Consider the following 60,948-nt stretch of genomic DNA (forward strand, 5'->3'; position numbering starts at 1 on the left):
ACCTTTTTGATTTTCATGAAAAACCAACTCTTTGTTACATTGATTTTCTTTATTGTTTCTACTTTATTGATTTTAGCCCTCAATCTTATTATTTTGTGGTGTCTACTCTGGGGTGAGTTGGCTTATTTTTGTTCTAGGGCTTTCAGTTGTGCTGTTAATTCTCTCATGTGACTATCTTCTATTTTCTTCATATGGTCACTTAGTGCAATGAATTTTCCCCGTAGCACTTTTTTCAATGTGTCCCATAATTTTGGGTATGTTGTGTCTGTATTCTCCTTAAATTCTAGGAAATCTTTAATTTCTTTATTTCTTCCTTGTCCCAGGAATGGTACAATTGCACCAATACTAAGAGTCCACAGATGCCAGCCCAGGCTACTATACCCAGAAAGACTCTCAATCACTATAGATAGAGAAAAGAATATAATTACAAAGCCAGATTTCACAATACATATCCACAAATCCAGCCCTACAGAAAGTTCTGGAAGGAAATCTCCAACTTAACGAAGTTAACTACACTCACAAAAACATAGGCAATAAATAATACCACTTTACCAAACCCCCCCCAAAAAAGTGGTGCAAATATACTCACAATACCACTGCCAGCAACAAATCTAAAATAAACAAGAATTGACAATTCATGGTCCTTTCTTTCCCTCAATGGTCTTAATGGTCTTTTCCTTAATGGTCTTAACTTGCATATAAAAAGACACAGGCTAACAGAATTTATACAAAAATAGAATCTGTCCTCCTTCTGTATCCAAGAAACACATGTAAGCTTCAAAGACAAATATTACCCTAGGGTAAAGGGTTGGGAAAGTTCTACCAATCAAATGGACCCCAGAATATGCAGGTATAGATATACTAATTTTTAACAAGTTAGACTTCAAACCAAAATCAATCAAAAGTGACGAGAGGGTCATTTCATATTCATAGCAGGAGAAATTTATCAGTACAAAGTCTCAATTCTGAACATCTATGCCCCAAATACAAATGCACCCATATTTGTAAAAGAAACTCAAAACTCACATAAAGCCTCACACACTCATAGTGGGCAACCTTAACACCCCACCCTCACCACTAGACAGGAACACCGGGCAGAAACTTAACAAAGAAACAAAATAACAGAAGTTATGTCTCAGTTGGTTTTAACAGACATCTATAGAACATTCCATCCAAACACAAAAGAATATACCTTTTCTTCAGCTCCACATGGAACTTTCTTTAAAATTGATCACATACTAGAGAACATAACAAACCTCAACAGATACAAAAAAATTGGAATAGTCCCCTGTATCTTATCAGACCACCATGCTTTAAAGTTGGAATTTACCAACCGCACAAATTGCAGAAATCATATAAACCCATTGAAACTGATCAATGTGCACTTGCCCCATTTAATAACAATGCTTTTAAATAATAAATAATAATTGTAAGTATTTCTGGGCACAATGTCATATTTGACTTATATACAATGGGTAATGATGAAATCAGAGTAATCACTTTGCCCATCACCCATATACTTAAATATCAATTATGTATCTATGTTGAAAGCCTACAAGTGATCAAATGCCAAAGATTCTCATCCAAAGCACATATACAATTGTACAGATGTCAAAATACAGTTTTAAACAAAGAAAAAGTTATAGAATTCCATAAAATAATGGGATGACTTTAATTTGTAACAACATATAATTTATAAATAACCAGAATACAGGGGTTTGTAGGCTTTTCCTTGTTTAAAATTGTATTTTGACATTCACTGTACAATTGCATACTTGGTCTGTCGTGCTTTGGATGAGAATCTTGGGCATTTGATCACTTGGTTCCAGGTTGGTGGCCATGTTTGGGGAGTTCATGTTTATGTAGTACAGAATTGCTGGAGAAAGTATGTTATTGGGGGGTAGGATTTGATGTTAAAATCTCCCCCTCTACTTCAAGTTTGCTTTTCTGCTCTGTGGCTGTGTTTGAAAATACAAGCTGCTTTGCCTGCCACTTGCTCCTTTGTTTTGCACCCATGATGGACATCATCCTTTTGGAACCATAGTCAAAATAAGTCCCAGTAACAGAAAAGGCACTAATACATCTTCCCATTCTTCCTAGACTGTAATTAGCACTACCCCACAGTCCTCTTTGATATCAGCATTTATAGCTTCTGCATATGAGCAATAGTAAGGAGTATTTATCTTTTTGTGCCTAATTTATTTCACTTATGATATTCACCTCCAAATTCCATCAATGTTACTACAAATAGCAGAATTTCATTACTTTTATGGTTGAATGCTCTTTTATTTGAAGTATACTTTTTTTTAAAAAATAAATCCATTTGCTAAAATGCATTTTATTTGTTTGGAGAAGGACAACCTCTTCAATAAGTGGTTCTAAGAAAATTAGGACCTCCTAAAACTGAGAAGCTTCTGTAAGGTAAAGGACACTGCCACTAAGACAAAATGACAGCCCACAGAATGGGAAAAGATCTTCACCAACCCCACATCAGACAGAGGGCTGACTTCCAAAATTAAAAGAGAATTCAAGAAACTAGAAACCAAAATACAAACTAACCCAACTGAAAAATGGGGTACAGAGCTAAACAGAATTCTCACCAGAAAAATCTCAAATGCCCAAAAGACATTTAAGGAAGTACTCAATATCCATAATCATCAAGGAAATGCAAATAAAAATGACTCTGAGATACCATATTACACCTGCCAGAATGGCTAAGATCAAAAATACTGAGGAAAATGTATATTGGAGAGGATATGGAGTAAAAAGAATTGTAGTGATATCCACCTCCACACGTGTAGCACTGACCACACACTTTTGGGCATGATCACAGGCGATAACATGACTTGGGATAAAGATTTAGGTAAATTCTTTTGAGAATTTTTTCTACAGTTCTGTACCCCATTTTTAATAGGGTTATTTGGTGTTTTGTTGACTAGTTTCTTGAGTTCTTTGTATATTGTGGAGAGCAGCCCTTTGTTGGATGTAGGATTGGTGAAAATCTTTTCACAGTCTGTGGGCTGCCATTTGGTCTTATCCACTGTGTCCTTTGCCTTACAGAAGCTTCTAAATTTGAAGAGGTCCCATTTATTAATTGTTTCTCTCAGTGTCTGTGCCCCTGGAGTTATGTTCAGGAAGCAGTCTCCTATACCAATTTGTTCCAGGGTACCTCCTACTTTCTCTTCTAAGAGTTTCAATGTGGCTAGATTGATGTTGAGGTCTTTGATCCATTTGACCTTGAGTTTTGTGCATGGCAACAGACTTGGGTCTATCTGCAGTCTTCTACATACCCTCATCCAATTGTGCCAGCACCATTTGTTGAAGATGCTGTCCTTGCCCCATTGCATTCTTTTAGTTGTTTTGTCAAAAATCAGGTGTTCATAGGTGTGTGGGTTTTTATCAGGGTTTTCAATTCGATCCCATTGGTCTATATATCTATTTCTGTGCCAATACCAAGCTGTTTCAGGACTATAGCTCTATAGTTGAGCTTGAAGTTGGGGATGATGCCTTCTGAAGTTCCTTTATAGTATAGAATTGTTTTGGCCATCCTGGGTCTTTCGTTTTTCCATATAAAGTAGATTATTATCCTTTCAAGGTCGGTGAAGAATTGTGGTGGGATTTTTAATGGGGATTGCATTGAATATGTAGATTGCTTTTGAAAAAAAATTGTCATTTTTACTATATTTATCCTACCTATCCAAGAACATGGAAGATCGTTCCATTTTCTGGTATCCTCTTTATTTTCTTTCTTTAGAGCCACAAAGTTATTATTATATAGGTCTTTCACTTGTTTGGTAAGCATTACCCCAAGATACTTTATGTTGCTTGTGGCTATTGTAAAGGGTGATGTTTCTCTGATTTCTTTCTCCGCCTCTTTGTCCTCTGTATATAGTAGGGATACTGATTTCTTTGAGTTTATCTTGTATCCTGCTAGTTTGCTGAAGGTGTTTATCAGCTATAGGAGTTCCCTGGTAGAGTTTATTGGGTCCCTTATGTAAGCTATCATATCATCTGCAAACAGAGACAGTTTGATTTCTTCCTTTCCAATTTGGATCCCCTTGATCTCCTTTTGTTGTCTTATAGCATTAGCTAGAACTTAAAGCACAATATTGAAGAGATATGGAGAGAGAGGGATGCCTTGTCTTCTTCCTGATTTTAGAGGAATCGCCCTAAGCTTCTCTCCATTCAGTTTGATGTTGGCTGTTGGTTTGCTGCATATTTCTGTTATTATGTTTAGGTATGTTCCTGTTATCCCTGATCTCTTCAAGACCTTTATCAAGGAAAGGGTGTTGAATTTTGTCAAAGGCTTTTTTCAGCATCTATGGGGATGATCATATGGTTTTTCCTTATCAATTTGTTTATATGGTGGATCACATTGATAGATTTTCGTATGTTAAACCATCCTTGCAATCCAGGGATGAAGCATACTTTATCATGGTGGATGATTTCTCTGATGTATTCTTGGATTCAGTTTGCCAGTATTTTATTGAGTACTTTTGCATCGATGTTCATCAGGGATATCGGTCTGTAGTTTTCTTTCTTAGTTGTGTCTTTGTGAGGCTTGGGTACCAAGGTTATTGTGGTCTAGTAGAAAGAGTTTGGCAATGAACCATCTGTTTCTCTTTTGTGGAACAATTTGAGGAGTATTGGTATTAGTTCTTCCTTGAATGTCTGCTAGAATTCTGTACTGAATCCATCTGGCCCTGGGCTTTTTTTGGTTGGAAGGTTTTCTATGACTGCTTCTATTTCATTGCAGGTTATAGGTCTATTTATGTGATTTGTCTGTTCTTGATTTAATTTTGGTGATAGTTATCCAGAAATTTGTCCATTTCATTTGAATTTTCAATTTTTCTGGAATATAGGTTTTCAAAGTATGACCTGTAAATTGTCTGCATTTTCTCTGTGTCCATTGTTATGTTCCCCTTTTCGTTTCTGATTTTGTTAATTTGCATATTCTCTCTCTGCTTTTTCATTACTATGGATAAAGGTTTGTCTATCTTGTTGATTTTCTCAAAAAACCAACTCTTTGTTGAATTGATTTTTTTGTATTGTTTTCCTGGTTTCTATTTTGTTGATTTCAGCCCTCAAGTGGATTATTTCCTGGTGTCTACTGGAAATCAAAAAGGCTGAATGACACTTAAGAAAGTGCTTAACATCCTTAGCTATCCAGGAAATGCAAATCAAAACAACTTTGAGATACCATCTTACTCCTGCCAGAATGGCTAAAATTAGAAATACCAATGACAACTTATGCTGGAGAGGATGTGGAGAAATGGGGACACCCCTCAACTGCTGGTGGGAGTGCAAAATCATACAGCCATTTTGGAGATCAGTATGGTGGTTACCCAGGAAAATGGGAATTAGTTTACCACAGGACCCAGCAATCACCCTCTTAGGCATTTACCCAAATGGTACACATCCATGCAACAAAGACATGTGCTCAACTATGTTCATAGCCACATTATTTGTAATATCAAGAACCTGGAAGCAACCTAGATTCCCCTCAACTGAAGAATGGATAAAGAAGATGTGGCTCATCTACACAATGGAATACTACTCTGCAGTATCTTGAAATTCCCAGGCAAGTGAATGGCACTTGAAGAAACCATCCTGACTGAGGTAACCCAGTCACAAAAAGAGGAACATGGTATGCACTTGCTCATATATGGATTTTAAACCTAGAGCAAAGGATCACCAGCATATAATTCACACCACCAGAGGAACTAGGATACAAGGTGTATTCTAATAGATTCATATAGCGTTCCTCACAGAAGGGGGAAGGGACAAGACCCCATGAGCACATAGGACGTGGGGGGGCAGTGAATTGAGAGAGAAGTAGGAGAAAGAGAAGGGGAGGAGAGTTAAGCATGTGTGACTAGGAATATTGAGTCAGGCTAGGAATACAAGAGGAGAGAGTGACAGTGAGAGAGAGAGAGAGAGAGAGAGAGAGAGAGAGAACATAAAAGAGGGATCAATTAATTACTGGTTTGAAGAGAAAACTGAACCTAAAGAAATGTCTAGAGACCTCCAAGCCTGCCTCCAACTAACAATTTGAGCAACCATGGAAAGGCTCCCATAAATGCCCTTCCCAGATAGTGAGATCAACAAGTAACTTATCCACCATCATGGAGCCCTCATCTAGTACCTTTTGGAAATAGAAGCAAACACCCATCCCTAAACACTGAGTCAAACTAGAATTCAGATGCACAAGGAGAGGACTAGACCAGGTTGCAGAAACACCTAGAGACAGCTGACCTGAACAAGGAGGAGCTAACAGGCCCGCCCAGACTGATAGCTGGGAATGTAGCATGGGACTGACTCAGACCCCCTGAATATGGGTCTCAGCCAGACAGCTTGAGCAGTCTAAGGGACCTCAGACATTAGAACCAGAATATATTCCTGGTACACAAGAGTACCTTGCAGACACATCTCTCTTGCAGGGATACTGCCTTAACCTAGAGACAGTCCTAGTCCCTTCTTCAAATGACTTGACAGATCTCCATGACCCCACCTGGATGGCATTGCCCTACATGTGGAAATGGGGTGGGGGGATGGGAGGGATGGGAGGTCAGGGTACATGTGAGGGGGGAGAGAGGGTAAGAGGGAGGGAGGGTGGGATTTGGAACTCGATGGACATGTAAAATTAAAAAAAAAAGATTTAGGTTTGTGGCCTGGAGTTCTTTCTAGTGCTTCCTGCTTGTGTGGAGAAGAGCATCTGGCTGGCAGAGCAAGTATCCTTGGAGTGGGAACACACAGCATTCATCTGTTTCTTGTGAACGTGCATTCTCCCATTAATAAACTTCACTTAACCTGTACTGAGTCTAGTGTTTCTTGATTCCCACTCAAGTTGGAACAATCCTCCACTTCTGGTGGGAGTGCAAACTTGTACTGCCATTTTGGAAATCAGTATGGCAGTTTCTAAGAAATTGGGAATCAATGTATCTCAAAACCCAGCGTCACCACTCTTGGGCATTTAACCAAAGGAAGTTCAATCATACCCAAAGGAATTTGCTCAATAATGTTCATAGCAGCATTATTAGTAATAGCCAGAAAGTGCAAACATCTTAGATGACCTACAACCAAAATATGGATAAAGAAAATGAGGTACATTTACACATCAGAGTACTAGTCAGCTGTAAAAAATGTTGACCTCATGAAATTTTCAGGCAAATCAATGGAACTATAAAAAACAATCCTGAGTGAGGTAACCCGGTCTCAGAAAGGGACCAGACCCTTAAAGATGGCTCTGCTTCTTGATTTAAGTTCAAAACTGCCATTAGATTTCCAAGGTTAAAGTCATAAGACCTAAAAGTCTAAGGCATGGCTACTGTAGGATGTTTGATCTTGGTAATTAATGTCTTATCTAAATAACAACAGACTTTGTCTGAAGTGTGGTTACTTTTGACCCTCAAGGCTGGATAACGAGAAATTGAGTGTAAGGTGCGGTACCAAATATTTAGAGAATTAAGGGAGGAAAGTCTATTTATTCCTTATAATTGATAAAGAAGTCTTTTGCCATGATACCCTATTTGTTGGGGTAGTTAAGAATATTAAAGGATAAACTTGGGGTGTCCAATATTCTCTGGCTTGCCCTCTTGACTCTATCCAATGTCTCTGTCTTTTTCTTAGCATCTTTAGTTGCCATTTTTCAATCCACACTTCCCCTCTCAGGTACAAACTGGGCAAGTTGGCCAAATCCAAACGAAGCCTCACAAAGATGGGTTATGACAAGAAAGACAAACATATATGTATTCACTCATTAAGTAGGAAGTAAAGCAAGGATAACCAGCCTGAAATTCACAGTTCCAGAGGAGCTAAGTAACAAGGAGGACCCTAAGAGGGACACATGGATCACCTGCGAAGAGAAATTAGATGATTCTACAGGGCAAAATGGTGGGAGGGGAGTAGTAAAGGGGAGGGGAGGAGGGGATGAAAACAGGAGAGAAAGAGATGGCCTAGGCAGGGAGGGATGCAGCAGAAAAGCAATGCAAAAGAAGTCTTAATAAAGTGAGCCATTGCTCTGCGGGTCCACTCTGAGTTCCTGCTGGCAAGATACTTGACCCCCAAATCCGGGCCTCTGCTAAAGAAAGAGGCCTCAGCTAGAGAGTCCCAGTATCCAGTGAGATCCGACTATCCTGAACATAACTCCAGGGGCCAGACACTGAGAGAAACAATTAATAAATGGGACCTCTTCAATCTTAGAAGATTCTGTAAGGCAAAGGACACAGTGGACAAGACCAAATGACAGACCACAGACTGTGAACAGATTTTCACCAATCCTACATCCGACAAAGGGCTGATCTCCAAAATATACAAAGAACTCAAGAAACTAGTCAACAAAGCACCAAATAACACTATTAAAAAATGGGGTACAGGACTGAAAAAAGAATTCTCAATAGAGGAAATCAAAAAGGCTGAAAGACACTTAAGAAAATGCTCCACATCCTTGGCTATCAGGGAAATGCAAATCAAAACAATTTTGAGATACCATCTTACTCCTGCCAGAAAGGCTAAAAATAGAAACACCAATGACGACTCATGTTGGAGAGGATACGGAGAAATGGGAACACTCCTCCACTGCTGGTGGGAGTGCAAACTCATACAGCCATTTTGGAGATCAGTATGGCGGTTCCTCAGGAAAATGGGAATTAGTTTACCACAGGACCCGGCAATCCCCCTCTTAGGCATATACCCAAAGGATTCACATCAATGCAACAAAGACATCTGTTCAACTATGTTCATAGCAGCACTATTTGTAATACAAGAATCTGGAAGCAACCTAGATGCCTCTCAATTGAAGAATGGTTAATGAAGATGTGGCACATCTACACAACGGAATACTACTCTGCAGAAAAAAATAATGGTATCTTGAAATTCGCAGGCAAGTGGATGGCACTTGAAGTATCCTGAATGAGGTAACCTAGTCACAAAAAGAGGAACACAATATGTATTCACTTATATATGGATTTTAGACCTAGAGCAAAGGATTACCAGCCTATAATTCACATCACCAGACGAACTAGGATACAAGGTGTATTCTAAGAGATTCATATAAAGTCCCTCACAGAACCTGGAAGGGACAAGTCCCCCAGAGCTCAGGGGAAGTGGGGGGGGGCAGCAAATGTAGAGAGAAGTAGGAGAAAATGAGGGGGAAGAAAGGAAAACATGTGTGACCAGGAAGATTGAGCCTGGTTAGGAATAGAAGACAGGAAAGAGGGAGAGAGACAGAGAGACAGAGAGAGAGACAACATAAAAGAGGGAGTCAATATTGGTTTGAAGATAAAATTGAACACAAAGAAAGGTCTAAAGAACTACAAGACTGCTGCCAACTAACAATTTGAGCTTCTGTGGAAATGCTACCATAAATGCCCTTCCCGGAGAGTGAGATTAACAACTAATTTATCCATGGAGCCCTCAACTAATGCCTGTTGGAAACAGGAACAAAGACCCATACATAAACACTGAGTTGAATTAGAACCCAGATGCAGATGGTGAGGACAAGACCAGGCAGCAGAAATACATAGAGACAGTTTACCTGAACAAGGAGGAGCTATCGGGCCACCAGACTGATAGCTGGGAAGCCAGCATGGGACTGACTCAGGCCCCCCTGAATATGGGTCTCAGCCAGAAGGACTGAGCAGTCTAAGGGACCTCAGACAGAGGAGCCAGGATGTATCCCTGTTGCACAAAAGGACTTTGAGTACACATCTCCCATGGAGGGATAACTGCCTTATACTAGAGACAGGAGAGAAGCCCTAGTCCCTACTTCACATGACCTGTCAGATTTACATGACCCCAACTGGATGGCATTGCCCTACATATGGAATTGGGGTGGGGGGATGGGAGGGGAGGGTGGTTAGAGTGCATGTGAGAGGGCAGAAAGGGTAAAAGGGAGAGAAGGAAGGAGGGAGGTAAGGATGGACGGAGGGAGGGAAGAAGGAAGAGAGGGAGGGAGGGAGAGGGGACTTGGTTCAACATGTAAAATAATAAATTAAATAAAAAAATGCTTTGACTCCAAAATTTAAGTTCAAGGACAAGTTAGTGGGGAAAAGGATTTCTATTTTTATTTCCACAGAAAATGAAAAGATGTTGATTCCTTCCAGACTAATGTGGTTTAATCAAGCCAGACCACCTGAATCAGAGTATCAGGTGATCCTACATTCAAAACAGCTGTTCAAAGCAACCTTACAGACTACAGCCAGGATTTCTGAATCTTCTTCGAATCTGCCATGACAGTGCCCCTTACCAGCAGGAAGTAGTTTGGAAAGAATGACACCCAAATTCCCAAATATTATCTATAAATGTTTTTTTTTTTTCATTTAAATGGACTTGGTTATATAAAACCAAGCCATTATGGGCTTAGGATAACTCCCAAGAATCCACATTGATGACCCCAAATAAGTCTTCTAGTAATAGTAGTGAGTATGCCTGAGTTGGCCTACTTCTGTAATTAGATTGAAAAATACCCCTATTATCATCATAGAGCTTTCATCCAGTAACTGATAAAACCAGATGAAGAGGTCTATAACCAAGAACAAGACTGAGGTTGGAAATCTAGGTGAAGGGAGGGAGAAGAGAACATATGAGCATGGGAAGTAAAAATCATGATGGGGAAACCTACAGAGACAGCTAAACCAAATTTGTGGAAACTTATGAACTTTAAACCTACAGCTCTGGAGACTCCAGGGAACTGAACTAGGCCCTCCATATGTGGGAGACTATTGTGAAGCTTGGAATATCAGTGGGGGGCCTCTGGTAGTAGGATCATGATACAAACCTGGTACCAGAGTTGGATTGTTGGAGCCCATTCATCATGGTGGGATGCCATGCTCAGTCTTAATGCATGGGAGAGGGACCATGCCCTGCCACTACCTAATGAGCCAGACTACATTAATTCCTCATGTGAAATCATACACACGAGGAGAATTAGACTGGGGGAGTTGAGAAGGCCTGGGAGGACCTGATGGGAGGTGGTAGGATGTGATGGGGGTAGGAGTAGGGGTGGAAGAAAGAACTGTGGTTGGAATGTAAATTGAAATAAAAAATAAAAGAAATTGAAAAAAATCCAGAGCAAAACAAAAACCTTAGAATATCTGAAAGGTGAATAAACAAGCTAAAAAGTTATTTTTAATCAGAAGACACACAAACAGAAAAGTATATGAAACAGTGTTCAACATCACAAATCAAGAAAATGAAAATTAGAACCATGGCTTAGTATCATTTTAATGTAGCCAGAATTGTTAAATTTAGAAAAAACAAAAACAAAAATAAATTCTTAAGAGGATGTAGGCACAGGGAAACTCATCAACTGTTGGTAAAAATGTAAATGAACACAGCCACTGTGTAAAATACATAATGTGGAAGTTTTTTAAAGAACTGAAAACGGAACTACCATATATTTGATTCAATCATCCATTTCTGGGTATATATCCAAAGGTAATAAAGTCTTCACACACACACACACACACACACACACACACACACACACACACACAAACACACACACACACACATCACTAGCTCACTTGCTCACATGTGTTTATTGTAGCATGCTTCATAATAGCCAAGGCACATTCATCAAGACTGTAAACTTGTAAGCTTCTAGAATGTCTACATCAAGTTTATTCTCAAAATGAGAATAATAATTTGCAAAAGACTTTATGACCTGTCATGAAGAAAGCTACAAAGGAAGCCTATTACTATTCATGGACAGATTCTCATGACAGGAAACATGATGCTGTCTGATGCTCTATAAGTTCTTACTTCAGTTCCAGAGCTGTGTAGGCCTTTGGTGATGGATAGGCTGAGGTTTATATGTATAGAAAAGGTTACATTGGGGTGGGGCAAAAAGAACATATCATATCCATGGCCTCTATCACAGGAATTATTTGTCTGTTTGAGAGTCCCATTCCCCCCCCCCATTTTTCCTGCGTTTATGCAAGACATCTTGGAAGTCTGCGCTATATTGTTTTCAGGGTTGGTGGCTCTTTACAATCCTCATGTATTTGAGCTTAAAGAAGATGGAAGCTTAAGAGAGAGTCACATTATCATGTTGAAATAGAGTCTGTGGGACAAAAGGATCATTTCTTGTACATTCTGTGTTCTGCCTTTCTCCTGAAAGGACATGAGTGCAGGATTATGACACATGTTTGTTTTCTGCATAGCTAATAGAATACCAGTAGCACAGACAATAATACTGACAATTAATAAATGGGACATCATGAAACTGAAAACTTCTCTAAGTTAAAGGATACTGTCAATAGTACAAAACAGAAGCCTACAGAATGAGAAAAGATCTTCATTATCCCCATAGCTGACAGAGGGATGATATCTATAATCTATAAAGAATTCAAGAGAGTAGACATAAAAAAATACAATTTAAAAATGGGGTATAGACTTAAACAGAAAATTCTCAAATGACAGAACCAGATAGCCCATATCCAGAAAGACAAACATGGTATGTACTCACTCATAGCTGTTAAGTAAAGGATAACTATCCTATATTCCATGGAGCCAGAGAGGCTAGGGAACAAGCAGAGCCTAAGGGGTGGGGGCGTGGATCTCCCAGAGAAAGGGAAATAGAGGAGATCTCCTGGTTGGATTGGAGCCAGGTGAGCATGGGAACTTGAGGGATCCGGTTGGAGGGTGAGCAGAGGGTGAGAGTGCTGAGAAAGATGACTGAAAAGGTGGTCTTTAAGTTGTTGGACTGAAGCCTGATGCAAGGGAACAGCCCCAGCTATGACTCCTGGCAGCAGTGGATGTATAGCCTGAACTGGCCATTCTGTGTGATTGGATTGGTGACTACCCCAGTTATCATGGGAGAGCCCTTATCCAGTGACTGACAGAGGCAGATTCAGAGACCCAGGCAAAACCATTGAGCTGACTTGGGGATTCCTACTAAGGAGGGTAGGGGGAGAGGAATTGTAGAAGCTAGAGGGGTCAGAGAGATCAAACGAAACCCCACAGAAATGGCTAGTCTGGCTTATGAGAACTCAGAGTCTGAACCAACAATCAGGAAGCCTCCATGGTACTGACCTAGACTCTCTGCATATATGTGACAGTTGTTTAGCTTGGTCTATTTGGAGCACTCCTGGCAATGGGAGCAGAGCCGTCCCTTTCAATGAAAGCAGAGCTTTCAATGAATCAGGAATATATTCCTCAAGATTGATTGATTTGCCTAGCCTGAATATAGGGGGAGGTGCTTGGTCTTACTGCAGCCGGATTTGCCATGCTTTGCTAATGCCCATGGGAGGGCTGTCCCTTTCTGAGTGAATATGGAGAAGTGTTCTACTGAGGGGTGGTGGAGGAGGGAAGGTGGGAGGAGGAAGTGGGAGGAGAGGAGGGAGGGAGACTGCAGCAGGGCTGTAAAACAACAACAAAAAACAAACAAACAAAATGGGCTGTACACAAGTTTATAATACATTTTCTTAATTATTGATTGGTGGCCCAGCCCATTATGAGTGGTGACACCCATGGGCTGGTAGTCTTGGATTCTATAAGAAAGCAAGCTGAGCAAGCTATGTGCAAACCAGTAAGCAGTACCTCCCATGACCTCTGAATCATCCCTTGTCTCTAGATTCCTGCCCTGTATGAGTTCTTGCCCTCACTGCTTTTGATGATGAACTATTATAAGGAACTATGATCAAAGTATATTCTTTCATCCTCAAGTTGCTCTTTTGTTGTAGTGTTTTATTACAGCAATAGTAACCCAAACTATGACAAGCTGCTAACAGGATAGTGAGGTATTGTTGTGACAGACCCCACCATGATTTGAGAAGGATTATGAAAGGGCTTTGGATCTTTGGGCTAGAAAAGATAGAGTATTGACAGCTCAGCGGGTTATTCTGCAGGAGCTTGGGAGTAAGAATGTTGAAAGTATTGCTGGAGATGGAGGCCTGGCTTTCAAAGTATCAAAGGTTCAAAGGGAAGCAAAGACTTTAATAAGCAATTTGAGTTAAGAGTCTGTGGTCTGGTTACCTGTGACTGAAAAATTGGCTATGGATTAAGAAGATGCCAGAATTACTAATCTGAAACTTTTTGCTTTGGTGGGATAATGGATGCTGGTCAGCTGGGGCTATGATTAAGAGACCAGCATCATTGAGGTGAAGTATTCTGGAAAATGTTTTCTCAGGGTCAGTATGCAGAAGCTGTGTTTCAGAAGTGGCTAAGGTTGTACCTCCTGTTGGCAACCAAACTTGGTAGTGTAAGAGTCACCTGACTTTGAAATACTGAAGGGGTCTTGCAGAGGACCTTATGCGTGGCACCATGAAGAAAACCTAGGAAAGGCTATGGAAATGCAGCCCAATTGTAGCAGAAGACACCAGCAGTTTTGGAGATGCCAGTACCATGGGGAGGCCACACACACACACACACACACACACACACACACACACACACACACACAAACAAAACAAAACAGCATTTGTTGCCCTCATTTTATTAAAATTTTGTTTTATATTTTGTGATTCAAAAAATTTAAAATATAATTGCATCACCCCCTTTCTCTCTTCTCCCCCAATGCTTCCTGTGCCACCTCACCTTTTTCCAAAACATGGTGCCAACCGTCAATTTCATCCATGATTCCTCCAGTTATGGGGCTTTTCTTGTAACTGAGGCTGAACCTCCATCAGTGAACTTTGCTATCCTCATTTCTGAGACCTCCCTTCTGCCACACAGTGTCAAGTCTCAGATGCTCCCCCATGAGTTCTTCATGCCTTCAGAAACAGTATCTATCACTTGTGTGGCTCCTACCTACATTATGAATGAGATTTGGCCTTGACCTCTTCTGGACCACAGTTTTTGTGTGCTGACCCTAAGGAATTGGTTACTATATTTACAATCCTCAATGATTCTGGTCTCATCTTAATTAATTATAATATCTTAGCTCCAGCTAACCAATATTAATTGTGCCAGTAAAGCACTGGCACTAGCTTCTCATTAATTACTGCTGAGTCTTCAGCTCCAGCTGGACCCTTTCCCAAATAACTCTAGCTTGTGTCAAGTTGACATAAATCTAAGCAGCACAGTTACCTCTTAAAATTTCAAGTTAAGCCCCTATTGTTGAACTCATGACACATTTCAGACACTTGACTGGATGGATTAGAGCTGGATTTGACCTGAAATCCTCGCCCTTTGAAGACTAGTTTTCATAGTATCAGAAGATGCTGTGCAGTCTGCCAAGGGAGGCAATCAACCAACAATCCTACATAGGTGTGCTGCATATGAACCACAACAATGGCTGTCATTAAAAATATCCCTAAAGTATAATAGTGACAGCATATCTAGGTGGTAACTATGTAATTGAACTAAAAACCTGTTCAATAGGAGGAATTCCATGTCTGCTTCTGGAAAGCTAGCCAACTACCCGGAGGTAGTGAAGTCATGGATGCCAGAGCAGTGTATACTACTTCCACTTTATCAAAAAAAAAAATCTAACTCCTACTATATTCTAAATAGTTGTCCTTATCCTTATCCTTATCCCCACATTTAAGTCTAGGTCTTAACCCTCATCAAAGAATCTTATCTTTACAGCAGAGACAAATACAAAAAGCCACAACTAGTCAAATTGCAGAGAACATCTGATCATGAAGTTGCCCATCCTCAATGAATACATTTCTCACACCCAAGGATCAGAGAATGTGGACACGTGGATTAAAAAAAATTCAAAAACAGAAGACCAGAATTTAAGTAATGTGAATTCATATTAATTCATATTTCCTTGCTAGCGAAGGATGTTGAGCATTTAAAACTACTGTTGGACACATGTATTTCTTCTTTGGAGACTGTCTCATAAGTTCATTGGCCTCTTCATCAATAAGCAGTTTTGAAGTTTTTTGGTGATTACATTGTGCAATTCTTTAAATTTGTAGATATCAAACTTCTGTCTGACATATAACCAGCAAAGGCATTGTCACATTCTGTATGTGATCTGTTCTTCTCTGGTAGGCTCTTTGCTATATAGAAGCATTTTAATATTCTGTAATTCCTGTTCTTTTGGGATTCTATTCCAGAATTTTTGCTTATACCAATATTCTGAAGTGTTTTCCCTAGTAGTTTCAGCATTTTATGTTTTAAATTAAGAATTTGGATCTACTTTGAACTGATTTTTATGCAGGGTGTAAGATACAGATCTAATTGGATTCTTCCATTAGTAGTTGTCTAATCTTGTCTGTACCTCTTATTCATTACACCATATTTTTCCCAGTGCACATTTTCACACCTTTGTCCAAAAGGTATTCCTACCCATACAAGTTTATTTCTGTGTCCTCTATTTGGTTCTATTGGTCTACAAGTATGTTTTGGTTTTAGTCCCTCACTGTCTTTGTCAATATGGTTTAGTAATATAGTTTGTGGGCCACGTGCACAAGAAAAGATCCACAGGTAGTTCCCAGGTGCCGTTTCAATTGAGAAGCACTGTTCTCTAGACAGGAGCCATCACCCAAATCACTGTAGAGTCCCCTAGGACTCAGATTGGTGTGTCAGGTCTTTGGTTCCCATAAACCAGCTTAGAGTAGCATGTGGGTGGACACCTCTAAAAACCACTGGGGAACAGTTGAATATCTGAGACTAGGAGAAAACACTCAGTCTCACTTCCTCACTCTTCTTGCTTGGGTTTCCTGTCATCACGGCATGATCATATTTTTTCTCTCTTCACTTCTCCTTTTACACAAATAGACTCAGACTTCTGTGTTACCAGCCTGTGCTGGCCACCTTAAAGATAATCAACAAATTCTGCCTGAAGTACTGAGGGACACTGCATACAAAAGGTAAGACTTATGATTTTAACATCTCTGAACCAGCTAATGTGGGGCACAGCATTTTAAGGGTTCCCGTACATCTCTCTAGTAACTTTAAAATTTCTGGTTTCATAAGTATTCAGATCAGCAGTTCCCTCCGGCAATCAGGATAGAAATCCTTGGATTTATTGTGTTGTCTGATATCTCTTTGTGCCTGAGGTTCCTTGAGCATACATCACTACAGAAGTGAATTGCTTACTGTGTATGGTGGTTTATGATGGTTGAAGTTTTCTGTGTGAGATGAGTATTGAAATGGGGGAGATCTTCTATGGTGTTTGATCTTTAGAAAACTTGAGTCTTTGATTTTTCTTTGAGACAGGGTTTCTCTGTGGCTTTGGAAGTTGTCCTGGAACTAGGTCTCATTGACCAGGCTGGTCTCGAACTCACAGAGATCCGTCTGCCTTTGCCTCCTGAGTGCTGGAATTAAAGGTGTGCACCACCAAAGCCGGGCTCTTGAGTTTTGATTTTAAAGTGTGGAGAGAAGTAATAGAGTGCTTTAGAGCAGTAGCCAAGAGATGCATTGTTTTCATCAGAAAATATTTTATAGGGAAAGTTGGTGCTCTGACTGTCATGCTTTGGTATAAGATGGGGGAAAAATCCAAAACAAAACAACAACAAAAAAACCCTCTACAATGCAGTAGGTGCCCTGTAACTGCACTTTATGATTTTATTCCTAGGTACCTCCTAAGGATGCTTAGTTTGGGGGCTTTTAAAAAGCAATACAAACATTGTGATCTAAAGTACTTCTTTCTCCACATTAACTGATCCTTGATATATGAAGCACGAACACTGATAAATCTCATATAGAGTGGTCAGCTGAGAGGAAACACACAACTTGATACAGCAGTAGTTTCCAACTCATGGAGCAAAACTAATTTCAGGTTGCAAGTATTAGGCAGAGGGATAGTCAAGCTTTGGTTCTAACTTCTGAGACTAACATGGTTCTCCATTGTCAATACAATATGTCTGTCAGGCCTTTCTTGGTCTAGGAGCTGCAAGAAGCTAATTTGATTATGATCTAAAGGAGAGAGAAGAAAGTCCTCTGTGACCACATTTACTTACCTAAAAATCAGGGGAGAGAATGGGGAGATAGTTGCAGCTTACCAAAGTCTCCTTCAGAGGCTAACAAACTCTATAATAGAAATAACAACTAGTTTTTAGTGACCGAAGATAACAATCAAGGGTTAGGCACCTCTTGAAATCTGACACAGGTGATGTGGGTAAGGTGGAGAAATGAGGGAGAAGGGAGGATTTGTACAGTAATAATTATGTCCCTAAAGAACTCTTCTGGGCAATCACACATTTTAGAAGACTGATTCAAAGAATAATTGTATCTGCTGGGTGAGCAGTTTTGCTTTCTCAATCTTAAAACGGAATCTTCACTATTTTGAAACCAGTTGATTAGGAGCAGATACTGAACTGAAATGTGGTTTCCTGTGGGGGATGGTTAGATTATTTCTCTTTTAAACACAATGTTCTCTCACCTTTATACCCACAGGAAATGATCCAAAGTTCAGGCCATCACAGTTACCTTACTACCCCTCAAAGGATATCAGCTTTATTTGTTAACAAGAGACATAGCTAGAAAGGGAAACACTACTGTTTTCTTAGCTTCTTTTGTTCTCTGGTTAGCCTCTGATTGACCAGGAGCCCTCAAACTACTGCTTTCCTTCCCCATTCCCTGCTACTCTACAATGTTCCAAGGGCTAGGCATTGTGCTCAGGTGCTGAACACACAAAGACAGCTTATGTTGTTGTCAATCTCAAAGGGACTACCATGGAGGGCAGACAGAGGGATACACAGAACACAAGACAATGTGCTCTTTTCTATAAAGTAGAGAGAATGTTCACAAAGTACAGGAGATTAGGAGTCTGCCAGAGACTCCTTGAGAGAGAAGAGTGGCTGTTATGAATTTATTATAGAGACTGGGACTATAAACATTCCAGCTACAAAACACTGTATATATGCTCCCCCACTCCCTGACACAGGCAAGACAGGAATGAAATTAAGCAAGAGACAATAGTCACATGACAACAGGAAACACCCAGCCCTTTCTCCTACTTGGTAATTAAAAGTAGATGTCAAGTTTACTGAACAAACAAGTCTTAGGTCTATTTCAGGGCAGAGCTATGCCTGAGACTTAGACACAACAATTTTGATGGAATGTGGCTTTGAGCTGCGGAACAGAAGCATATTTCTTCCTCTTTGATTTCAGTGTTTGTTTTCTTTGATCAGAAGGGTAGAGTTTTTTTTTTTTTTTTTTTTTTTTTTTTTTTTTTTGTGTGTGTGTGTGTGTGTGTGTGACATTATAGCCATTCCCTTTTCCTTTAGTTTCCTTCCAACAACTACTGTGTTGATTTAGTTATAGTGGCTTAAGTTCAGAGTCAGCGTACAGAACTTCTTTATACCCCAACAAACATCTACTGTGTAGTTCACTCTGTGCACTAAGCATCTGTCCTAAGGATGTTATTAGGACTAGCTACCACTTAAGTGTAGACATTAATGTAAAAGAATCATGTAGAAACCAGACATCTGTCTAGATCTGGTCTCCAAAGTTGCTAATATTAGGCACGAGGGCAGTTGGGCACTTGGATTATAAAGACTGTCTGAACAAAGGTTTTGAAAAAGAGAAAAATATGTACTTCCAAAGCCAGCAGGTAAGATCTCACAATATAAGTCATTAATCTCTATGTTGGGCTATAGAGATAAATCTTCTTTACTAATTATCCATTTTCACCAAGTAGAAAAGTAATATGTTTTATTGCAAAGTTCTTTTTGGTTTTAAGATAATAAAGAGGGTAATGATGTCTACTAGGTAGACTGTGTGAGTTCTCTGTATAACTAATCCTAGTTTAAGTAATTACCTTATTTATAATCATCTCTACATGTGCTAGGGGCTAGTAACATCTTGCTAAGCCCCCCAGTGGGAGGAATATCCCTCCACACACTATAATGAGCTTTTTCTTACAAAAGGCAAACAAGTTTCTCGTTAAGCATGTAATTGCTCCCTCTGTTAGGGTATCTCTTTCCTTTCTCTCCTTTTCTGTTCTTCACTCAAATCTACCTTCCTGGTCCCTCATGTTCTCCTCCCTCCTCCTCTTCTCCCCTCCTTTTTCTCCTTCCTCTCTTCCTCATCCCAACATGCTTCCAAATTACTTAGGGGATCTTTTCTCTTTCCCCTTCTTGGGGGTCTATATATGTCTCTCTTTGTGCCTTCCTTTTTCCCTAGCTTCTCTGGAGTTGTGGATTGTAGGCTGGTTATTCTTTGCTCTATGTCTAATATGCACTTATGAGTAAGTACATGATATGCTTGTCTTTCTGTGTCTAGGTGGGGGGAATGGGAGGATAGGAGAAAGAGAGAGAGAGAGCACATTGTATTGTGCTCCATGTACCCCCTATATTTGCCCTCCATCCACTTGCCTACAGATTTCAAGATGTCATTTTTTTTAGCACTGAATAGCACTTCATTGTTTAAATGTACCACATTTTCTTTATCTAGTTTTTGGTTGCGGTCATCTATGTTGCTTCCAGGTTCTGGCTATTGCAAATAATGCTGCTATGAACATAGTTGAATAGATGTCCTTGTGGTATAAATGTGCATCCTTTGGGTATATGCTTAAGAGTGGAATTGCTGGATCTTGAGATAGATTGATCTTCAAACCACCTGGCACTAGGGGAATTTCTGAATCTACAAGGATGATCCCAACAAAGAATCTAAGCAATAATAGAGAGGCTACTTTAAATGCCCTTCCCCTATGATGAGATTGATGACTACCTTAAGTGCCATCATAATGATGCCATCCAGTAGCTGATGGAAAGCAGAAGCAGAGATTCATGGCTAAGCACTGAGCTGGACTCCTGAAATCTAGTTGTAGAGAGGGAGGAGTGATGACCAAAGGGGTCAAGACCATGCTGCAGGAAACCCACAGAGATAGCTGACTTGAGCAAGTGGGAGCTCAAAGTCTTTAGACTGACAGCTGGGGAACCTGCATAAGACTGAACGGGGGGGGGGGTGTTGGGCAGTCTATGGGGATTCTGTCAATGGAACAAGTATTTATACCTAGAGTATGAATGGGCTTTGGGAGCCCATTCCCTATGGAGGTATACATTGTCAGCTAGGTACATGGGGGATGGCCTAGGTCCTGCCCCAATGATATGTCAGACTTTGATGGTACCCCATGGGAGGCATCCTCATCCTTGAGGAGTGGTTGGGGGTGTGTGGGATGGGGAGATGGTCAAGGGAGTGGGAGGACAGGAGGGAACTGGGATTGGTATATAAAATAAGATTGTTTTAATTAAAATAAAAATTAATTTTAAAAAGTCAAACAAAACTTTAAAAGAAGTACTTCCAAGAAACAAAATGAGGAAAAAGGTTATTAGAGCCTTTCTAGCCCCTAGTACATTTCACTCTAGAGGCTTCTCAGGGCCATTCTCTGGATGACTTGATCTTTCACTCAACACTCACTGAACCTCTGGCACTGAACTATTTAGGAAATTCTATCATACTGTCTCTTTAGAACACCTATGAAGGCAATATTAATAGCTGTGTTTAAAGATGAGGAACCTGGAAATTTGATAGCTTATGGAAGTTGCCCAAGGCTGTAATTATGATAAGTCACAGTGTTGCTACTTAAACTAAACCTGATTCTAAAGTCTGGTTTATCAAAACATGATCTTCATGCTTACAACTCAATAAGTCATCTTCGCCAAGTTACACTATTCACATCTGGTTTTTCCATGCCTTGGAACAACTGCAGGTCAGAGATAACTTGCGATCTGACTCCACTTGATCCTACCTGAATAGCAGAAAGTCCACCAAAGCTCTGTGCTTTGCTGAAGCTAACATTAGGCTGACACACAGGCCCAAGTCTTAATGTATCTGTGGAGCATATCAACAAGAGATGATATGCTCTCCCATCAAGGTCTGCCTGTCTTGGCTTGATATGTATTGGCCTGTCAATAACCAGACCTGTCCAAAATATCCTTCAATGTAATGATACAACATTATGAATAAGAAATTTTCAGTATAAGAAAACTGTGTGGTTTTGTAAGTATACTCTCTTACAGACCCACATGAACATTAACTTACAAGTTTATTAATAAGTACACATTAAAGCCATTCATTTTTGTTTTCCAAATTATTTCATTTACCTTTTGAGCATATAACTACATCATCCTCCCTTCTAATTCCTCTCCACAAATCCTCCTGTATACTCCCCCATAGTTCTTTTTCAAATTCATGGAATGTTGTCATTAATTATTGTCACACACACAGACATCACTAGATATAATTATAGCCTGTTCAGTTTGTATAATGTTACTTACATGTATGTTTTTTGGGACCGACCATTTGGTAGTGGATAACCTTTTGGTGTGTTCTTTCCTGGAGAAGATTATTCCTTCCATTCTCAGCATCCTCAGTTGCCTGCAGGTTTTTGTCTAGGCTGAGGCCTTGCGGGCTTTCCTCCAGTCCACATTAGAGTGTCTATTGTTGTTCTTGTTCAACTCATGTTTAGGCAGTCACATTGGTGAGACTTTATGTATGTAGCTTCCAACATTCCTGGGAGACACAACAAAATTCCTGATCTTCTTGCTCTTATAGTCTTATAGTCTTGCTCTGAGTCTTAAGTATGGGAACTGTTTCTTAAATGCATTCATTGGGACTGGGCTCCATAACTCCTCATTTTGATGGGTTGTGGTTTTCTGTGGTGATTTTTGTCTGTTCAAAACAGAAGTTTCATTGATGTAGACTGAGGACTACATTTATTTGTGGGCATAAGGATAAACATTGAGACTATAGTTAGGGATTACACTGGTTTAGTAAAGTGACATTTGTAAGTTTTCTTACAGGATCCACAACTTCACTAGTCCTAGGTAGTTGTCTAGGTTTCTGGTATTTTCTTATTGTTAAGTGGGTCTGAAGTACAATTATAAACCTGTTATGCTATGACTGCATCCTTTGGGTTTTCATGCCATGCTGGCTGTTATGGTTCAAAGGCACCATTTCTTTTTAGGACTATTGGTAACTTCCCTCCTTTGGTTGCTTACAAGGCATTTAAATTGTTGTCACTTACTTTAAAATGTTCTGACCATAGATTTCTTGCATTCCCTACTGCCTGGGTTTTTGCTTTGTTTGAGAAGCACTTGTCAATACCTTGTAAATGCTCAATGTAAAAGAAAAGCTCCTTGCTGAAGTTACATACTGGCCTCTGAAACTGAATTTTATAAAGACAAAGCTCAAGAACTGGTAGGGTTTTTTTTTTAATTTTTTGCTAACCACAGCCACCTCTAAACTTGTTCCCACTGAGAGCAAGAGTAGATCGTGCTGCAATTACAAATAAAAAGTGAGAGAGAGAGAGATCAAACTAGGAACCTACACGATAGTTCACTAATCCAAGCTCTTTACTTGGAGTAATTAAATGGTGCTTAGCTCTGGCTTCCACACTGGGTCCTAGGATGTGGCCTCAGGTCATTGTGGTTTAGTCTTGAAGATTTCCTGGAATTTGACGTTAGGAGCCTTCTTCATAAAGAGAATCCAGTGAGAATGTTGTGAGTCATGGTGGCGGAAGTGGCAGCTTTTAACTGTTAGGTAGGTGTCAGTTCCTCTGAATGTTACACAGAAGGTTGGGAGGATCAGAAGCTAGCTGGCCAGCAATGGTGAAGGAAGGGTGGGGGAAAGAAATTTGTCTGAGCTTATAAGAAAACAGGGCTATTGTAGCATTTTGCAAAAGTAATGGTCATATTCACCAACTGGGTAGATTTTATCCTTCAATTTGACACAAGTCTCAGCAAAGAGAAAACCAGAAAGGGAAGAAACATATTCTTTAGGTTTCTGTGAAGGGCAGAGTCAGTAGTGACACACCCAGTTTTGTGGGCATCTTGATCATTGATAGAAAACAGATTTATATGAATCTAAAAAAGCTGTGACAGGAGTCAAGAATTCTGGGACTTATGTGACTCTAGGAGGCTGATTTGATTACCCCTTGTTAGTTGATGAAGAACTTATTTTCCTATGTTTAAAACATCATTTATTAAAACAACAACAGAAGTACCAAGGCACATGACTACAATATCTTTCTTATTCCACTATATTAGAATATGGAACTAATAAATGAGGCCAAGCTATTTGTTTAGGTACTGATTCAAAGATGAACGAGGTATGCCTTTGTTTTTTTTTTACATTTTTAATTTTTATTACTATTTAGTATTTTTTCTTAGTTTACATATTTATTCCAGTTCCCCCTCCCTCCCACCCTCCCATGCCCCCCCCAAACATCCCATCCTATCCCCCATCCACTCCCCAGGGGGGATGAGGCCATCCATGAGGGATCATCAAAATCTGTCAAGTCATTTGAGGTAGGGCCTAGGCCCTCCCCCATGTCTGTAGATTAAGGGAGTATCCCTCCATGGGGAATGGGCTCCCGAAGTCTGTTTGTGCACTAGGGATATATCCTGGCTCCACTGCCAGAGGTCCCATAGACTGCCCAGGCCTCCTAACTGACACCCACATTCAGGGGATATGGATCAGTCCTACTGGGGGCCATGAACTTCCCCTTGTTCAGGTCAGCAGTTTTTGTGTCTTTCTCCAGCCTGGTTTTGACCCCTTTGTTCATCACTTCTCCATCTCTACAACTGGATTCCAGGAGTTTGGCTCAGTGTTTAGCTGTGGGTGCCTGCCTCTGCTTCCATTAGCTACTGGATGAAGGCTCTAGGATGGCATATAAGGTAGTCATCAATTTCATTGTCAGGGAAAGACATTTAAAGTAGCCTCTCCACTATTGCTTAAATAGTTGGAGTCATCTTTGGAGGGTTCTGGACATTCCCAGAGTACCAGATTTGTCTTCAAACCTATAATGGCTTCCTCTATTATGGTATCCTATTGCGGTTAAATAAGGATAAGGATAAACAAATAGGCAGAATAGATATTTATTCAGGGAGAAATAACTTACAACCTAGATCGATGAACATGAGCAAATTTCACCGGATGCTCTCCTGTCTGAGTCCTGCCTGCAAGAAAGCTTTCCCCGGCTCTTCCTCAGACCTCCTTCCACTGGTCACTTCTGCCCATGGCTCCACCCCCCAATGGGCGTGGTCAGTGCCACAGTAGGAGACAAAGTAAATATCCCTCTACAGTATCTTTTTTAACTCTCATCTGTTTGTCCCCCGACTCAATCTTCCCACTCCATGTTCTCTTCTCTACCCCCCTCTCCCTTTCTTTTTCTCCTAACTCCCTTTCCCCTCCCCGATGCTCCCAATTTGTTCTGGAAATCTTGTCCCTTTCCCCTTCTGTGGGGGACCATGTATATCTCTCCTAGGGTCCTACTTGTTTCCTAGTTTCTCTGGCTCTATGCCTAAAATCCATATATGTGTGAATACATACCATGTTCCTCTTTTTGTGACTGGATTACCTCACTCAGATGGTTTCTTCTAGTTCCATCCATTTGCCTGCAAATTTCAAGATTCCATTGTTTTTTGTTTTTTTTTTTTTTCTGCTGAGTAGTAATTGTGTAAATGTGCCACACTTTCTCCATCCATTCTCAATTGAGGGCATTTAGGTTGCTTCCAGGTTCTGGCTATTACAAACAAAGCTGCTATGAACATAGTTGAACAGACACCCTTGTTGTATTTATGAATGTGCACCCTTTGAGTATATTCCCAAGAGTGGAATTGCTGGATCTTGAGGTAGACTGATTCCCATTTTCCTGAGAAACTGCCTTACCGATTTCCAAAGTGGCCGCACAAGTTTGCACTCCCACCAGCAATGGAGGAGTGTTCCCATTTCCCTACATCTTCTCCATCATAAACTGTCATTAATTTTTTTTTCATTTTAGCCACTCTGGCAGGTGTAAAATGGTACAGGATAGGCCTTTTTTCATAAGCATGCTTACATACAAACTTTGCATCAGTCAAGATAATAATATATCCCAAATTCTCAAAAACTGTTCAGTCTTTTGTAAACTCTTTTACACATCTTTCTCTGTACTCACATCTTACTCTTGTTATGTTTATCTCCATGTAATCTCTGGTCTTATTTCTGTTTCTGTAACCTGTTATATTCCTGGAATTGTGCAGTATGTACTTTAATATTTATCTTTTGTTACTCACCATACTTATTAGTTCTTTGAAAGTTCCATACATCATATTTTGTTAAATTCACTACCTCTTCCAACTCTTCACTGATTCACCAATTTTCTATTCCTTTATATCCTTTTATAAAAAATATGCAAACCAGTTCCTGCTTCCTTAATATTCTTGGGTATGAGGTCTTCCATTGGAAAATGGTTGACTTGGCAGGACAATTAACAATTGACAATATTGCCACTATTTGGGAGTAGAATAGTATGCTCATATCCCCTCTCTGTTGAGATTTGATTTAGATTAGGTTTGCATAGGTTTTATACATTCAGTCAAAAGCATCTGAGTGTTGGTGGTGCATACCTTTGTTGCTAACACTTGGAAGGTAGAGGCAGGAGGATGTCTGTGAGTTTGAGGCCAGCCTGGTCTATAGAGTTAGTTCCAGGACAGGTTCCAAAGCAATACAGAGAAACCTTGTCTTGAAAAAAAAAAGACACCAACCAAAACCAAGTGGTTTCATATGTGTAGTGTCCCTTCTGCATCTAGCAGGTAATGTTTCATTGTAGTCATCTACCACCTCAGGCTGTTACTTCCTTATGCCCCCTCTTTCTGAGATTATCCATGACCCCTTGGAGGAAAATGATTCTGTCTTTAGGGCTGAACATTCTTCAGTTTCTTATTCTTTGTACTTTGTCAAGTTGGGATTCATTGTGTTAATTACTGTCTATGGCAAAGAGAAATTTCTCAGGTGTAGTTTGTGAGGTGTGCTGATTTATTGTCATAAGGATAAGTCAGTTTAATACTATGTGCTTTTATCAGGGTCCTGAACTGTCTAGACATATATTCTTAGCCTGGTGATTGTACAAGGTATATGTTTCATCTTGTGAACATGACTTAAATTCAACCAGGAAGTATTTGTTTACTCGCATGATGCTCATGTTTTTTTGAGCCAATAGTTCTTTATCTCATAGGATTCATACTTTTATCTTCTAGTAGCTTTTATAGAAACTGCCAGCACTATGGAAAGTTAACCAATAGAGGTGACACTTTGAGATTCATACCCACTTGAGTTTTCACTATGTTCTGTGACTCAAGCATATAGTGTCTTCAGCAATTGGGGCTTACTGCCAAATTCTGGGTGTAACTAAGAACAACAGAAATAGACTATAATATTTGAGAGTCTATGAAATATCAGTGACCAACAATTCCAAAGAAGTAATTCATACCTGGTACTTGGCTTTTTGATAGTCTCTGGTATCTGGTAGGGCATCATTGCCTTGTTTAGGATAACTGACTCCCCTTTAACTATGTATACAGATCTGTTATAGAGATTTCCATATTTTTGAGAAGTCTTTAGTGTTATTTATTAATTCCATACTTTCTCTACTACATACCCTCCATTACACTTCTGTAGCATGTCATATTGCCAAGATGTATTCCACTATCTAGTTAATGCCATAGTTCAATTATGCATCAATATGTCAATTAGTGTTTTTTTTTCCAGTTTGAGATTATAACAAACTAAGTGCTATAAACATTTCTGTACAATTCTTTGAATTATACTCTCATTTTTCTTAATAAAATGCCTAGAAGTTGAAAGAATTTCTGGGTCATAAATGCAATCATATACAAGTCTTTTACAATATTTGTTAGATTTATCCCTATGCTTTTCATAGTTGATGCTATTGTAAATGATAATCTCAAAAATTTATTTATTACCCTTGCTAGTATATAAAAATGCTATCAGTCATGAGTCCCCTAAAATACTAAGCTAATAGCACACACACACACACACACACACACACACACACACACACACACACACACACACCTTGCTTAATTGATTCAGAGGGACTTGTTTTCTGGATGTCTTTCTGCCTACTTTTTCACAGGATTCCTGAGCTCTGAGGGGAGGGATTTGATTGTGACCTCCCATTTTGACTCTCTCTTCAAGTCTGGCTGTGGGTCTCCATTTGTTCCCATCTGCTCTCAGAGGAAGTCTTTCTGATGATAACTGGATAAGGCACTGGTCTATGATTATAGAAGAATATCATTAGGAATGTTTGATTTTACCCTATGTCTCTGGAATATCCAGTCTCTGATTCTTGGTTACCCAAGCAGTGTCAGGTATAGGTTCCTTCTTGTATAGTTTGCCTTGAGTCAATTCAGATATTTTTTTGACAACACCCACAACTTCTATACCACCATTGCCCTATCATTCTTTGCAGGCAGGACAGATTTTATGTCAGAGGTTTTGTGGCTGCATTGTTCACATTTCTCTTTTAGTAGCCTGCAGAGTACCTTCTGCACTAAAGAGACTAGAACACAGTGGTGAAGGCTCCATGTAGGCACTAGTTAAACTTCTCCATGTTTGATAAATTGTGTGGGCATTACCTTGGCAATGGGGAAGCACTGCTGGTTGGCAGAGAGCAACCTTTTGTCTTAGCAACAGCCCTGGTTCTTTGGGGATTTTCATGGGACCCTCTTGACCAATAATTCAATAGAATGCAACTTAGTCCCACCACTGGAAGCATAGCCTGCTGACAAGAGATGGCTAGTTGAGTGTCTGTATCCCCAATTACTACGAGTCTCTATTGGGTTTACATTCATACATTTCAGAAAGTTTCCACTGCACTAGATTTCCATACTATCCCTTTAAAACCACTAAAATCCCCAATTCTAGCCATATTCCTGGAGTCTCTTTCTCTACCCCATTTCCCCAAAACCTGATTTCCCCATCCTGTCCTTACCCCTCCATGGATAGCCACATGCCTGCCCCCCCCAGAACCCTCCTCTTTAACTAACCTCTCTGGGTCTATGAATTATAGCTTAGTTATCATTTACTTAACAGTTAATATCTACTTGTAACTGAAAATAGACCATATTTATCCTTCTGAGTCTGGGTTACCTCATTCAGATGACTTTTCTAGTTCCATTTATGATGTAATTTTTAAAAATATGAGTAATACTCCATTGTGCAAATGTACATTTGCCATTTGTAAATAGGAAGGATAATGTTTTCTTTTTCTTTTTTTCTCTTTTTTTTATTTAATTTTATATAACAAAGTCCAATTAAATGAAAACAAACATTTATATACAATATTTGGGAATTTGGGCGTCATTCTTTCCAAACTACTTCCTGCTGGTAAGGGGCGCTGTCTTGGGGGATTCGAAGAAGATTCAGATATCCTGGCTGTAGTCTGTAGAGCTGTTTTGTCCAGCTGTTTTGAATGTAGGATCAGCTTGTACTCTGTTTCAGGCGGTCTGGCGTGATCAAACCACATTAGTCTGGAAGGAATCCACATCTTTTCATTTTCTGTGGAAACAAAAATAGAAATCCTTTTCCCCAGTAACTTGTCCTTCAACTTAAATTTTGGAGTCAAAGCATTTTTTTTAATTTAATTTATTATTTTATATGTCGATCCCAGTTCCCTCTCCCTCCCTCCCTCCCTCCCCCCAGCCCTCCCTCCCTCCTTCCCTCCCGTTTTACCCTCTCTGCCCTCTCACATGCACTCTAAACACCCTCCCCTCCCATCCCCCCACCCCAATTCCATATGTAGGGGAATGTCATCCAGTAGGGATCATGTAGATTTGACAGGACATGTGAAGTAGGGACTAGGGCTTCTCTCCTGTCTCTAGATTAAGGCAGTTATCCCTCCATGGGGGATATGTTTGCAAAGTCCTTTTGTGCACCAGGGATACATCCAAGCTCCACTGTCTGTGGTCTCTTAGACTGCTCAGTCCTTCTGGCTGAGACCCATATTCAGGGGGGCCCGAGTCAGTCCCATGCTGGCTTCCCAGCTATCAGTCTAGTGGCCTTTAGCTCCTCCTTGTTCAGGTAAGCTGTCTCTATGTGCTTCTGCCGCATGGTCTTGTCCTCTCCATCTGCTTCAGGGTTCTAGTTCGACTCAGTGTTTATGTATGGGTGTTTGCTCCTATTTTCAACAGGCATTATTTGAGGGCTCCATGGATAAGTTAGTTGTTGATCTCACTCTCCGGGAAGGGCATTTATGATAGCCTTTCCACGGAAGCTGAGATTGTTAGTTGGGAGCAGTCTTGTGGTTCTCTCGACCTTTCTTTGTGTTCAACTTTATCTTCAAACCAATATTGGCTCCCTCTTTTATGTTCTCTATCTCTGTCTCTGTCTCTCTCTTTCCTATCTTCCATTCCTAACCAGGCTCAGTCCTCCTGGTCCCACATGCCTTCCTCTCCTCCCCCCCCATTTTCTCCTACTTCTCTCTCAATTCGCTGTCCTCCCCCACTTCACCTGCAATCTGTCCAGCTACTTCACTGAAAATGTTTATGACCTGTAGGGATTTCCTGGTGAAATTTTTTGGGGCCACTAGTATATTACTATCATATCACCTGCAAATTAGGATAGTTTGACTTCCTCTTTTCATATTTGTATCCACTGACGTCCTTCAGTTGTCTTATTGCTCTAGCTGGAACTTCAAGTACTATATTCAATAGGTATGGAGAGAGTTGACAACCTTTCATGTTCCTGGTTTTAGTGGAATTGGATTTTTCTCCATTGAAATTGATGTTGGCTACAGGCTTGTACTTTACCTTTATTGTGCTTAGTTGTGTTCCTTGTATCCACAATCTCTCTAGAACTTTTAATATGAAAGGGTGTTGGGTTTTGTCAAAGTCCTTTTGCGTATCGAATGTTATGATTACGTGGTTTTTTTTCTTTTTCTTTCAGTTTACTTATATGGTAGATCACATTTATTGATGTGATATTGAATTACTTCTGCATTTCTTGGATGAATCCTACTTGATCATGGTGGATGATCTTTTAATGTGTTCTTGGATTTTGTTTGCAAATATTTTATTGTGTATTTTTGCATCCATGTTTGTAATAGAAATTGGCCTGAAATTCTCTTTCTTTGTTGACTCTTTATGTGGTTTTGACCTTGACTTAACTTTGGTAAGTGGTATTTATCAATAAAATTGCCTTTTATTTTTAAAGACTTTATAATTTAGTGGAGTACAGGTTTTTAAATGATGTTCTTATAATTCTCTGGATTTCCTTGGTCTCTGTTGTTATGTCTACCTTTTTATTTCTGATGTTAATTTGAGTATTCTCTCTCTCTTAGTTTGGATAAGGGTTTGGTTATCTTGTTGATTTTCCAAAAAACCAACTCTTTGTTTCATTTATTTCTCTCTCTCTCTCCTCTCTCTCTCTCTCTCTCTCTCTCTCTCTCTCTATATATATATATATATATATATATATATATATATATGCTCTCAGTTTGATTATTTCTTTCTATGCACTCTGCATTTTGTTTTAGAGCTTTCAGGCATGCTGTTACATTGCTTGTATGAGCTTTCTTCTGTGGTGATTCCTCTGTAGGCTTTACAGCAGACAAGGTAAATACTATCTACAAAGAGACAAGCATGAAACTCAACTTAGCCCAATATTATTGTAACTGGTGCTGGACCAGGACTTTTAGAGTCTGGTGCACATAATTATACTCTAGCCATATTTAAGCATAGGACATTCTTTGAAAAAGTATTCAGATAACAATTAACTGAGCCCCAAGTGCACAATCTAAGGCATGTTTATATTGAAATTCCTTTCAAAGTACATTTGGCTTCTATAAGAATAATGGGTACTATTCACTCAAGGATAATTCCCAAGATTTAGAGTCTAGAGAGTTTGGCTGAGGTAAACATAATGCTTGTGGGTGTCTGGATTGCCATATCCCTAAGATAACATAGAAGTCACTTAGGTTGGTTGTAAAGCACAAGTAACATCACACATAAGAGAGGATTTTATGGTCTAAAAGCAATGCATAAGATTTAAGGGGAAAGGGCTTGGATAAGTAAAAACATAAATCCTGGAAGATATAGGCAGAGCCTGTCTAATCAGACAGCAAAGGATCATCATGTTAAAAACTACACCATTCCTGGCATTCCAGGAAGAATAGCTCCCTATCTCATTCCATTGAATAGGTAAGCTGTGCATGTTAAACTTCCCTGGCTTCTCCAGTACATGTTTTTGTGCATAGGCTATTTACTGTCTACAATCACCAACTAATTTTTAATTATAAGCCCGTATTGATATGAACTTCCCTCTTAGCACCCCTTCCATTGTGTCCCATATGTTTGTGTATGCTGTGTATTCATTTTCATTGAATTCTTTTACATATATTTATTATTTTTCTTATTTTACATATCAATCTCAGTTCCCTTTCCCTCCTTCCCTCCCTCCCATGCCCCCTGACTCCCCTCCCTTCCCATTCCCCTCCCCACTTCACAAGGAGGGTGATGCCTTTCAGGAAGGATCAACAAAATCTGTCAGGTCATTTGGAGTATGGATTAGGCCCACCCTTCTGCCTCTAGGCTAAGGAAGTATCCCTCCATGGGGAATGTGCTCTCAAATTCCTTTTGTGCACCAGGGATACTTCCTGGTTTCACTGTCAGAGGTCCTAGACTGCCCAGGCCTTCTAACTGAGAACCTTGTTCAAGGGGTCTGAGTCGGTTCAATGATGGATTCCCTGCTATCAGTCTGGGGGGTCCATTAGCTCCCCCTTGTTCAGATCAGCTGTCTCTGTGGGTTTCTGTATCCTGGTCTTGACCCCATTGACTCCTCCCTCTCTGCAACTGGATTCCAGGAGTTTGTCTCAGTGTGTTAGCTGTGGGTGTCTGCTTCTTAAAAGTCTTTAATTTTGTTCTTTATTTCTTCTATCTAAATACCAACAAGGCCCAACCCTACTTAGCTTCTGAGATCAGATGAGATCTGGTGCATTCAGGGTGGTATGGCCATAGACAATTTTGCTCTTTATTTCTATCTTGACCCATTTTTATTTGTAGAGAGTTGTTCAGCTTCCATGAGTATGTAAGCTTTCTGTTGTTTCTGTTGTTGATGATGTCCAGCTTTAATCCTTTGTAGTCTTATAGGACTCAGGGAGTTATTTCAGTATTTGTGTGCATATTGAGACTTGTTTTATATATGAGTATGTGGTCAGTTTTGAAGAAAGTCCCATGAGGTGTATATTCTTTTTTGTTTAGGTAAAATGTTCTATAAATATTTGCTAGGTTAATTTTTATATAGCTCTAATATTTCTCTATTTAGATTTTGTTTGGATGACCTTTCCCATTGATGAGAATTGGGTCCTGAAGTCTCTCACTATCAGTTGTGATGGTTAGCATGCGATTTAAACTGTAGTAGTGTTTCTTTGACAAACTTGGTGGCCCTTGTGTTTGGGGCATGAATGTTAATAATTGAAATGTCTTGAAGGATTTTTCCTTTGATGAACATGTAGTGTCCTTTCCTATCTCTTGTGATTAGTTTTGATTTGCAGTCTATTTAGTTAGATATTAAAATGACTATGGTGGCTGCTACTTAGGTCCATTGGCTTGGAATATCTTTTTCCAACTCTTTATCCTAAGATAATCTCTATCCTTGATCTTGAGATATGTTTTATGAATGCAGTAGAAGGATGGATCCTGTTCTAACATCCATTCTGTTAGTCTCTGTCTTTTTATTAGGGAATTGAGTCCATTGATACACAGAGATATCAATTACCAATGAAGGTTGATCACTGTTATTTTGTTATTACTAGTGCTGGTGGAATTGGTGCTGGTGACGGTGTGTGTCTGTGTGTGAGTGTGTGAGTGTGTGTGTGTGCATATGCACATGAGTGTGCTTCCCTTTTTTCGATTTTGCTATACTTTCATGTTTTGTATTTCCTGTATATTCATGGATGCAGTTAGCATCATTAAGTTTGAGCTGTCCTTCTAGCATCTTTTGTAAGGCTTGATTTATAGATAAATATTGTTTACATTTAACTTTACCATGGAATATCTTATTTCTCTTTCTGTTGTGATTCAAAGTTTAGTTGAATATAATAGTCTTGGTTGGCATCTGTAGTCTCTTAGAATATCCACCACATCTGTCCAGACCCCTCCAGGTCTCCATTAAGGAGTCAGGTGTAACTCTAAGAGGTCTGACTTTATATGTTCCTTGGTCTTTTTCCCTTGTAGCTTTTATTATTCTTTCTGTGTCCTTTATATTTAGTGTTTTGATTATTACATGGTGAGGGGATTTTCTTTTTTGGTTCAATCATTTGATGTTCTGTATGTTTCTTATATCTTTATAGGCATCTCCTTTAGTTTAGAAAAAATTTCTTGTATGATTTTGTTGAAAACATTTTCTGGGCCTTGGAGTTGGATTTCTTCTCTTTCCTCTCTACCTATTATTCTTGGGTTTGGTATTTTCACCGTGTCCCTAATTTTTTGAACATTTTGTTTCAGGGATTTTTTGTTTGTTTGTTTTTAAATTTTGCATTTTATTTGACAGATGTATCCATTTCCTCTATTGTATCTTCAATAGATGAGATTCTCTCTTCCATCTCTTGTCTTCTCTTGGTGAATCTTGCCTTTAGTTTCTGTTCGAATATCTAAATTTTTCATTTCCAGAGTTCCCTCAGTTTGGGTTTTCTTTATTGATTCTATTTTCAAAGGATGCAATGTGTGATCACTAGTCCCGTTATTTTCAAATACGGCTCAAACACTGTGGTGATGGCACAGAGCAGAGCAAAAATGTTCTTCTCATGTGGTTGAGAAAGAAAGAGAGGGAAAAAAAGAGGAGAGACGGGAGGGAGAAAGATAGAGAGATGTAGAAGGACATATCCTGCAATGGCATGCCCCCAGGAGCCTAAATCTTTCAAATAAGCTGCACCTCCTAAAGAATTTATCACCCTTTATATACTATCAGCTGGAAACCAAGATTTCATTTGACACATGAGTCTTTAGGGCTGTCTAAGATCCAAATCACAACAACCAACAAGAGAACCTAGTCTACTTATTTATGTAGTAATGTTCGTCTTGCCTCTGCCCTATAAATTTTCCTGGAGGATTTCCCTGAATATTTCTGGTAGTGTAGATCTGCTGAAGAGAAATTTCCTTAGCTTTTGTATATATCATAGTCACATCATATGAATATAATGAACAAATCTCATATGTCTCTTACATTCTTCACTATTCTTTTTCATTGATCTTCTTTGTCATCTGAGGTTTCATTGATTTTTTTGTCATGTGAGTAAATTATTTTAATGTAGTTCAGAATTTATTACAGGTATTAATTCTTCAAGTATTTTTTCTTACTTCCTTTGGGGATTCCCATGACATACTCAATATTACTTCATCTAGAGATGCAATTTTGCTTTATTTATTTTTGGATTTTTTTTCAAGACAGTTTCTCTGTGGCTTTGGAGGCTGTCATGGAACTAGCTCTTGTATACTAGGCTGGCCTGGAACTCACAGAGATCGATCCACCTGCCTTTGCCTCTTGAGTGCTGGGATTAAAGGGTGTACACCACCACTGCCTAGATGATGCTCTATTCCTTTATATATTGTTACATATCCTGTTTTGTTCTTTTATGTAATATCTACCATTATTTTTCATTAATACATCCTAGTATGTTTTTATATCTTGCTTTGAAGCTTTAGCCTTGGCAGTTTAATTTACACACACACACACACACACACACACACACACACACACACACAGTGTAGCCTAGGATTATGTCAAACTTGTAATCCTCTTGCATAAGCCTCCCCAGCACCAGGATTATAGGAATTTGTCATATTCTTCATATTCATGTCTTGAAATGAAATTACTCTGATTTATCTAGACGGTCATTGTCTAGATATAAATCCTTCTTTCTCTCTCCTTCCCCCTTTTTTTCTCTCTTCAACCACATTCTCTCTCTCTCCCTCCTTCCTGTGTTTCTCTCTTCACCCTCCAAGTTTGTATCCCCCTAAGGGCTTAAATCAAAGAGTGACAGAGTTGGACACCTGGTGCACTCCTCTGGTGCTCAAATATACATATATGTATATACTATGCAATACATCATAAACATTCACACAGTGGTATCCTTGCTAAAAAAGGATAGTCTTGTTTAAAAGACTGTGTTCATATTGTGGTTTCTTTTAAATTCCTCATTATATATTTGTGTGTTTCATTTCTGCTATAGGATCAACATTGATTGGAAGATGTTTAGTACTTAGCCATGGCCATATCTAGAACAGAAATACCACAGATAATTATGTGTAAAAGGACAAATAATGTATATGTATACCAGCTTGCACTTTCATATGGAGAGTTTTATAGACCATTCAATAACAACTGATGGAAAAGAGGCCATGAATTTGAAAGAGAGTGGAGAGGGGTATATGAGAGTGTTTGGAGGAGTGAATGGGAAGGGATAAATGTTGTAATTAAAATACAGTTACAAAAATAAACCAACAACAACAAATTTAGTAAGTAATGAGTCTCAAGACAGTTAAGGAAATTCCTGATCAAGTCACTGACTTTCTACCCTGCACATCGATCAGCCAGTCCTGGCTATTCTTGGGTAGCCATACATAAGTCACTAATGTCATACAGGACCAAAAACACTGGATTATTCTGTCACTGTGACTCATCTTGTTAGAATAGCTCTATTGTTGGCTCATGAGGCTTACAGTAATACCAAACATTGCTTACTGAATATTCAGTGTTCAAGATGATGGTTTTTCAATTGGGGCTTTAATTTTGAAAGTATGGAAGCAGAGATTTAGGGAAAACTATCCAGTGAAGAGATAAATAGTTCAAACATAAATGGTGTTGATAACCCTTGAATATTAAGCACTTGCATTTAGGAGTCTTTTGTGCTACTTTACAATACTAAATCCTCATTTAAAAATCCTTTCTTATTCCTTCTGCTTTTTAGGTCAAACTATCCCAGCATGGGCATGAGCAGCTTGAAATTGCTGAAATATGTCCTGTTTTTCTTTAACTTGCTCTTTTGGGTAAGTGTATCTCCTTTGAATATGTCTTAAAAAACACCCCTCTATCCCAATTAATCTGTCCTTTCTTCTCAGTTAAAGAATATAGTATAGAATATGAACTGTGCACACCTAGGTAATATCCAGAACATTTTATGTAGGTACAAAGGAGCAATGCCATTTTGTCACAATATAAGTCTTCAAAATTGAAAGTTATCAGTGAGTTAACAATTGAGGTGCCAATTCTATCTAGGGGCTTTAGGGTAACATTGCAAATAGCTGGTATTTATAAGTGAAAAATGGACTACAATTTGGGTGTCAAAGTCTATACTCTCCTCATCCCTGATCCCATGAAAGCATGTTGACTGAGAAATCATGGAAGTTCTAGTTTTTAATTTTTAAAAGAACACCCATAATGACTTCTGCAGTATCTAGGCTGATTTGTATTCTCAATAATAGTGTGAAAGGGTTTCTATCTTCTGCATTCCTGATCATAATTTGTTGTTGATAGTTTTCCTTATGAAAGACATTCCAATGGGATGAAGTGGAGTTTTAGTAGTTAAAGGTGCCTTTTTCAGATATTTATTGGTGATTTGTACTTCATTCTTTTAAGATTATTTTTATTGTTCATTTGTTGTAGTGCTTTCTTGTTCTCTTTTTCTTCAAATTTTGGGCTTCCATATGATCCAGCCATTGTACTCCTCATTTTGTCTCCAAAAGAATCATAATCACCTTACTACAAAGATACTGGAACATCCATAATTTTCACTGGATCATTCACAATAGCTAAATTGTTGATGAGGACTAGACTTCCATCTATAGAGGATAAAGAATATGTGGTATATGTACATGATAGAGCTTTTCTTAGCCATTAAAAGAATAAAGCTATGCAGAAAAAAATATATGGAATTTGAGGTTACTTTGAGTGAATTAAGTTAGTACCATATAGAAAAGTATGGCATCTTCTTCATATGTGGAAGCAAAGAAAAATAAAGAAAGGCACTTAACTCAAAGGGGACTATTAAGAGTGAGAAAGAGAAAAACACAAAAGAAAAAGCACATAAAATAAAGTAATACGGGGTTTAATATGATTATATTACCCTATATTCTTGATGTATAGAAATATAACAATGAAATATTTTATACAATTAATATGGACTAATAAAAATGTAAAGTTGAAGACACATATGTCCATGTATAGGTAATTTAACATGAAAAAAAGATGTCCAAATAGATTTCAGTGTAAAATTCAATACAAAGTTCAGTGTATTGAATTCAGCAGCTGCATTTCATATATAAAATGAATTATTACTCATATTTTTATGAGAATATTTTTATCAATTTGGCATCTCTAGCAGTTTACCCATCAAGATATAAAGTGTCTTCTCTCTCTCTCTCTCTCTCTCTCTCTATCTATCTATCTATATCTATATATATATATCTATATCTATCTATATATATATATATATATATAACATCTCCTTGGTTTATTGTTCTGTGAAGTAAAAGATATGAGTGTGACTCCATATGCAGAAGCTGGTATTTCCTTTCTACGTGATAGTGGGGAAAATGAATATAGAGGTGACCTCATGAGTCTGGAGTGAGTTAAAAGAAAAAAAAAACAAAAAGCAAAATAGATGATTCTGATCTCAAGAACATGAGAATACAAATGAGATACTTAAGAACTATATTTACCTTAGAATGCTATGGAATTCTTCCTTTCAGGTCTGTGGCTGTTGCATTTTGGGCTTTGGTATCTACTTCCTGGTCCAAAACACCTATGGAGTGCTCTTCCGTAACCTTCCCTTCCTGACGCTGGGCAACGTTCTCGTCATTGTGGGCTCAATTATCATGGTAGTTGCCTTCTTGGGCTGCATGGGCTCAATCAAGGAAAATAAGTGCCTGCTTATGTCGGTGAGTCCTTGCATCAACTGTGATATTCTGAGTTGGGGTAGATGATGTCTCAAGTAGAACATATGGATTCTGTCTTGGGAGTAAGACAGTTAGTTCCTCTCTACAGTTGTAGGTCTCCTTTGTATACTCCTATAGGTATAGTATTTTCAGTGCCCTGGGGTCTCCATTGTAACTGAGACATCACATTCACTAGAGGCCTCTCTACAGAAGACTTGACCCTGACTCAAAGTTCCAATACTCAGTTTCTCTATGTGACCACTTCATGCCTTCAAAATTAGTAACATTAAAGCAGGTTTTTAATCACTGCATTTGCAGTCAAGATTAAATAACAAACAGTGCTTGAACCATTGATTGCTTTCTGTATATTCTCTGGTAGCTTTCTTTACACCTACACAGGTCAGGGTTAAGCCAATGAAATAATGCTACCAGTAGTCAGAGTTGGATTCCCATTTCAATTAACAATAAGAATATTTCACCCACAGATCAACCTAATTTAGAAAATGTATTAATTTATTGGGAAGTTTCCAGTTGATTCTAGGCTGCCAAGTTGATTATTAAAGCTAACCATTTCTTATCAGCCAAGATTTTATACACTGATATTAGTTTGTTTCTCACTGGGATTCCCAGGATATATAGAAGACATTGCTGCTATCTGTGGTATCCATTTTACACTGTCAATAATGGTCCTTGTCACTGTTAAGACCTTTCACAGAATAGTATTTTTCCTCGATGTCTGACTGAAGTTAGTTATCTTTCTGCTTAAATCCTTATGTAAAAACATATTTTAGGATCTGACACATAGTAATTTACTGATGAAAAATAATCTCTAGGTTCTTCTGAACATAGTAACCCTCCCCAATGATACAGAGTTCTTCCTTAATTCATGTACAAACTATCCTTCATAGTAGGAGTGACACAATTTAGGTAAAGACCTTGGCTGAAGTCCTTGACTATTAGAAGAAGGGATTTGCAGCAGTTCCCTATCAAATAATGGACCATAGAAGTACCATCAGGCTCAGATTTTGCCTACTAGCATTGGAGTAAAAGAGATATAATTCTCCTAGTATTCTAAGGACAGAGGTTGGTATAACAATGTCTCCATTCTTATGTATTCCCATATCAGTTATACCTTAAGTCATGTGATAAATCTTTTCAAAATCAACATTTAAGCTAAAGCCATGGTAAATAACAATAGTATTTTTGTTTTAAAAAAAGTGTCATCAAAGAGTTCTCAGATAGAAAATTATAGAAAATATCAGCAACAGAACAAATGATTTAAGCAGCCAAAATTGGTGTTTAGATTTTTTTTAAGGTTAAGAACAAATAAAGTTGTGAACATTTTTGTGTAGATATCATGCAGGGATTAAAATTCTAAATTTGTAGATAAAAATTGGCTCAGAACAATGATTGTGCTTCTTTTTCCTCTGTGCGTATGCCCTCCTAAACTTTATCATCATCTATCCTCTACCATGAACTAGACTTGATCTGATATATGGGACCAGGACCCAAACTCATGCTTTAATTTCCTGGCTTTTTGCACAACTGTTTCACTAGGCTAATGCTAAAAACGGACTCCACAGTGTTAGAACAGAGTTAGGCAGTAGCTGATCTGTCTTCTAGAGTCCAGCTGTAGGGAAGAGAACACATATTACTCATAAAACAAGAGGGGACTTAGAAAGCCCTGAGGAAGCAGGTGCAGTTCCCCATGCATAGGTGTGTGTGTGTGTGTGTGTGTGTGTGTGTGTGTGTGTGTGTGTGTGTGAATATGCACATACATGCATGCATAAGCACACATGTGTAGACCTGTTTTCTCCCAAGGCAGAGAGAGGTAGATCAGAAATGGGGATCAATTTTCTGATCATGTCTCTGCTTTGTCACAGTTCTTTGTTCTGCTGATGATTATTCTTCTTGCTGAGGTGACCTTAGCCATCCTGCTTTTTGTGTATGAACAGAAGGTAAGTTATGAAGAACATGGCTTGCTCTCTTCTTTCTGAGATGGGAAATACACTGTGGAGATTTTAGTAAAACAAAATTAGTAGACAGTTATACAAATGAAGTAGAAGGATGAGAGATTAACTGCAGTTGAGAGGAAAAATATGTCATGAAGATTGTAATTGAATGATGCCTTGAAAGATAACTGGAGAGAAAATGAAACAAGCTTGTTTTCCTCTTGCCTACATCTCTTTATAGAGATAGCAAACTTTTCAATAAGATTTGACCTTGGCTTTGGTTTTATCTTTCTTCCCTTGTAACTCTAGTTCTGGAAGGATAAGAGTCCATTATGTATATCCTCTTTAGTTTGTTTTCCCTTATAGTCTTCCTCATCTTACTTTCCCAGTTATGACTCCTTGGGTGGAGGGGTCTAATAGAAATATCTTATTTCTTGAATCTGTCTTGTTTTGACTATATCTTCTCTGGTGGAATATGATTTACTCTAGCTGAACACATATGTAGCAGAGGGCCTGAATGACAGCATTCAACATTATCACTCAGACAACAGCACCATGGCAGCATGGGATTTCATCCAGTCACATGTAAGTACATAAAGAATCTTGCTCAAATGAATCAGATTGAATTACCAGCTCTGGTTCCTAGAAGCCAGTGTCTCTTTCCTAAAGGTTTCAGACTCAACGATCTTCCAGTTCTAAAGTCCAAAGTAAAGTCTGTGCTCTCACAGGCAGAGGAGTATAGAAATTAATCCAACAGATACATGTTTTTTTCTTCATTCTATTTCATTCTTTACCAATGCACACAAGATCATTGTGTAGCCCTACCAGGATAAAATGAAGACCCAAATAAATCATATTGAATGACTTGACATATTTTGCAAAATGATATTAAAATAGCAGTAGAATAAAGTAAATCTCTTTTAAATTCTGGAGTTGCCAAAAATAATTACATATATATATATATATATATATATATATATATATATATATATATTTAACCTATCCCACTGGTATCACATTCCCCATGCTTCTCTATACCCATGAACAAGTATCAGCTTTACATTATTTCCTTAGAATGTTTGGGTAGAAATATGGATTAGAGAGCTTTGCATAGGCATGATATATGTCCAAAGTGTACCATCATCACTCATGATGAATTTATATGGAATAGAGAGTAATAACAGGAAATTACAACATAAAAACAAGAATGGAAGAAAATGAAAAAATTGCAGCTTCTTTAGCTTTCAAATTCTTCATTTGTTTCAACTCACATTAGAAGTTCCTTTTAATGCTCAGAAACATAACAATGTAAAAACAAAATGAAATTAATCTCTTGATACATGCCATCAGCTTCATATAGACTTTGTCACTGTCACCTAAATATTAAGCTGCAATGTTATAAAGCAAATAAAATACTGAACCTTACATCATCTCACCAATTAAAAATCAGTAGAGTGTAGATAAGTGGTTAAGAGCACTTATTGCTTTGCCAGATGTTCTGGGTTTTGTGACAGCACCTACTTGGGGGCTCATAACTTCCTGGAACTCTAATTCCAAAGTATCAGAAGCTGTTTTCTGGCTTGCACATGCTCCTGTATGTATGTAGTGAACATACACTCATACACACACACACACATGTGCTTGTGCACAAATTAATATCACTAATAGTCTATATTCCCGTTATTTTAATTTTATGTAAAAAATTCAACTTATTTAAACAAATCAACATCTAAGAAGGTTCAGATGTTACAATGGATGAAATGTCTCAAAATTTCTTTTACTCTATAACAGTATCCTACTCCTTTATATTATGTGTGTGCAAACAAAAATTAGGTCATTTGTCCTATAGATTCCACCATTTTCTGTGTCTTACTGGTTTATTCCCACAGGTATTTTTCATAGCAGGAAATCTGTTTCCCAAAAGTACTGTGAATCTAGAGGCTTGATGAAGTCTGTCTGTCTCTCTTCTTTAAAATAACATTCTTTTATTGAGAATTTCATACAATATATTCTGATCATATTCATTCCTCAACTCTTCCCAGATTTGCCACCACTTCCCTATTCACTTAAATTTGTATATTCACTTAAATTTGTAAACCCACTGAGTTCAGTTAGGGAATCCTATATCTTTTTGGGGTAGGTCATCCCATAGGAGTGTAGTTCACCTGCCAGTGGTTATACCCTTATACCCTTAAAAACTGGCTCTCCTTCTTTCAGCCATAATCAATTGCCAATAAGTCTTAAGCTAGGGATGGGACTTCCTGACCATTCTACCCTTCATGTTTTTTCTGTTTTTGTGAATGCTGTCCCAATCACTGTGAGTTCCTATGTGAAACTGTCTTGTTGTGTCCAGGAAATGCTATTTCCTTATAGTTATCCATTGCTTCTAGATCTTACACCTTTCTGAACACTATTCCTCTCAGATCCCTCAACCTTGAGAAGAGATAGTGTAATATAGATTTCAGTTTAGGGCTGGGTACCCATAGTCTCTTATTTGGTACAAACTGATGAGTTGTGGATCTCTGTGTTAATCACCATCTTCTAAAGAAAGATATTTCCCTGTTGATGGTTAAATGATATACTCACCTATGGATATAGTGATAAAGCATTAGAAATTGATTTGATATTATTTCCATTTAGCAAAATAATACTAATAGGTTCTCCTCAAGGGCCTATAGCCTACCTAGTCACAGCTAGGTAGTTCTCCACATGGTGTAAGACATTTGTCATAAATCTGAGCAGGAAGTTATTTGTTATACCCACAACATCTGTATCACGATAGCCCCAGTAGTAATATCTTACTAGGCTGATCATTATTATAGCTCTCGGTGTCATGAATCTGTAAGATTTATAACTACTTTTCTTCTCTTGTAATTTGTACAGAACCTTCTAACACTATGCATTCTAGACAGAGGAATCAAGCTTCCAAATCAAACCAGCTTGACTTCTCCATGTTCCATGACTCATGTATGTGGTGGTTTCAGTAATAGTGTCCTATGACCAAGTTCTAGAAGTTAATCAGTGGCATTGGCAAATCACTTGCCGTATTTATGGGTCTATGGGACCTCAATGGCCAACAACTACAACAAAGGGCTGTTTTTGTTAGTCTGGAGTCTAGTAATTATTGTTCAATTTTAGGGTAGCTCCATCTAAATGTACTCATATGTGTGTGTGTATGTGTCACATATACATGTATATATATGGCAACATACTATTATAAACATATATATATATATATATATATATATATATATATATTTCCATATGGTTTTCACAAAGCTCTTTAGCTAGTGTTAGTTACCTCTCCTTTACCTCTCATAGTATTGTACCCCTTATCCTGCCTTCCTATCCCTAACTCATTTAACTATTCCCTCCATTTCTCCTTTATATAACAGAATTATCTCTATCCCCTCTCTCTTGAGAGTAACCCCCTTTAATAGTTTTCTGACCTCTATCTTATATTACAAATTAAACAAATAATATAAACATTCTAAGTTAACATACATATATAAAAGGAAAACATAATATTTCTTCTGAGTCCAGGTTAATTTCCTCAGGATGATTGTTTCCACCTCCATTCATTTACCTGACATTTTCTTAATTTAAATTTTCTTAAGAACTAAATAATATTTTATTGTATAAATGTACTACATTTTAATATCCATTCATCAGTTGATGGACATTTAGACTATTTCCAATTTTGGCTATTCTGAATAGAATATTAATAAAATGGATAAGCAAGTTTCTCTTTAGTAGGATATAGAGTCCTTTGGGTATATTCCAAGAGTAGTATAGTTAGATCATAAGTTTATGCTACATGAAAAACTACCATAACTGTCTCTTCTTGTTTTCTCATCTAAGCAGGTATCTAAATGTTCTTTTTTCAATAATCTCAAGGATCAATGTGGTTAGCCCTAATTCTATGTTATAAGGCCTCCTGGGCAGAAAGTACTCAATAGATAAATATAAAAACCAAACAGGCCCTTTGAACTCTGTAGAGGTCTTCTGTGAATAAAATTGTATAACAGTCTTGTGAACATTTAATTCGAAAGGGTCTGTAGTAGTAGATTCTGAATTTTCTTCCCTAGAGTCAGATTTGAATGACAAGCATACCTTTTGTATAAAGTTTAGGGTTTTGTTTTTCTGTTGATTTTTTAAACATCATGTTTGGGGGACATATCTTTCAGCTGCAGTGTTGTGGTGTAAATAGCTCAAGTGATTGGATCAGTGGGCCACCATCGTCCTGCCCACTAGATGCAAATATTCAGGTAATTTTTGGCAATATTCCTGTTATTGTCGTCTTTGTTCAAACTTAGTTACATCATAAACTGTGCCAGAAATGACCTAAACCTTCCACCTAGAAAGAGGGATTTTGGAATAATAATAAGAAAGAGCATGGAAACAACCCCCAATTACTACAGAAATCCCCAAAATCTAGGAGAAAGATAATCCAGTTAGGAGACATTGTGAAGAATCTTTTGTTACTATTAAAAGAGTGGGGTGTGTGTTTGTCTGTGTGTGTTTGTGTTAGTTTGTGTAAAACTAGCCCAGAGAATTATCTAGATAATTATTGAACAAAAGGTAGTTCTGTTTGTGTTTAAAGTATGATTTACAGGATTAGGGCAGAATAGCTTTTCAAGTACCTGTCTTCTGTCTCTGTTTGGAGACGGCAGATGAGTTAAACATATGTGGAGGAAATGAGTGTTTTGGAGAAAGAGATTTTAGAAACCATTTTCCCTCTTAATTTTGGGTCTCTCTTCATCTAGAAGGAAACAGTTATCTTCCAGTAAGCTAAATCTCTAGAATCTTGTATTGACCCCATGTTACCTTCCTGAGTTTAGAAATCTACAGAAATGTCCAGGTCCAAGGGAAAAACCAGGGCAACCATCAGTCAATGACTCTGGAATGTTATGGGGTTATAAAGCAGACATAAGTTTCTTGATTCAAAGATCACAAAACCTATAATCTCATATGTTACTTTTAGATCAGCACTGAGTGTCCAAAGAACATAAGGATGAATATTTCTTACCTACTTCTTGGGATTTAATTTAACTGTTAAGAGCTAAGTCTTCTGTGTTAAGTGCAAGTAATATCAGTAGAAAGGTCTCTGATTTAATATTTTCTGCTTTATGCCTATCTCTTTAAACATCTAACACGTGAAGTAAATCTTTGTATTCAATAAATACAAACTACTACTCAAGATAACCTTCCCTATAAGGTTGACATATTGAATGATATCATTCATGCTTATAATTTTTCCTAGGGTTGCTATAATAAAGCAAAATCATGGTTTCACTCCAACTTTTTGTATATTGGAATCATTACCATCTGTGTTTGTGTGATACAGGTAAGAGCTTAACCCCAGGAACCCTATAAGAGTTAAATGAGGTAAAACATAAAGTTTTAGAACAGTGCTGGGGAAGTAGAATGAGACAATGAATGTCATATTATTCATGAGTTCCTCTAGCCAAGGAGCCAGTGATTATTTTATCAATTCAACTTAAAACATGAAGAAAGTTGTTATAAGAATATGTACATATTCTTATATATATCTCCCCAAATGTGGTGTTAGTTAGGAGGACTAGGCAGTCTCTGAGGCCTTTAGTAATGGATCAGTATTTATCTCTAGTATACAAATGGACTTTGGGAGCCCTTTCCACATAGAAAGATACGCCCTCAGGCTAGGCTCTGCTCCAGTGATATGACATACTTTGAAGACTCCATATGGATGGCTGCTCCCTGGGAAGCAGAAAGGGGATGGGTTGGGGGTTTGTGGGGGGAATAGGGGAGGGTGGGAGGGTGCAGGAACTGGGATTGACATGTAAAACAAGCTTGTTTTAAATTTAAATTTAAATATAAATATAAATATAAATATATATATATATATATATATATATATATATATATGGAATCTATATCATCAGGGTGGTCCATGCCTTTAATACCAGCACTCGGGAGGCAAAGACACATGGATTTTTGTGAGATTGATGCCAGTCTGGTCTACAGAGTGTGTTCCAGGACAGGCTCCAAAGCTACAGGAAAAAAAACCCTACCACCACAAAAGAATATTTATCAAATAAGTGTATCCCTTAGAGATATGAATGACTCACAGTCAAATTAAGAGTCCAAACAGAATTCTGCATTAGTTGCTCACTTAGCTGATCTGGAAAAGATTATTATAAGAAGCTCACTTGAAAAACTGACATTTTATGCTAAGAAGGAAGTTATGATGAAAAGTTTCCCTTTATGCTTGTACTTGTTTGACAAGTGAAAGGGAAAAATTGTGTTGTTTTGTTGTGTGATATCTGCAACACTATTTTCTACCCAAGTATTGGGCATATTATACATTATTTAAGACTTAGTCAACAGATAAGAGTTAAATGACCCTTTCTCTGCTTGGAAGCAAAGGAAACATATGGCTTGGGCAGAGCAGACTTACTTTTCTTAAGCTGTCTATAAAGACAACTTGACTAGACAGCTAAGATTCTGTGACTGCCTAAGAAGAAAATGTTTCTAAGACCCTCTACTTTTCCACCACACTATAATAGTCCTCGTTTTCTTTATAATGCTATTCTAATCTTAAAGAGAGAAATTCCTTAAAGGGGCATGAGTGATGCTGGAGGGTGGTCACAATGTGATGGAAATCTTGCTTTTCTTTTATCAATCTCAGGATCTATGAATGAAGTGTTTTCTATCATGAAGACCTCACATTTTCTCAATTCTTTCTTCAGGTGCTGGGGATGTCTTTTGCACTGACACTCAACTGCCAGATTGACAAAACCAGCCAGGCCTTAGGGCTGTGACTTGCAACTGCCCTGAACTTAAAAGGCTTATTTTTCTCTGGAAATCCAAAACACCCATAGCATGAGGCCCCAAAAAATTACCCACCTGCCTGGCATTTTGGTTTTCTTTTATCTCTTCCTTCACTGGGCTCTTGTCTTGCACATTCAAGGAAGAGAATATTTGCCATGAATTTCCCATCTCAAGCAGAAGAAAATCATTCACCAGCTGATAGCAGTAGCCATATACTTTAAAGATTGTGAAACATAAATGGGTGAAATTTTTGGACGTGAGAGGCCAAGAGAACCCATAGCACTGGTGGCTTGAGATCTAAAGATAACTGCAGGTATAGATCTATCTCAGAGTACTGGCCTAGCATATGTGAGCCACTGAATTTAGCCCCAAGTCTTACAAAATGTATGTTCAAGTTTAAATGTTAGACTGAACAATTGTCGAATTGGTCCCTAGACTCTAAATCAAGATATTATCATTCTACATAAGATACAAGGTAAAGGGAATTTTAAAGTCATGTTCTCTGGACAATGGACACACCCTGTTTCCTTTTGAACATAGGTCTTGGAAGGAATGCTAAAGGGATCTTTCTTCAAAGGGGAATATCTCAATTTCTTTGTTAAAATATCTTTTTGATTTCTGTTCCATCCATCCATACATACATACATCCACCTATCCATCTAGAAAAGACTAATGATTATATGCTATCTTAAGTCAGTATTATAGCTTTTGAATTATATAGTCTTAGAACAACCCAGAAGTACTAATATCTCCACTGTGTTTGCTGATAATCATATTCATGTTTATGCTGTTATTTCTATACCAAATAAAGTTCTGTTAAGGTACTGTTTTAATAAAATAGTTTATGATCATTATTCATCAAACATTTGCCTCATTCTGATATTTTTGCTAGCAATCCAAATGTATTAGCTATTTCTGTGTAACAAATTAGCCCAAAATATAGTGGTTAAGAACCTACACACATTTGTTTGATTTGCTGGTTGATTTAAAGACAGGGTTTTGCTATGCAGCCTAGGCTTTCTTGGAGCATGCTAAATAGTCCAAATTGGTACCAAACTCATGGTCATTCTGCTTCTATCTTCTGAATGTTAGAATTATAGGTATGTGCCACTATACTTATTTATGAAAACATTTACTATCTGATAGTTTTAGGGAACCAGGAATGTGGAAGTAGCTGCAAGAAATAATTATAGATTTTTTTTGGCATAATGGTGACTAAATGGTCAGCTTTATCTCTAGTCATCTCAAGTCTCAGAGGGAAAGAAATCCACTACATGTTCTCAAAATAAGCCTTGGGTCATGACTCCACATATGTTTATGTAGGTAGTTTCCTGAAAAAATGAGACAGATAAGACATAGAATGGATACAGCAACCAAAACAGAAGCTGTAGATCTTTTTAATATAACCCCCCAAAATGCTCCCATCAGTTATTTTTAGAAGATTACTGCCTAATGTACAGAACTCAGTGAAAATAAAATAAAAGAATTTGTTTCTGTTCTGTAAGTTTTCTGTAGGAGCTATTGCCTCCCTTTAAGGGGAACTGGATATGTTAGTGGACTCTTATAGGGAAAACATATATTGAAATTTTCTGAGGCAAATAAAGAAGAGAAGGGACACTACTTCGTCCAAACTAACACTTAGTGATGACATCACCTAGTAAGGTTTTCTACATACCACCTGAGCTTTGACTTAGCTCTATTTTGATTTTCATTCCCAATAACCTGTCACAAAACTCTAAGAATTCACCTGACAACAATTACCAAATTCATCTACCTTTTCATCTAAGTCCTTGCCACAGTATTTCAATAGTCTGCTCTCTGCAGTCTTAGTAGCCAGCAATGGTTCCGTCTGAACTATTTCCCAAACAGAAGCTCAAATTACATGTCTAAAGTATAAATGAAATCATATACTTTTTACTAAATGAAACTCTTGACTGCTATTTTGAAAATAAAATTTAGATACTTTATCCACCACACCCTACAGGAAATATCCCTTCTTAATTTCTCAGACCTCAACTCCTGGCATTTTTATTTTTGCATTTGTTAGGGAAGTAGGGAGAGGGAACTGGGATCCACATGTAAAATAATAAATTAAATTTAAAAAAAATGCTTTGACTCCAAAATTTAAGTTGAAGGACAAGTTACTGGGGAAAAGGATTTCTATTTTTTGTTTCCACAGAAAATGAAAAGATGAGGATTCCTTCCAGACTAATGTGGTTTGATCAAGCCAGACTGCCTGAAACAGAGAACCAGGTGATCCTACATTCAAACAGCTGGACAAAGCAGCTTTACAGACTACAGCCAGGATTTCTGCATCTTCTTAGAATCCCCCATGACAGCGCCCCTTACCAGCAGGAAGTAGTTTGGAAAGAACGATGCCCAAATTCCCACATATTGTCTATAAATGTTTGTTTTCATTTAAATGGACTTGGTTATATAAAATAAATAAATAAAAATGTGAGATATGTAACCACATGCACTTATGTATGAGGCTATTTCTTAAAAAAAAGAAATATGTATCAGCATTTAATTCAGTAAATTAAATATATTAAGCAATTAAAGTGTCCAGGCATCATGGTACAGTATTCAGGAGGCAGAGGCAAGATAATCACTGCATAGTATTACAGTGAGCTCTCTAGGCCAGCTTGAGTTACATAGGAAGACTCTGTCTAAACAAAACAAAATAAGAATTAAAGAGAACAATAATGTTGCAATGATTCAAAAGGAAACATGCTTTGCTTTTTAATAAAATAAAGCCAGAAAGAGAAAGCTTTCTAATCTTCATTCTTAATTTTAGTTGTTATGTCTCTTTTTAAAACATTAATTTATTTTCCATATATTTCAATTATCTGGACATTTTCTGATTTCTTCTCTTTTCCTTAAGTTTTACTTAGTTAAGTTAATCTAAATGAGATAACCTCTGAGTTTATTTCTACTTTCAATGTTTTCCTTTGAATGAGCTAAATGTGATTCAACTCTCTGTCTTGGCATTTTTCCTTGGCTGCCAAACATTGTATATAAAAATCAATGAAGCCTCCATACGATGTTATTTTTCTTTATGAGTGCTCATGTTGTTTATTAATGGCCATTTAGAATAGGATATGTTAGTTTAGACATGCTATCAGAATAGATTCCCTTCAGTGAAGCTCTGTATCTATTTTATCTCAATTTCTGTATTAGAATACTAAGGATTTCGTATGACTGAAGTTGTGCATTCTAGGGGCTTGCTCCTTAATTTAACTGACCTGAAACCATTTTATTTTAGTATCAAATGCTACAGAGAAATTTTACTTTACCTTTCAAAGGATCTTCCCCTCCCCCCTCTCTGTGCCCCCCCTGCATAGAATTTAACAAGTATGTCAAAATGGAAATCCAATGAATTATTGAGTATTTTTCTTCTTGTTGGGAAACTGTTCCTCAAGTTTGTATTTCTCTTCCAGTCTCATACAGTCACAAAACTCTTTTTTCTCTGCCATTTGATAGTGGGCCCTCTGTGAAGTGTTGCTAGTTTGTACCAATTATGGACAAATGTTCATAGTACTACATGGATGTGAAATACCAGACTCCCTCTCAACAGTACCCTGATTCTGGAAATTTTGTATTGTACAATGATAGCTCTTCTATTTGGCCCTTGAAACCACCTTACAGCTACTGTTGGCAGAGCTGTCATCTGATACAAGCTTTTCATTCATCATGAAGGGGCAGAAGCCACCAAAAAACCTTTAAAATATGCTAATATGTGACATAATCTATATATATTTCAAATGAAATCATGATTTATTGATGACTTTCTCTTTGAGATCAGGAGTCAGATCATCAGGCTCAGTGGTAGAGTACTTGCTTGGAATATACAAGGACCTGGGTACAATCTCAGAAGCACAAAAAGAAAATAAGCCATCTGAATGGGCAAAAAAGGAAGACAAAGAATGGAGCCCATGCAAATAACTGTTTTTATTTACCAATAGCATAAACATAAGTATAAGGTTGGAAATACAACATAATTTCAAGTGCAATATGAGAAGTCAAAGTTTGGCAATGGTGTTTGGTATAAAACCAACACAGTAAAAACCACCACCACCACCAACAACAACAAAACCAACAACTATATTTGTATATGCCAAACAAAGAAATTAAAAAAGAGAATTTATTTTAATGTCATCAAAATAAAAAACAGCACAATTGAAACTTGATAAATATAAGACAATCACAAGAGAAACAATCAAATTTTTATCAGATTGTTAAATAAGAGAGATCTATCTTGAATGCATACAATCATGGGAACTCTATTTCTGTTACTAGTTAGAAAACTCAGCATTTTATATGTGTCTATTCTTCACAACTTAGGTCATAGTTTAAATGTAATTCTAGTTAAAATCTTCAACATCAATAAGGATGATCCCAGCTATGCAATAGTGGAGAGTGTGTCTGAAGTGTTCTGTCCCTGTAATCACATTAGTGACTACCTTAACTGTCATTATAGAATCTACATCCAGTAAACGATAGAAGCAGATGCAGTGATCCACAGCCAAGCACTATGATGAGCTCCTAGAGTTCAGATGAAGAAAGGGAGGAGAGATCATAGGGAAAACCCACAGAGACAGTTGACCTGAGCTAGAGGGGTCTTGTGGGTAACAGTTGTGTGGCATGATTTGTTTGTGGGACCTCTGCCAGTGGGGCTAGGACTTATCCCAGGTGTATAAACTAAATTTGTGAAGTACATTCCCTATAGTGGGATACCTTGCTCAGTCTTGATGCAGTGGGGAAGAGGTTGGTCCTGCCTCAACTTGGTATGTCAGATTTTGTTGACTCCACAAGGGAGGTCCTATCCCCTCTAGGGAATGGATGTGGGTGAGATGGAGCAGGGGGAAGATGGGAGAATAAGAGGTAGGGAGAACTGGTTGTTATGTAAAATGAAAAAGAAAATTTAAAACTTGGAAGGACATGGCTAAATCTTCACTTAAAAAAATGAAAGTACTAGAAGGAAAACTCCAACCCAAGGAAATTAACTACACCCATGTAAACATAGGTAATAACACAGCAACAAAATCCAGAGAAGGGATATACATATGCACAGACACAGTAACAGTCATAGACACACACACACACTCTCTCTCTCTCTCACACACACACAGACACACACACACTCACACACACACACACACACTACTGCCATTACCAACACAATAATAGGGGCAAAGAAATCAGGGGTCATTAGTATCTCTTAATATCAATTGACTCAATTCACCAATAAAAAGACATGGTTTGTAGAGATATATTGTTTATGATTTATTAAAGCCAGTCTTAAGGTCAGAAAAGCAAAGCATCCAAGCTGTTAGCTCTTGACTCTACCTCAGACCGGGAGGCAGTCCTGGCTCCAAGCTTAATAAATTATAAACAATATATTACCACAATTCTCCTTTTTATACACACATAGCTATTATATCCACAATGTCTAGTCCATTTGCATTTGACAAATTCATAGAAAATATCTCATTCATTTGCATTTAGCATATTCAAAGACAATATCTAGTCTATTTGAATTAGACAAATTCAGAGAAAATACTTCATTATCTATCCTGTCTTGGTGAGTCCAAAGGCTTGTCCCTAATTTACTTTATATTCTAATTTGCATTATCACATTATCTTTTTATGCCTTTTATACTTTTACACTTTACACCCTTTTAGTGAGTTTCTTTTCTGAGTCTGGTAAATAATGAAAACTATAACTATAATTACCTAGTCTTCTACTCTCTCAGATACGTGAGAAGAAAATAATATTAACTGAGTAAAGAGGAAGTAAAAGCAAGTGGCTTCCAGAAAAAATGTGAGAAATGATTAAAAAAAAAAACCCAAACAAACAACAAATACAAAAATAGCTGACTGCCTGGTCAACCTATTGCTTCCTCTTTTTAGCCATAGGCCTAGCTCCTTACAGACTTTTCTGTGGAACAGAATTTTGAAAGACTGTCCTTGCCTACCTTGTCTTGACAGGGTTTTGCAGTCACTCTCTTTGGTGTTCTAATTGCCCATTTTGGACAGCATACTGTCAGCAGTCAAGGCAAGGGCACTTTCTTGCCCAGTGGCTTACTTTTGTCACAAAGACAGTAAACTCCATGTTGAGTTTCTTTGAGTCCCACCATCTTCTCTGAAGTAGACTGGTGCTACTAGGAGTGGACATTTCTCACTGTCCTAAAAAGTACTTATGTTATTAAAACATTTTAAATGTCATATTCTGTAGATCTCTGAAGTGTTTGAAGATGACCTATTTATGTAAAATATATATACTTCTGTTTGATGTAAAGACATTATTTAATATGAGTACAAGTTTGAATGTAATAGATGACTATTCATCTTTATTTCCTTATTATGTTATATAGTTGATAGTATTAATTTCAAGAACTAGAAATTTGAATTATACTGATAAATGAGCTGCATACCATGAACAAGATTAGAAATGCATATACAATATGTCTTAACAAATTGATCTTGGCTGTCTGATCTTTCACCCCCATCGCTGGGCATTTGCCGGAGGTGGGTCTGGGACCAGTTCAGGCTGAATCACCCATACATCTTTCCCTGGGAACTCCCTAGGTTAGTCCTGAATCTTGCTCCCCCCTATATCTTCTCTCTATATAGTACAGTCCTAGCATTCTGATCCACAAACCACCCCACCCAGAACCTGCCCCCCCCACCATGTGTCCTACTGGGCCCGCTGCTCCACTGCTCTGGTTGAGCACTGGGCCAGAATGGGGGCCCAACAACCCCTCCACATACAAGGAACTTCCTGGATCTCCTCTGAGCACACTGGACCCACCTATCCAAGCAGGACCACCCTGAGTCCCCACCTGCCTGATCTTCATTGACTACCATCGCCAGGCCTGTCCTGGAGGAGAGACTTCCTAGAGAGCTTGGACCACTCAGAGCTACAGGCATCGAACTCCTGATCCACCTACCCCCATCCAGGGACTACCATAGAGAGATAGAGATTCCACCTGCATCCACTGGAAGAAGCAATGGGAAGACAGCAATACCAGAAAACACCCAACAATGGAAAGACAAAGCACGACACCACAAGAATCTAGGGACTCTACATCAACTAGACTTGAACACATTAAATCAAATGAAGAAAATGACTTAAAAATAACTTCAAAAAATGAAAAATCTCATAAATAAATGGAAGAAAAAATAAAAAAAATGAAGTAGAGGAAAAGACCAATCAAAAATGCAAGAAATGAACTAATCTCTTAAAGAAAGTAAGAAAAGCCAAGAAAAATACACTAAAACAGATGAAGGAAACAACTCAAATAGTTCAATACTTGAAAACTGAAATAGAGACAATAAAGAGAACACAAACTGGGGGAATGCTGGAAATAGAAAAAGTGGGCAAATGATCAGGAACTACAGATGTAAGTATAAAAAAGAGTACAAGAGATGGAAGAGATAATCTCAGGAGATGAATATAAATAAAAGGAAATAGATTAATTGACCCAACAAAACCTTAAGGCAAAACATCCAGGAAATGTGGGACACCATGAATAGGCCAAACCTAAGAATAATAGGCATAGAAGAAGACGAAGAAACCCAGTTTAAAGGTGCAGAAAACATTCAACAAAATCACTGAAGAAAACTTTCCCAATTTGAAAAAGGACATGTCTATCAAAGTACAAGAAGCATACCGAACACCAAATAGACTGGACCAAAGAAAAAAGACCCCTCGACACATAATAATCGAAACACCTAAGATACAGAATACAGAAAGAATATTAAGAGAGAGCAGCGAAGGAAAAAGGACAGGTAACATATAAAGGCAGACCTATCAAAATTACACCTGACTTCTCCATGCAAACCCTCAAGGCCAGAAGGTCCTGGATAGATGTTCTACAAGTACTAAGAGTCCACAGATGCCATCCCTGGCCAGCAAAACTCAAAATCACTATAGACAGAGAAAACAAGATATTTAAGGACAAAGCCAGATTTTCACAATAAGTATCTACAAATCCAGCCCTACAGAAAGTTCTGGAAGGAAAACTCTAACCAAAGAAAGTTAACCATGCTCACAAAGACATAGGCAGTAGATAATCAGAATCCAAAGGATAAAGCAGAATCCAAAGGATAAAGCAGGGCAAATATATACACATCACCACAGCCAACAACAAATCTAAAACGAACAAGAATTAACAATCAATGGTCCTTACTTTCTCTCAACATTAATGGTCTTAACATGCCAGTAAAAAGACACAGGCTAACAGAATTTATACGAAGACAGAATCCGTTCTCTTGCTGTATACAAGAAACACATATAAGCTTCAAAGATGGACATTACCTCAGGGTAAAGGGCTAGGAAAAGATCTTCCAATCAAATGGACTCAAGAAGCAAGCAGGTGTAGCTATTCTAATATCTAACAAATAAGATTTTAAAACCAAAATCAATTAAAAGAGACAAAGAAGGTCATTTTGTATTCATCACAGGAGAAATCTATCAGTACAAAGTCTTAATTCTGATCTTCTATGCCCCAAGTACAAAGGCACACACATTCATCAAAGAAACATTACTAAAACACAAAGCTCATGTAAAACCTCACACACTCACACACTTATAGTGGGAGACATTAATGCCCCACTCTCACCACTAGACAGAATCATCAGACATAAACTTAACAAAGAAACAAATGAACAGAAGTTATGTCTCAATTGGGTTTAACAGACAACTATAGAGCATTCCATATAACACGAAAGAATGTACCTTCTTCTCAGCTCCACATGGAACCTTCTCTAAAATCAGCCACATACTAAGCAAGATAACAAACCTCAACAGATACAAAAAAATGGAATATTCCCTTGTATATTATCAGACCACCATTCTTTAAAAATGGAATTCAACAACCACACAAATTTCAGAAACCCTACAAACTCATGGAAACTGAACAATGCCCACAATGCCTGGGTCAAAGGAGAAATAAAGAAATAAATTAAAGACTTCCTAGAATTCAATGAGAATGAAGAATCAACATACCCAAACTTATGGGATACTTTGAAAGTGTTGCTATGAGGAAAGTTCATTGCACTAAGTGCCCATATGAAGAAAACAGAGGATAGTCACATTAGAGAATTAATAGCACAACTGAGAACCTCAAAAAAAAAGAAGCAAACTCATCACAGAGGAGCAGACACCAGAAAATGATCAATTTGAGGGCTGAAATCAATGAAGTAGAAGCCATGAAAACAATATAAAAAAATCAATGCAACAAAGAGTTGGTTCTTTGAGAAAACCAAAAAGATAGACAAATCTTTATGCAAACTAACCAAGAAGCAGAGAGAGAGAGAGAGTAAGAAAATTAATTAGAAACAATAGGGGGACATAAGAATGGTCACTGAGGAAATCCAGACAATATTCAGGTCAATCTTTGAAAACTGGTACTCCACAATATTTGAAAATTCAAAAGAAAGGGTCAAATTTCTAGATAACTATCACTTACCCAAATTAAATCAAGAACAACTTAAATACACCTATAACCCCAAATGATATAGAAACAGTCATCAAAAGCTTCCCAAACTAAAAAGACCCAGGGCCAGATGGCTTCAGTACCAAATTCTAGCAGAAATCCAAAGAAGAGCTAATACCAATACTCGTCAAATTGTACCACACAATAGAAGCTGAAGATTCATTACCAAACACTTTACAAGGCTACAATTATCTTGGTATCCAATCCACACAAAGACAGAACTAAGAAAGAGAACTAACAGAGCAAAATCCCTCATGAACATTGATGCAAAATACTAAATAAAATACTGGCAAATCGAAACCAAGGACATATCAGAGAAATCATCCACCATGACCAAGTAGGTTTCATCCCTGGGTTGCAGGGTTGGTCAACATATGAAAAACTATGAATGGAATCCACCAAATGAACAAACTGAAAAAGAAGAACCACATGATCATCTCACTAGATGCTGAAAAAGCCTTCGACAAAATTCAATACCCTTTCATGAAAAAGGTCTTGAAGAGATCAGTTATAACAAGAACATACATAAACACAATACAATCAATATACAGTAAACCAACAGGCAACATCAAACTGAATGGAGTTAAGTTGAAAGTGATTCCTCTAAAATCAGAAACAACACAAGGCTTCACACTCTCTCTATATCTCTACAATATTGTACTTGAAGTTCTAGCTAGAGCAATAAGACAACAAAAGAAGATCAAAGGAATACAAATTGGAAAGAAAGAAGTCAAACTGTCACTATTTTCAGATGATATGATAGTTTACATAAATTACCCAAAAACTCTACCAGGGAATGCCTACAGCTGATAAAGACCTTCAGAACATAACAAGATACAAAATAAACTAAAAAAATCAGTAGCCCTACTACATACAGATGATAAAGGGTCTGAGAAAGAATTCTGAGAAACATCACCCTTTACAATAGCCACAAACAAAAACAAGTATCTTTGGGTAACACTTACCAAACAAGTGAAAGTCCGATAAAGCAAAAACTTTGTGTCTTTAAAGAAAAGAATTATAGAAGATACCAGAAAACGGAAAGATCTCCCATGCTCTTGGATGGGTAGTATAAACATAGTAAAAATGGCAATCTTTCCAAAAGCAAACTACAGATTCAATGTAATCCCTATCAAAATCCCAGCACAATTCTTCACTGATATTGACAGGATAATAATCATCTTTATATGGAAAAACAAAGACCCAGGTTAGCCAAAACAACCTGTACAATAAAGGAACTTCAGGAGGCATCACCATCCCCAACTTCACGCTCTACTATAGAGATAAAGACTTCAAAACAGCTTGGTATTGGCCCAAAAATAGACAGGTAGACTAATGAAATTAAACTGAAAATGCTGATATTAACTCACACACCTATGAACTCCTGATTTTGACAAAACAGGTAAAAGTATACAAATGGTGCTGAGACAGCTGGATAATGTTGTGTCAAAGACTGCAGATAAACCCATGTCTATCGCCATGCACACACTCAAGTCCAAATGGATCAAAGACCTCAACATAAATCCGATCACACTGAACCTCTTAGAAGAGAAAGTGGAGGAACTCTTGAAAAATTGGTAAAGGGACTGCTTTGTGAACATACCAACAGTAGCAGAGACACTGAGATCCACAATTAATAAATGGGTCCTTCTCAAACTGAGAAGCTTCTGTAAGGCAAAGACACAGTAGACAAGACCAAATGACAGCCCACAGACTGGGAAAAGACCTTCACCAACCCTATATCTGACAGAGGGCTGATCTCCAAAATATACAAAGAACTCAAGAAAGTAGTCTCCAAAACACCAAACAACCTTATTAAAAATGAGGTACAGAACTGAAGAGAAAATTGTCAATAGAGGAAATCAAAAAGGCTGAAAAACATTGAAGAAAGTTCTCAACATCCTTAGCTACCCAGAAAATGCAAATCAAAACAACTCTGAGATACCATCTTACTCAAGCCAGACTGGCTAAAATTAGAAATACCAATGACAGCTTATGCTGGAAAGGATGTGGAGAAAGGGGAACACTCCTCCACTGCTGGTGGAACTGCAAACTTGTACAGACAGTTTGGAGATCAGTATGGAAGTTCCTCAGGAAAATGGAAATCAAACTACCATAGGATCCAGCAATTACAATCTTAGGCATATACTCAAATGATCCACATACATGCAACAAGGACATCTGTTCAACTCTGTTCATAGCAGCATTATTGGTATTAGAAAGAACCTGGAAGCAATCTAGATGCTCTTCAACTGAAGAATGGATAAAGAAATTGTGGTACATTTACACAATGGAATGAATACTATTTAGCAAAAAAACAAAAACAAAAACAAAACAACAACAAAAACAAAACAAAAGAATCTTGAAATAAGAAGGCAAACGGATGGAATGAATGAGGTAACCCAGTCACAAAAAGAGGAACATGGTATATACTCACTCATTTTTGGATTTTGGACATAGAGCAAAGGATCACCAGCCTATAATTCATACCACCAGTGAAACTAGGATACAAGGATGAATCTAAGAGATTCATGCAAGGTACATCACTGCAGGGGAAAGGAATAAGATCTCCTGAGCATATTGGGAGTGTGTGTGTGGGAGTAGTGACTGTAGAGAGAGCTAGCAGAAATAGTAGGGGAGGACAGGAAAGCATGTCGAACTAGGAAGATTGAGGCAGGGTAGGAATAGACGAGAGAGAGAGAGAGAGAGAGAGAGAGAGAGAGAGAGAGAGAGAGAGAGAGAAAAGAGACAGAGATACAATAAAGAGGGAGCCATTATAGGTTTGAAGAGAAAACTGACTCTAGAGAAATGTCCAGAGACCTACAAGGATGATCCCAACTAACAATCTGAGCTACATTGGAAAGGTTACCTTAAATGCCCTTACCTTATTATGAGATAGATGACAAACGTATCTACCATCATAGACCCCTCATCTCATAGCTGATGGAAACAGAAACAGACACACACATCTAAACACTGAGCCAAACTGGAATTCAGTTGCAGAGTGGAGGAGTGATGAGAAAATGGGGACACACCAGGCTACAGAAACCCACAGAAACAGCTGACCTGAGCAAGTGTGATTCAATGGCCCCCAGACTGATATCTGGGAAACCAGAATTGGACTGAAGCAGACCCACTGAACATGAGTCTCAGTTAAAAGGCCTGGGCAGTTTGAGGGACCTCTGACAGTGAAACCAGGATGTATCCCTGGTACACAAAAGGAGTTTGGAAGTATATTTCCCATAGAGGGCTACTCCCTTAACTTGGAGGCAGGAAGGAGGGCCTAGTCCCTACCCAAATGACATGACAGATTTTGTTGTTCCTTCCTGGAAGGCATCACTGTCCCTGTGGAGTGTGGGGGAATGCGATGGGAGGGTAGTTGGGGAGCATGGTAGAGAGGGAGGGGGAGAAGGGAGAGAGAGGAAACTTGGATTGATATGTAAAATAAGTAATAAAAGTGAATTAATCTCAAATTTCTATGAATATACAATATTTTTATACAACATAAAAAGTGTAATCCAATGTAAAAGTAGTATTTGCTTTTAAAAAATAGATTCAATGATCTAAATTTTTACCTCATCATATCTATACTTTTTAGAAATAGATTCAGTAACCTACCTTTTTATCTTATTATATCTATGTCTTCCCTTTTATTTTCGAGGGTAGATTCAATAAGCTACCACTATATCCTACCATAACTGTATCCTTTTTTTTTTCAAAACAAAAACCTTAAATCTAATCCCCTTTAGTCAACTGTCTTCCTGACTCTAACTAGCAACATTTTGTAACCAAGATCTCTAAACAATGTCAAATATCCATAACCCATCGAATGAAAAAAAAAAAAGAAACCTCCCTCCAACTCTTGGATATATGGGTGTATTGATCTTAAAGTTACTTCCTGATACCTAGATGTGACAGCTTCATTAGGGGATCCCAAAAAGAAAACATTTGGTTTAACTGTCAAGTTGTATTATTTTTGTTCAGACTCTTCATAATGTGAAATTGCAGGGTTTGTCTCAAGACCAGGCTAGAGTAGTCTATGAGGCTGTCCATCACAGAAGTAGAAAGGAACAAGATCTCCTGAGCATATTGGGAGTGGAGGTCAGTGAGTAGAGTAGGAGC

The 60,948-nt window shown here is 38.0% G+C and overlaps 1 protein-coding gene across 1 annotated transcript; it reads left to right on the forward strand.

Moving 5' to 3' along the window:
- Positions 1 to 16,593: 16,593 nt before the first annotated feature.
- Cd53 (CD53 molecule) lies at positions 16,594 to 48,186 on the forward strand. Its single transcript, XM_051177773.1, has 8 exons — positions 16,594 to 16,766; positions 36,593 to 36,671; positions 38,373 to 38,561; positions 40,442 to 40,516; positions 41,000 to 41,095; positions 44,698 to 44,778; positions 45,774 to 45,857; positions 47,242 to 48,186. The coding sequence occupies exons 2-8, from the start codon at positions 36,609 to 36,611 to the stop codon at positions 47,311 to 47,313; spliced, it is 660 nt and encodes a 219-aa protein (XP_051033730.1). The 5' UTR covers positions 16,594 to 16,766; positions 36,593 to 36,608; the 3' UTR covers positions 47,314 to 48,186.
- Positions 48,187 to 60,948: the final 12,762 nt, after the last annotated feature.

This window comes from Phodopus roborovskii, unplaced genomic scaffold (assembly GCF_943737965.1).
Source record: "Phodopus roborovskii unplaced genomic scaffold, PHOROB, whole genome shotgun sequence".
Taxonomy (NCBI): domain Eukaryota; kingdom Metazoa; phylum Chordata; class Mammalia; order Rodentia; family Cricetidae; genus Phodopus; species Phodopus roborovskii.

Excerpts from the sequence above, each read along its gene's own strand:
- Cd53 (XM_051177773.1), top strand. The coding sequence starts at position 36,609 with ATGGGCATGAGCAGCTTGAAATTGCTGAAATATGTCCTGTTTTTCTTT. Across the intron at positions 36,672-38,372 it reads TCTTTAACTTGCTCTTTTGG|GTCTGTGGCTGTTGCATTTT; the intron begins GTAAGTGTATCT and ends TCTTCCTTTCAG. Across the intron at positions 45,858-47,241 it reads TCTGTGTTTGTGTGATACAG|GTGCTGGGGATGTCTTTTGC; the intron begins GTAAGAGCTTAA and ends TTCTTTCTTCAG.